The sequence below is a fragment of the Nilaparvata lugens genome, chromosome 11 (assembly GCF_014356525.2).
Source record: "Nilaparvata lugens isolate BPH chromosome 11, ASM1435652v1, whole genome shotgun sequence".
Lineage (NCBI taxonomy): Eukaryota > Metazoa > Arthropoda > Insecta > Hemiptera > Delphacidae > Nilaparvata > Nilaparvata lugens.
The window spans coordinates 44,997,190-45,060,621 of NC_052514.1; the positions used below are offsets into that span (position 1 = coordinate 44,997,190).

The 63,432-nt window shown below is 35.1% G+C and overlaps 2 protein-coding genes across 4 annotated transcripts; both read right to left on the minus strand.

The window, feature by feature from the left end:
- Positions 1–13,162: 13,162 nt before the first annotated feature.
- Positions 13,163–43,374, minus strand: LOC111058628 (sushi, von Willebrand factor type A, EGF and pentraxin domain-containing protein 1). Of its 3 annotated transcripts, XM_039438528.1 has the most exons (11): positions 42,887–43,374; positions 40,133–40,342; positions 38,853–39,111; positions 36,767–37,001; positions 32,262–32,493; positions 26,990–27,235; positions 24,419–24,615; positions 21,957–22,098; positions 16,919–17,053; positions 14,566–14,662; positions 13,163–13,844 (listed from the first exon to the last, which is right to left on the minus strand). In XM_039438528.1, the coding sequence occupies exons 1-11, from the start codon at positions 43,020–43,022 to the stop codon at positions 13,799–13,801; spliced, it is 1,935 nt and encodes a 644-aa protein (XP_039294462.1). In that variant the 5' UTR covers positions 43,023–43,374; the 3' UTR covers positions 13,163–13,798. The 3 variants fall into 3 exon arrangements, with proteins under 3 accessions (XP_039294462.1, XP_039294463.1, XP_039294461.1); XM_039438529.1 differs by lacking the exon at positions 14,566–14,662 and having other exon boundaries at positions 13,163–13,941; XM_039438527.1 differs by lacking the exons at positions 14,566–14,662; positions 16,919–17,053 and adding an exon at positions 19,288–19,422 and having other exon boundaries at positions 13,163–13,941.
- Positions 43,375–47,800: 4,426 nt separating this feature from the next.
- Positions 47,801–57,422, minus strand: LOC111058626 (IST1 homolog). Its single transcript, XM_039438530.1, has 6 exons — positions 57,295–57,422; positions 56,017–56,149; positions 54,886–55,029; positions 52,697–52,861; positions 51,395–51,691; positions 47,801–49,518 (listed from the first exon to the last, which is right to left on the minus strand). Exons 1-6 carry the CDS (start codon positions 57,405–57,407, stop codon positions 49,312–49,314), a joined length of 1,059 nt encoding a protein of 352 aa, XP_039294464.1. The 5' UTR covers positions 57,408–57,422; the 3' UTR covers positions 47,801–49,311.
- Positions 57,423–63,432: the final 6,010 nt, after the last annotated feature.

A 63,432-nucleotide genomic window follows, 5' to 3' on the forward strand; every position in this document is an offset into this window, starting at 1 on the left:
TTCTGCCAAATCTGAGATACTTTTTGTTTCAGTGTGTTTCACGATGGGTTTAGGTTAGGTTAGGTTAGGAGTCCATGGTTTTGTCAATTTTTTGTGAAAAATAGAAATCGCTCAAACTTCGTGACCTTATGGTCTTTGATGCGAGGAACACGAATCTGGAATCAGATTTTCAAAATTCATTACCGTTCATTGAATATGGCCGATTGAAAATTAGCAAATTTCATGTTTGAAGCTGCATAACTCACTGTATAGTAGCTGGGGGTGCCAAATTTTGCTTAGACATTTCTCAGATAGAGCTTCATCTATGGTGCAAATTTCAACAAAATCTGAGATACTTTTTGTTTTAGTGTGTTTCACGATGGTTTAGAGTGTGTGAAACATATTTCCCGCTGATCATGAGAAATTTGAATTTCCCGCTCAAATAGTAGCTCATTTGCATAGAGAAATGACTAGATCTCTACCAGGGCATCAGAAACATGCAAGAGGTACACAAACTAGATCAGTGTTGTGGGTTGCCTATGCTAATCATGAGAAATTTGAATTACGCGCTCAAATAGTATAAATCATGAGAAATTTGAATTTCCTGCTCAAATAGTATAAATCATGAGAAATTTTAATTTCCCGCTAATCATGAGAAATTTGAATTTCCCGCTCAAATAGTAGCTCATTTGCATGTTAGAAATGACCAGATTTCTACCAGGGCAACAGAAACATGCAAGAGGTACACAAACTAGATCAGTGTTATGGGTTGCCTATGCTAATCATGAGAAATTTGAATTACGCGCTCAAATAGTATAAATCATGAGAAATTTGAATTTCCTGCTCAAATAGTATAAATCATGAGAAATTTTAATTTCCTGCTGTTCATGAGAAATTTGAATTTCCCGCTCAAATAGTAGCTCATTTGCATAAAGAATTGACCAGATCTCTACCAGGGCATCAGAAACATGCAAGAGGTACACAAACTAGATCAGTGTTGCGGGTTGCCTATGCTAATCATGAGAAATTTGAATATGCGCTCAAATAGTATAAATCATGAGAAATTTGAATTCCTGCTCAAATAGTATAAATCATGAGAAATTTTAATTTCCCGCTAATCATGAGAAATTTGAATTCCCGCTCAAATAGTAGCTCATTTGCATATTAGAAATGACCAGATTTCTACCAGGGCAACAGAAACATGCAAGAGGTACACAAACTAGATCAGTGTTATGGCTTGCCTATGCTAATCATGAGAAATTTGAATTACACGCTCAAATAGTATAAATCATGAGAAATTTGAATTTCCTGCTCAAATAGTATAAATCATGAGAAATTTTAATTTCCCGCTAATCATGAGAAATTTGAATTTCTCGCTCAAATAGTAGCTCATTTGCATATTAGAAATGACCAGATTTCTACCAGAGCAACAGAAACATGCAAGAGGTACACAAACTAGATCAGTGTTGTGGGTTGCCTATGCTAATCATGAGAAATTTGAATTATGCGCTCAAAAAGTATAAATCATGAGAAATTTGAATTTCCCGCTGATCATGAGAAATTGAATTTCCGCTCAAATAGTAGCTCATTTGCATGTTAGAAATGACCAGATTTCTACCAGGGCAACAGAAACATGCAAGAGGTACACAAACTAGATCAGTGTTATGGGTTGCCTATGCTAATCATGAGAAATTTGAATTACGCGCTCAAATAGTATAAATCATGAGAAATTTGAATTTCCTGCTCAAATAGTATAAATCATGAGAAATTTTAATTTCCTGCTGTTCATGAGAAATTTGAATTTCCCGCTCAAATAGTAGCTCATTTGCATAAAGAATTGACCAGATCTCTACCAGGGCATCAGAAACATGCAAGAGGTACACAAATAGATCAGTGTTGCGGGTTGCCTATGCTAATCATGAGAAATTTGAATTATGCGCTCAAATAGTATAAATCATGAGAAATTTGAATTTCCTGCTCAAATAGTATAAATCATGAGAAATTTTAATTTCCCGCTAATCATGAGAAATTTGAATTTCCCGCTCAAATAGTAGCTCATTTGCATATTAGAAATGACCAGATTTCTACCAGGGCAACAGAAACATGCAAGAGGTACACAAACTAGATCAGTGTTATGGCTTGCCTATGCTAATCATGAGAAATTTGAATTACACGCTCAAATAGTATAAATCATGAGAAATTTGAATTTCCTGCTCAAATAGTATAAATCATGAGAAATTTTAATTTCCCGCTAATCATGAGAAATTTGAATTTCTCGCTCAAATAGTAGCTCATTTGCATATAGAAATGACCAGATTTCTACCAGAGCAACAGAAACATGCAAGAGGTACACAAACTAGATCAGTGTTGTGGGTTGCCTATGCTAATCATGAGAATTTGAATTATGCGCTCAAAAAGTATAAATCATGAGAAATTTGAATTTCCCGCTGATCATGAGAAATTTGAATTTCCCGCTCAAATAGTAGCTCATTTGCATAAAGAAATGACCAGATCTCTACCAGGGCATCAGAAACATGCAAGAGGTACACAAACTAGATCAGTGTTGCGGGATGCCTATGCTAATCATGAGAAATTTGAATTACGCGCTCAAATAGTATAAATCATGAGAAATTTGAATTTCCTGCTCAAATAGTATAAATCATGAGAAATTTTAATTTCCTGCTAATCATGAGAAATTTGAATTTCCCGCTCAAATAGTAGCTCATTTGCATATTAGAAATGACCAGATTTCTACCAGGGCAACAGAAACATGCAAGAGGTACACAAACTAGATCAGTGTTGTGGGTTGCCTATGCTAATCATGAGAAATTTGAATTATGCGCTCAAAAAGTATAAATCATGAGAAATTTGAATTTCCCGCTGATCATGAGAAATTTGAATTTCCCGCTCAAATAGTAGCTCATTTGCATAAAGAAATGACCAGATCTCTACCAGGGCATCAGAAACATGCAAGAGGTACACAAACTAGATCAGTGTTGCGGGATGCCTATGCTAATCATGAGAAATTTGAATTACGCGCTCAAATAGTAAATCATGAGAAATTGAATTTCCTTCTCAAATAGTATAAATCATGAGAAATTTTAATTTCCTGCTTATCATGAGAAATTTGAATTTCCCGCTCAAATAGTAGCTCATTTGCATATTAGAAATGACCAGATTTCTACCAGGGCAACAGAAACATGCAAGAGGTACATAAACTAGATCAGTGTTTTGGGTTGCCTATGCTAATCATGAGAAATTTGAATTACGCGCTCAAATAGTATAAATCATGAGAAATTTCAATTTCCTGCTCAAATAGTATAAATCATGAGAAATTTTAATTTCCCGCTGTTCATGAGAAATTTGAATTTCCCGCTCAAATAGTAGCTCATTTGCATATATTAGAAATGACCAGATTTCTACCAGGGCAAAAGAAACATGCAAGAGGTACACAAACTGGATCAGTGTTGCGGGTTGCCTATGCTTGCACTGGAAGGCGTTGAAAAACCCTGCTCCCTCTTCAAGTGTTCTGACTTCCTGATACAGAATTAAAACCAACTAAAATACTACCAGGGCAACAGAAACATGCAAGAGGTACCGACTGATTTGAGCGGGAAATTCAAATTTCTCATGATTAGCGGGAAATTAAAATTGCAATGATATAATTATTTGACGAGAGAAACAATATAATGTCTTCACATTGGCGAAATTCCTTACCGTTCATTAGATATGGCGGTTTGAAAATTTGCAAATTTCATGTTTGAAGCCGCATAACTCATCCTGTATAGTAGCTGGGAATGCCAAATTTGACTCCGACATTTCTTAGGTCAAGCTTCATCTATGGTGCAAATTTCTGCCAAATTTGAGATACTTTTTGTTTCAGTGTGTTTCACGATGGGTTTAGTTTAGGTTAGGTTAGGTTAGGTTAGGTTAGGTTAGGTTAGGAGTCCATGGTTTTGTCAATTTTTTGTGAAAAATAGAAATCGCTCAAACTTCGTGACCTTATGGTCTTTGATGCGAGGAACACGAATCTGGAATCAGATTTTCAAAATTAATTACCGTTCATTGAATATGGCCGATTGAAAATTAGCAAATTTCATGTTTGAAGCTGCATAACTCACTGTATAGTAGCTGGGGGTGCCAAATTTTGCTTAGACATTTCTCAGATAGAGCTTCATCTATGGTGCAAATTTCAACAAAATCTGAGATACTTTTTGTTTTAGTGTGTTTCACGATGGTTTAGAGTGTGTTAGAGTGTGTGAAACACATTTCACGATGTGTTAGTTCATGGTTTTTCTCAATTATTTGTGAAAAATTAAAATCGCTCAAACTTCGTGATTTTATGGTCTTTGATGCGAGGAACACAAATCTGGAATCAGATTTGCAAAATTCCTCACCGTTCAGGATATGTGGCCATTTGAAAATTTACAAATTTTATGTTTGAAACTGCATAACTCATCCTGTATAGTAGCTGGCGGTGACAAATTTGGCTCCGACGTTTCTGAGGTAGAGCTTTATCTGGTGCAAATTTCAGCCAAAATTAAGATACTTTTTTTACTATTTAAAAAGGCACCATGGTTCTAATAAAAATTATTTTTCCTCCACCTACTGTCTAAAGTACTTACTTTACTCCCTGAAACCTAATACTAAAGTGTCACTTTTTCGCTCTCGGTAGTAAAAAACAGAAAAACTCCCTAGGGAGTAAAAGTGACTCCATTTAAATAACATGGGGAACATCTCTATTTTGAAACTTACATGGTAATAGGTTAGAAGGTCTAAGCTCAGATGAGAAAGCATAATAGAGGTGTCTGTCATTGAGTCAACTGAATTCAATACCACAACCATAAATTTGATTAACTCATGAAATATATGTTTGTATGATAATTATTATATTCTTAATATTAGTAGACGATAACAATTTATACAATTTTTAAAATATTTTATTCTATTCAAAATACCAGCCAACAAATATTTTTGATCTGCAATTCAAATCTGAACCGCGTGATCTGGAGTTAGCCATCTTTGGTAGCTGCTCAGCTGATATAATTGTTACAACTTTTGCCGATAGATAGTGCAATCGGCAGTGCCAACTGCCAATCAGACAACCGGTTTTTAGGTTTTAGATTTAGGTTATGTTGTTAGGAATCATTGTCACCAATACGTAAATTATTGGAATGATTTTATTTGCAGTTTCTATGAAAAAATGTAGTGTACATCACGAGCGAAAAATACTATTTCGCCACACTGCACAGAGAGCAGCTGTTTTCCAGTCCCTACGTAGATCTGAAAGACCTTGTTTGCAGACGACATCAGAAAAGGGTTTGTTTTCCGGGCTAGGCCAGAAAGTTGTCTCTTTCCAGCCGCTCATGGAAGTAGTTAATAAGTCATCCGCTAGATCGGGCGAGTGGCCACTTTCATCATCAGCTAAAGTCGCCATGATTTCAGTTCCAGTTTCGAATCAAACTAATTCGCTTCGCAACCAGTTTTATTCAATTATTTATTGTTGATTAGTGCATTCCGAATTTTCAAAAATGCTTGAAGATGACTGTGGTATTCCAAGTGAAATTTTAAAAGAATCTGAAATCCTGACTGCAAATCTTCTACCACTAAAATCAAGAGATAGGTACGATAGCTTAATGAGTATTCTTTATTTATTTTGTCAGCAATACCTGTAGTGTGGCGAAAAATATCGTTCACACCACGGGCAAAAATGTTTTTCCAGCTCTCAATCTTTTCTAGTCCTCGGCCTACGGCCTCGGACTTGAAAACCGATTTCGAGCTGGAAAAATCTCATTTTCTGCTCTAGGTGCGAAATATACTATTAGATATATTTAATTTAATTAGAAAGAGATTAATATCATAATAATTGAGTTATGGGCCCAATAGCTTTTTTTTAGCTTATCTTTTTATAAAATGTTGTAAAAACATCATGGATTTCTGCAAAAATTGTCAAGAATTGAAATAGCTCAAATTCTCAGGAATGATATAGTATTGACAAGAGGAACATGTCATAACATGCTCGAAATTCATTCCTATTCTTGAGTTATAAAGCATTTGAAGATGAGTGATTTCTCTGATCTGAGAGTGGAGGTTGTTTGTATATCATGTGATGTTACTTAATCACATGATAACTGTTTGGTAATATAATAAGTTGTTTACTGAGTTTAGTTTGTTATCTACGTAAATAAAGATGGTTCCTTCAAATGGCTAAGAATTTATTTTATGTTTCAGTGAATAACTATCCACATCTTGGCTAATCTTATCAAAATCTGAGGACTCAAGAAAAATCCAATACAACACATTTATAAGAAAAACGATTCTTTATTTGTTTTTCACATTATGTGTAGTACTGTACCTTATTGATAGCTTATTATGTCACAGATAATATACATAAATAATACAAGAAGTGTTCACAATAAAATTACAAATAAACATAAGTTTGAATTCATGAACTTGGCTGTCTATTACAGAATAATATCCTATTGAATGAAAAAGACTAAGAAATTGTCAAAAAACCACTGATTTATTGATAATTAGAAAGACCGGTTTCGGTTATTACATACCATTGTCAATCTCTGATAAACTAAAACTAAATACAAGAGCAGCAGAATTTATACTAGTAGGCGAGTACTGCTATTGGTCGAGGGCATGAACGCCTGCCATTGTCCTAGCTAGACAGTCTCCTTTTAGTGTTTATCAGAGATTGACAATGGTGTAATAACCGAAACCGGTCTTTCTAATTATCAATAAATCAGTGGTTTTTTGACAATTTCTTAGTCTTTTTCATTCAATATGAATAATGACCACAATATCAACTTCTCAACTACACAAAAAAGAATAATATCCGACTGATTTGTGATATGAATGGTTTTACAATTAATTCAGCAAGATAACAAGAGATGAAATACTTGGGAGGTTAATTATCTACTCTCAAAACCTGATATCAGTATCATAACAATCTAATAACCTTCTGCACCAAGATTGAATTATTTAAAAAATATATTTGCTTATACGATGTTCAAAATATTTCATTTGGTTGAGAGCTTCAGCTCCAGACTGGATTTTATTTATTGTAGTTTTTACAATTATTGTATGTTTTCAAAATATCCTTGTATTTAAGATATTCAGAATATTCTATTTTGTTCCAAACTTCATGTTTTTGAAAATATATCTACATGTTGTGGTAAGAATAGTACATGAGGTAGGTAGTGAATTAATTTCAGAGGTGAAGTATTGACTAGGTTATTTATTTAAATTTGGTTTAGTTCAAACACTTTCCTGAGTCTCAAATCAAATGATTTAAGCTGCGTTTACACCAAAGTTATTAACAAAATGTTAACAACTTAATCCTCATAGATTCTATTGGATTGAACATAACTTATCATACACATGATGAACATATATGTTGGTCAAGTTCCGTTCAATCTAATAGAATCTATAAGGAATAAGTTATTAACACTTTGTTAATAGCTTTGGTGTAAACGCATCTTTATAATGCGATTCAAATTTGCAATTTTTTTCTGCACAAGTGACCTTTCAATACCGCTTGCATAATACGAATATGGATTATTCATATTGTTGGGAAAATATTGAGTTTTAAAGACATTCTCATGATATAGGTCCGCTAGCACAAACGCTGGTTAAATTTAACCGTGATTAACTTCAAGAGAACGAATCAGAGAAGGCGTCTTTTCAAAAAAGCCTTATCTGATTGTTTCTTGTGGAATTAATCACGGTTAAAATTTAACCGACTTTTGTGAAGCCGGCACATAATAATTTAATTTTCTTCAAGATAATGTGCCTTTTGTTGTATTTTTACGTTACAACAAATCTGTGACACAAGTTGCTAAGTTGTTATTATACTGCAACATGCTGTAATACAAATTTGTGGTAAGCAAATAACGGGTAGCTTAGATACAGAACCCTGAGTTAAGCCGCGTTTACACCAAAGCTATTAACAAATAACTTAATCCTTATAGATTCTATTAGATTGAACGGAACTTGACAAACACATATGTTCATCATGTGTATGATGAGTTATGTTAGGTTATTACCTCAATCCTTATAGATTCTATTAGATTGAACGGAACTTGACAAACACATATGTTCATCATGTGTATGATGAGTTATGTTAGGTTATTACCTCAATCCTTATAGATTCTATTAGATTGAACGGAACTTGACAAACACATATGTTCATCATGTGTATGATAAGTTATGTTCTAATATAATCTATAAGGATTGAGTTATTAACATTTTGTTTACAGACGCAGCTTTACAGATTTCATTTTGAACAATTTTAAAATCCACAAACCCAACAAAGAAAATAAGGGTAAATTTTTTTCATAACGGACAAAATTCAATCCCAGTCCCGGGAGGTCCAAAAGCTGCTGCTTTCAAACAACAATCGAAAAATAAATTGTGATTACAAAAATATTTGATTTTTTGTTTCAAAAATGCAATCTTCTATTAAAATGGAAGTATCTATTAAAACCTTCCATTCTTATCTTCTATTAAAATGGAAGTGTCTATCAGTTTCTATCTATTATTTGTTTTTAAATACATCTGGCACATTGATATGAGGGTAAAGAACACGACATAAAGATGGCTACCAAAATATCGTACGATAATTTTCACGTTAAACTGTCTACATTATTCTTAAATGAAACTAATGCATCCCATTCAAGTAATGCTAATACAGTTCAAAGTAAAACCATAGAGAAACAATAGCGTAAGTAGATATCCCATGGTAAAGGGCGTTTATGTCGCAACTTTTACTGTTATCTCAAGCTGAAAGTCCACATAGTCACACTTTCCCGTGAGCTTCATGACGCTGGTGGTCTCTCATATTGTGCCTTTCAAACACTCTTACCCGGTCAAAACAGTAAAAATCGACAATAATCGACAGTAATCGGCTTCAGATAACAATAAAAGTAGCGACATAAACGCCCTATACCATGGGATATCTATTTATGCTATTATTTCTCTATGGTGAAACTCACTGAAGCTGATAATTCTTCAGTCGTGTTCTAACATTAAATTTCACACATAAAGCATGTCTATTCTCAAAAGCTAAGATTACTAAAAATATACAATAGTGAGGTCCACGTTATAATGGCTGTGGAGAAAGATAGGAGAACAACGTTGCCGATCCACCGTCTTGTCAATGCCTTCTATAGACGTAGCTGATACAGGTTTATTGATGTGATATCAACTGTTCATTCTCGTTTAAAATAACTAGTAGTTCTGTGAACAGTAGACCTCACGCAGTATTCTCATCCACAAGTACCTGATTGGAACTATAGACCTTATGGAAATACAGCAATAGACTGGCTTCTTCACACATCTGTCTAACCACTTGTCAGCTGATTTATGATGAATAATTCTATAGTCTGATTTTCACTCTAATATTGACGTATGAAGGAGGCTCCTTTTTCCTTTTATATTATCCTTGAGATGCAAAATTTTCAAAAACCTTGTATAAACGTCGACGCGCAATTAAAAAAGGAACATACCTGTCAAATTTCATGAAAATCTATTACCGCGTTTCGCCGTAAATGCGCAACATATAAACATTCAAACATTTAAACATTAAGAGAAATGCCAAACCGTCGACTTGAATCTTAGACCTCATTTCGCTTGGTCAATCAATTATTTTTATCAAGTAAGAAATTATATTTCTCAATAATTTCATAATGAATTTTCATAATTAAGATGAAATATTTTGTTAATCTACATTGTTGAAAGACGACCTGGCCATTTCAACTGGCCCAATAAAAACTTGAAACTTGAGAGCAAAGCGAGAGAGAGATAGCACTATCCACTTTGTTGAATGATAGACAAGGATAGCAACACCGTTGCTAATCAAACACTGCCATTATAACGTGGACCTCACTATAGTAACCCTTATCTTTATTTTAGTATTTTATCTAGAACATACTACCCCTAGTTTCTTATTTTTCTCGATAAAAATAACAGCTTTACCTATTGTAAGATTCACTCAAAATTGTCAGCATTATTTAAATGGGGAGCATGGATGTTATTCACTGTAAATACTGACAGTTATAAGTGAACCTAACTATAAAAATATGAAGAGATATTCAAAATTTGAAAATGAAATTTTGAAAATTTAGTACACTTTATGGTTCTCTATACAAACAATAATAATATTGCTAAGGTATTAATAAAATAATCATCCTAAGCGCCGGTTTCCGAGCTCGGGATTAAGCTAAGTTCTACACTTCTAACAGCTGGAGTGAGAAAATTGGCATTCCGAAACGGGGCGTAGTCGCAGTCCACGTTTAAATTAAATTTCGAAAAACTAGAAAGATTGAACACAAAATAAAATAAAGAGAAAATAGTGTAAAGTTTCAGCAGTTTTGAATTATTAAGGAATGTTTCATTTCGTCAAGGAAAAACGTTTCCAATTATAAAAAGGAGAAAATAAATATTATCATGAAAACTACGACTACGCCCCGTTTTGGAAAGCCAATTTTCTGACTCCAGTTGTTTAAACCATGTGAATTTGATTCTGACTCCATGTGAATTAGATGAGATACATCATAGAGTGTATTTATTTATTTTACTTTTAAGAAGTTAGAACTAAGTCTTTTAGATATAATTTTGTTCTAGTATTGACATGTCACCAGTCAAATGAGTGTTACTCAAAAATTGATGTAATGTGACGATAAATAAATGAATGAATGAATGAATAAAGTCTAGAACTTATCTAAATCCTGAGCTCGGAAACCGGCCCTAAATATAGAAAATATTAGAGATGATTGATGACTGATTATATTAAGACAATAAATATTGTGATAGATTTTGAAAATACTAGAAGAATAATTGAATAATTAAGCTAGGAAATACAACAAACTTAACCATTATACTTAATTATTGATAACCTTGAATATTTAACATAATGGGAATAAGTATTCAAGTTAAGAATTGAAAAATAATAATTCATGAATATTTATGAAAGAGATACTTATGAAAGATTTTGAAAAATTGAATAATCACGCTATATCGAGGTCCACGTTATAATGACAGTGGAGAGAGATAGCAGAACAACGTTGCCGATCCTCTGTCTTGTCAATGCCTTCTATAGACGGTAGCTGATACAGATTTATTGATTAACTGTTCATTCTCGTTTAAAATAATCAACTATATTTTAATAAGCAAGAAATTTTATTTTTCAATAATTTCATAACTGGATTTTAATGATGAAGATGGAATATTTTGTTAAGTATTATTCTACATTGTTAAAATACGATCTGGCAACAGAGCAAAGTGAGAAAGAGATAGCGCTATACGCTTTGTTAAATGATAGACAAGGATAACAATATAATTGCTAATCGAACATTGCCATTATAACGTGGACCTCACTATAGGAAATACAACCACAATATTATTATACTTTAGTTATTGATAATTTTAAATATTGAACTTAAATAAAATGTGTATATAAAAGTTATAAGTGGAAAACTTATAATTTATAAATATTTATTCTATTAGAAAGTTCTTGGTTTCTGTGACGCATCGACACGTTAAAGTATAAACATTTTCACTGTTCTAAGATATGATTGAACTATTAATATTTGAAGACAGAGATAGAAATAATATTATAGTACAATACAGATCAAATTATACCAGCAATTTAGAATATTTTATGCACATATAAAGCTGTCTTAAATACTGCTGAATTAACACTAGCGATATTATAATACATTTAAACATAGTTTACATTCTTACATATTATTTTACATGTTTATCTAGAACGATATTTATATTGTTGTCTAATTTTTTACATTTTCAACTAAATTAATAGTATTATGCATACTGCTGTACCTATTTAAAGCGTGTAATAACGGCTACAAAGTTATTTGAAAACTTTTTCAGAAGATATTATTTTTGGTGAACTAAGACCAGCTTGAGATATAATAGCATAGCGTGAGTAGATATCCCATGGTATAGGGCGTTTATGTCGCAACTTTTACTGTTATCTCAAGCCGATTATTGTCGATTTTTAATGTTTTGTTAGGGTGAGAGTGTATGAACGGCACAATTTGAGAGACTACCAGCGTCACACAGCTGCATGGGAAACAACTACGTGAACTATCGGCTTGAGATAACAGTAAAAGTTGCGACATAAACGCCCTATACCATGGGATATCTACTTATGCTATCGTTTCTCTATGATAATACTTATGAAACTATTAGCCTACACACTGTACATCAAGAATCAACTAAATTTTATTCCATTATTTCAATTCACGAACAAGCTAAAATAACAGAGAAAATATAGCATAAGAAGATATCCCAAGGACCGTTATGTTCCAAATTTCAGTTTTAACTCGAGCTGATAGTCCACGTAGCTATGTGACGCTGGTAGTCTCTCATACTGTGCCGTTCTTACACTCTCATCCCAACAAAACAGTAATAATAGACAATAGTCGACAGTATAGGCTTGAAATTTGGAACATAAACGGCCTATACCATGGGATATCTTCTTATGCTATTTTTTCTCTATGCTAGAAACTATCGAACTCAATGGGAATTGAGAACGTTGCCTTCAGATGAAATGACTGTAGATCAAAATAGCTGCTCCATATTAATATGTTGAATATAAAGGATAACATACATCAAAATATTATTTTTAAGTCAATATACTAATCACAACACGAAGCATTACCTAGGCTACATACATACTGAGAGCAACCTGGCGATAGCAACGCAATCTCGACTAGCTCTTCCACAATATACAAAGTTGAATGTGTTCAATAGATTGATTTGATTTGAGAAAAATCATGTTTTTGGACTCAGGGGACCTTGAAACGTATAGAAAACTTGAAATTAGGGTACCTTATTTTTTTGGAAAGCAATACTTTCCTTACCTATGGTAATAGGGCAAGGAAAGTAAAAAGGTTCCATAGTCAGATGATAGCTAAACGACTAGCAATCAACTAGATTTGCTTCAGTTTCCGTTGCGTTGCTCTCTGTATAAAAACAGCTTAAGGTTGTTAAACTGGCTGATGGAAACAATAGGAGCAATAGGTTCCATATATTTGGCTATTCGTGTTGCTACCACCTCAGAGAGTTGCGTTGCTATCACCTCGGAAAGCTGTGTTGCTATTACCTCAGAAAGTTGCGTTGCTGTCACCTCGGAAAGCTGTGTTGCTATTACCTCAGAAAGTTGCGTTGCTGTCACCTCGGAAAGCTGTGTTGCTATTACCTCAGAAAGTTGCGTTGCTGTCACCTCGGAAAGCTGTGTTGCTATTACCTCAGAAAGTTGCGTTGCTGTCACCTCGGAAAGCTGTGTTGCTACCACCTCAGAGAGTTGCGTTGCTATCACCTCGGAAAGCTGTGTTGCTATTACCTCAGAAAGTTGCGTTGCTGTCACCTCGGAAATTCGCGATGCTATCATCTCAGAAAGTTGCGTTGCTGGCTTGATAAGCTAGAGTCTAGTTGTAAGGGTGCCCATTAATGTGTCTAAGGGTCGTTTGCACATTGACAGTTTAAGCTGCCACTAATTTAATTCCATTTTCAACTGGATTAAATCCGTATCAAGTCTAGTTTGTTATAATGTGTTTCATTTTGAGTTTAAGCCACCAGCTGATTAAATCGAGTTTAAGCTTTGACTGTGCAAACGGCCCTAAAGGATGTCCAAAATTAAAATTGTTTTGTAACAAGATTTGATAGTTGTTAGTTGGATTAGAAGCAACTGTCGCTCAAACCTAGTTTTCAGGTAGTTACAGTGTGTGATCTATTTACAGAGAATATATTGTTTACGAATAGAGTCGTAGTAGAAGGTGTATAGTGTTTATGAATGAATGGAGTCTATGTCAGCTGATTGCAGTTTGAAAGAAGTGTTGTCACAAGCGGGGGGAGTGGAGGAGCCTTCCATTGCTGCCAACATTGCGATTCCGCTCTCTTCCAGCTCGTTCTCCTCTAGCAGAGGTACACCTGCAAATTTAACAGATAATATATAAATAAATAATAGATTAAACCTAGATTGGACAGACTACAGTGAGGTCCACGTTATAATGGCAGTAGAGAAAGATAGGAGAACAACGTTGCCGATCCTCACTGTCTTGTCAATGCCTTCTATAGACGGTAGCTGATACAGGTTTATTGATGTAATATTAGTTGTTCATTCTCGTTTAAAATAATCAATTATATTTTATTGAGCAAGAAATTATATTTTTCAATAATTTCATAAAGAATTTTAATAATTAAGATGAAATATTTTGTTAATTTTACATTGTTAAAAGACAATCTGGCGACAGAGCAAAGTGAGAAAGAGATAGCACTACCCGCTTTGTTAAATGATAGACAAGGATAGGAATACCATTGCTAATCAAACACTGTCATTATAACGTGGACCTCGCTATAGTTACACGCAATCTAACAACTCAAATATTCGATCGGTGATAGCTCAAGTTCAATGATAATACTCATTCTATTCTATAACTCAAGCTCTGATTCTTAGATTATATTTCTAAAGCTTAGAATTTATTTCTTTGACGATCTACAGATGGAAATTACTGAGATATTGCAATAATTATTTAAATGCTGATGAATTAAGAAGTGTTGTCGCAGGCGGGGGGAGTGGAGGAGCCTTCCATTGCTGCCAACATTGCGATTCCGCTCTCTTCCAACTCGTTCTCCTCTAGCAGAGGTACACCTGCAAATTTAACAAATAATAGATTGAACCTAGATTGGACAGACTAGCACATATAAAAGGAGGCTTGTAGATTTTTTTAGTTCCGTAATCCATTAGCATTTTTCTGTTAATTCAATGAGGTCTAGCCTAGTTTATTCCAATGTACCTAGAATACATGTAGGCTACCAGGATACAAAGTATTCTATAGTGAGGTTCACGTTATAATGGTAGTGATTGTTTTGCAATGGTATTGCTATCCTTGTCTATCATTCAACAAAGCGGATAGCGCTATCTCTTTCTCGCATTGCTCTGTTGTCAGATTGTCTTTTAAAAAAGTGAAATTAATAATTAATCAACAAAATATTTCATCTTAATTATGAAAATTCATTATGAAATTATTGAAAACCCACGTTCAATGATAATACCATAGAGAAACAATAGCGTGAGTGGATATCCCAAAGTATAGGGCGTTCATGTCGCAACTTTTACAAGTTAACTCAAGTCGATTACTGTCGACTACTGTCTTTTATTACTGATTTGGCCGGGTGAGAGTGTATAAACGGCAAAATATTAGACTACCATCTTCACGGGAAAGGAGTAAGTGCACTATCGACTTGGGATAACAGTAAAAGTTGCGACATAAACGCCTTATACCATGGGATATCTACTTATGCTATTGTTTCGCTATAATAGCCTACTCATTCTATTCTATAGCTCAAGCTTTAATTCTTAGATTATATTTCTAAAGCTTAGATTATAGTGTTTGAAAATAAAGTGCTGCGAAAGATATATGGACACACATTCGAGCAAGAAGAATTGAGGAGAAAACTTAATAAGGAAATCAGAGACCTCTACAATAACCCAGACATTGTAAGCCAAATAAAAAATTAATTAAATAAAAAATTATACTGTTTGAATTGAACCTTTCTTTAATAAAACTTGAACATTACTAAATAAACATGAACAAGATAACAAGCTTTTTCTGTGAAGGGTTGCCAAGGCAACAAACGATAATGACATGGTAGCCATTTATATTACAATGGGCCGGGCACGAACTCAGGAGAGGAAAAGAGTCAAATCTGAGAAAAGTTTTTTCGCCACACTGCACAGAAAGCAGCTGTTTTCCAGTCCCTACGTAGATCTGAAAGACATTGTTTGCAGACGACTCTCGTCTGACGTCAGAAAAGGGTTTCTTTACGGCCTAGGCCGGAAAAAGTACTCTTTACGGTAACATGGAAGTCTGTAGTTAATAAGTCATCCGCTAGATCGGGCGAGTGTCCACTTTCTTCATCTGAAGTTCCCATTATTTCAGTTCGAATTTCGAATCTAACTAATTCAGCATTCGCTTCGCAACCATTTTTATTCAATTATTTATTGTTGATTAGCGCATTCCGAATTTTCAAAAATGCTTGAAGATGACGACGCCCGTGATATTCAAAGTGAAATTTTAAAAGAATCTGAATTCCTGACTGCAAATCTTCTACCACTAAAATCAAGAGATAGGTACGAGTGTTCTTTATTTATTTTGTGAGCAATACCTGTAGTATGGCGAAAAATATCGTTCGCACCACGGGCAAAAATGTTTTTCCGGCTCTTAATCTTTTCTAGTCCTCGGCCTACGGCCTCGGACTTGAAAACCGATTTCGAGCCGGAAAAATCTCATTTTCTGCTCTAGGTGCGAAATATACTATAGCAGCCCAACCCTCCAGGAAGAAGACCCCGTGGGAGACCCAGACAGAGATGGTGACAACAGGTTAAGACTGACATGGAGAGACTTGGAGCGACAGAAAAGGATGCTGAGGAGCGAACTACGTGGAGACCGTTTGTTGGTGCGGCCAAATGTCAACTTAGATATAGATGGCCCTGGGGGTGAGTAAGGCTGGGTGCACACCAGTTAGTCAGGACAAGACAAGACATGATCAGACACGTTTAGTCACAATAATTCACATAGTTGCTTATGAAGCAACACACTCAGATTAGTCATTGCAATTAGACATGTCTTCATAAGCCACTATGTGAAGTATTGTGACTAAAAGTGTCTGACTATGTCTTGTCTTATCCTGACTAACTGGTGTGCGCTTTACTTACAGCTTAGATTATATTTATTTGACGATGTTCAACTGTTTGTTATATAGTATTGTATGGTATACTGTGTTGAAAAAAATAATGTATATCTTATCTTATCTTATCTCAAGTCTCAACTCATTCTAGAGTGAGTAATATATTTCAGACTACGCACAGCGGTTGATAGTCGATATGAGGAGTAGGCCTAATTACCTTCAGTATTATGCACAGAAGAGGTGTCGAACGAGGCAAGACTTCCGCAGATGGCACGACACGACGCAGTTTGACCGCTAGACGATGACGTCGACGCACACGTGTGACAACTAACTGTGTCCAGTGTCATCACGCCTTAAACAACAAAATTATATTATAAGCGTATGACTTTCAATGTCTTATGGAATAAGATACATAATAAGATTCATTGGTATGTCTTATCTACATTGTGAAAATAATTAGGGACTAAACATTTTGTGAAGTGAAAAACTACAAGACTTGACCTATTTTGGACTATGTGTAACCTTATCTAAATTTGGGAGAGGAATAGCACAAGGTTATCTTATTTTTTCTCTCCCTATCATTTTGATGATGTACTTATTGTATCAATCAATTTATTTATTAATTTAATCATTCAGAATTATTATACAACTCACAGAAAAGTACCACAGGCTAACGGTTCCAATTCTAATTTATACAACAGTCCAAATGTAGCTAGTGGTTATAAGAGTCACTTCAAAATTCTTCAATCACACACTCAATTTACAATCCATACAAACAAAAATCATTTTTAAATTTAAAAAATTGTTCTAAATTGAATTAAATCAATCAAAAATATTCAGAGAATTCCAAACTTTGAAAAACTATCAATCAATGGTGGGGAGACCCAAGGGTAGTTCCACCTCGCCGCATATAGTAAACAACAAACTCATATTTCTTATTAAAATAAAGTGAATTGTTTGAAAATATCTCAAGTCTCTTCAATTGAACAACAAACAATCCATCCAGTCAAATTAACAAAAAATGCAAATTCATTTCAACAGTGTAGATACAGAGTGACCCACGAAAGGTGTACCATATATTCTACATGAAATTTGCAACAAAAAACGTCTATTGTGAGGTCCACGTTATAATGGCAGTGGATGAAGATAGAAGAACAGAGTTGCCTGTTCTCTGCCTTAATTAAGATTCAAGATTTCTTTATTGCGGAAAACATTTGTATAAAATGCTGACTATATGATATCAATATGATAAATACAAACTATTTACATTCAAAGAAATAAACATTCAAAACACAAGCATAAAAACAGCACAAAATAACCTCAAATTAGAAACTCCTCCTTCCTATATGGACATATTTGTATTAAAATAGTTTTTATGGCTCTCTTGAAATTATTCACATCTAGCTCTTTTAAATGTTCAGGAAGCTTATTATAAGCTCTTATACCAAACTCCTTGAAACAGTTCAATGTATTTGCATAATTGCACTGGTTAACTCTAAGAAATTCAGAATTTCTAATTATATTCCTACATTGTCAAAAACAGATTTGGCATCGTTGCGGAGCTAGAGAAGGATAGTAATACCTGCTTTGTCGAATGATAGCAACATTGAAGTTGATCAAAATAATACTGTCATTATAACGTGGACCTCACTATAGTAAAATTTTCTTTTATCGACCTTAGTTTTCGAGATATATAGATTTTTCTATATTCTTGAAAAACGCCAAAAACTATAGTGAGGTCCACGTTATAATGACAGTGTTTGATTAGCAATGGTATTGCTATCCTTGTCTATCATTCAACAAAGCGGATAGCGCTATCTCTTTCTCGCTTTGTTCTGTTGCCAGATCGTCTTTTAACAATGTAGAAATATAATTAATTGACAAAATATTTTATATTGATTATGAAAATTCATTATGAAATCATTGAAAAATATAATTTCTTGCTTAATAAAATATAATTGATTATTTTAAACGAGAATGAACAGTTAATATTACATCAATAAACCTGTATCAGCTATCGTCTATAGAAGGCATTGACAAGACAGAGGATCGGCAACGTTGTTGCCCTATCTTTCTCCACTGCCATTATAACGTGGACCTCACTATAGGATAATAAGATGTCCTATATACCTGTGCTGTTAGAGGTGGTATCCGAAGCCAAATCATCACAACGTCTAGACCACACTCCCGCACCCGCATGCCTGAACGAGTGTCGAGGCGTGGGGTTGGCAGCACTGCGCATTGCTTCCTCATAGGTTGGCAGGCCTGACTGCTACCACACATACAATATCCATTAGTACAAGGTTACAAATATACACACATGTCATACAATATTTACACAAAGGACAAAGTACTCTGAAAACAATATTATATATACATATACAGTAGTCTGATCGTAGTGTCAAATATTTTGCTGCCAATCGTCATTATGTTATTCCCCTAAATTATTCTCCTTTAAGAATGGGGCTTACAGTTCAATGAGCAAGGAAAGTTGTGTGAGTGCGCCAGACCAGATTTTTGAGTAAGTAATATATTTCAAACCACGCACAGCGGTTGATAGTCGATATAAGGAGTAGGCCTAATTACCTTCAGTATTATGCACAGAAGAGGTGTCGAACGAGGCAAGACTTCCGCAGATGGCGCGACACGATGCGGTCTGTCCACTAGATGACGATGTCGACGCACACGTGTGACAACTGACTGTGTCCAGTGTCATCACGCCTTAAACAACAAAATTATATTATAAGCGTATGTCTTTCAATGGTAAGTCTTATCTACTTTGTAAAAATAATTAAGGACTAAACATTTTGTGAAGTGAACAACTACAAGACTTGACCTACTTCGGACTATGTGTAACCTTATCTAAATTTGGGAGAGAATACTCTCATTTTGATGATGTACTTATTGTATCAATCAATCAATTTATTTACTTAATCATTCAGAATTATACAACTTACAGAAAAGTACCACAGGCTAACTTACGCCCAAAACGGTTCCAATTCTAATTTATACAACAGTCCAAATGTAGCTAGTGGTTATGTGTCACTTCAACATTAATTTTTCAATTACACACTCCAATTTACAATTCAAAACATAGAAAAATAATTTTTAAATTAAAAAAATACTTCTAAATTGAATTAAATCAATTTTAAATATTCAGAAATTTCAAACTTTGAAAAACTATCAATCAATGGTGGTGAGACCCAAGGGTGGTTCCATCTCGCCGGATATAGTAAACAACAAAATAATATTTTTTATTAAAATAAAGTGGATTTTTCGACAATATCAGTCTCTTCAATTGTACAACAAACCAGTCAAATTAACAAAAAATGCAAATTCATTTCAACAGTGTAGATACGTGTGACCCACGAAAGGTGTACCATATATTCTACATGAAATTTGCAACAAAAAACGTCTATTGTGAGGTCCACGTTATAATGGCAGTGGATGAAGATAGAAGAACGGAGTTGCCTGTTCTCTGCCTTAATTAAGATTCAAGATTCAAGATTTCTTTATTGCGGAAAACATTTGTATAAAATGCTGACGATTAAACATGATAAATACAAAGTATTTACATTCAAAGAAATAAACATTCAAAACACAAGCATACAAACAGCACAAAATAACCTCAAATTAGAAACTCCTCTATCCTATATGGACATATTTGTATTAAATTAGTTTTCGCCCCACTTGGATGTAATGAGCTGGTTTTCGTGCGTCATATGGAGGCCGAAAATGATTGTTTTCTGACCAGGCCGGTAAAAGTTTTTCGGACCTAGGGCTGTAAAATAACCTTGAAGTCAGCTGATTCTGATTTGATGTGAACATGTTTACAAAATAGTTTATGAAACGGAATCAGTTTATGCTTCTAGAATTGAATAAAGTATTTTGCAATAAGATACTACCATTTTATTTGGATGAATAAAATACAGATAAGATATATATTATAAACTATTCAAATTTGATTTTCAGAGTAGGATAGAACTTCTAACCTAAACTTCCGAAGTCACCGACAACAAGCATTGTTGACGTTGACATTCAGATTGGCCAAATTTGAAGTGTGCTGAAACAGCTGATCAAAAAACTTTTCATTATTCGTGTTTATTATACAAACATTTATAATAATATCATCTTATTGTCATTTGGAAGAATAAAAAGTATAAACTCAACCTCTTACATAATTGAACATAATCTTTTAGGTTATTTAGACAAATCAGAATAAAAAATGAAAATACTTTGACAATTTCTCGATATTCAGATTACCTCAGATTTGCAGGAGCTATGACCTTCCTGTTTTGCTTTTGGAAGTGCCTAATAAACAATTATTCTCATATTTATATTGTTTATTTTTCTGTGTGGCGAAAAATAACGTTCTCACCATGGGCAAAAATGTTTTTCCAGCTCTCAACCTTTTCTAGTCCTCGGCCTACGGCCTCGGACTTGAAAACCGATTTCGAGCCGGAAAAGTCTCATTTTCGGCCCTAGGTGCGAAATATACTATTTTATGGCTCTCTTAAAATTATTCACATCTAGCTCTTTTAAATGTTCAGGAAGCTTATTATAAGCTCTTATACCAAACTACTTGAAACAGTTCAATGTATATGCATAATTGCACTGGTTAACTATAAGAAATTCAGAATTTCTAATTATATTCCTACATTGTCAAAAACAGATTTGGCATCGTTGCGGAGCTAGAGAAGGATAGTACTACCTGCTTTGTCGAATGATAGCAACATTGAAGTTGATCAAATACTGTCGTTATAACGTGGACCTCACTATAGTAAAATTTTCTTTTATCGACCTTAGTTTTCGAGATATATAGATTTTTCTATATTCTTGAAAAACGCCAAAAACTATAGTGAGGTCCACGTTATAATGGCAGTGTTTGATTAGCAATGGTATTGCTATCCTTGTCTATCATTCAACAAAGCGGATAGCGCTATCTCTTTCTCGCTTTCCTCTATTGCCAGATCATCTTTTAACAATGTAGAAATATAATTAATTGACAAAATATTTAATATTGATTATGAAAATTCATTATGAAATTATTGTAAAATATAATTTCTTGCTTAATAAAATATAATTGATTATTTTAAACGAGAATGAACAGTTAATATTACATCAATAAACCTGTATCAGCTATCGTCTATAGAAGGCATTGACAAGACAGAAGATCGGTAACGTTGTTCTCCTATCTTTCTCCAATGCCATTATAACGAGGACCTCACTATAGGATAATAAGATGTCCTATATACCTGTGCTGTTAGAGGTGGTATCCGAAGCCAAATCATCACAACGTCTAGACCACACTCCCGCACCCGCATGCCTGAACGAGTGTCGAGGCGTGGGGTTGGCAGCACTGCGCATTGCTTCCTCATAGGTTGGCAGGCCTGACTGCTACCACACATACAATATCCATTAGTACAAGGTTACAAATATACACACATGTAATACAAAATGTGCAAATCATAATACAAGTAAGGATTCTTCTCTTTAGATCTACTGATTATTATAACACGATGAAAATTATCAACGAAGGCCAAATTTAGGCTATATTATATTCTAATCTATAAATAAATAAGCTTCAAGCCTGGTTTCCACTAGTAGAGTTAGTGGTCGAGTAACTGGCATACTAACTCCACTCTACTTACTTGGTCGAGTAACTGTTTTACTACAATTGAGAATAGCAGGTAAAGTGTGTTGTCTAGTGAACAGAATCAACCTTAAAATGGCAATACTTTCTAATAAATTAACACTTTTTAAAAATTAATACTTTCAATAAATAGCAATACTTCTTAAACTTGAAAGCCTACGGCACGACTCTACTCTACTAGCTCGAGACTGTTTTCAGTAGCATAGTAGTGGTAGAGTAGAGTAAGAAGCGGTGGTGCGAGAAGGCAAGTGGTAGAGTACTATCATAGAGAAACGATAGCATAATTAGATATCCCATGGTATAGGGGGTTTATGTCGCAACTTTTACTGTTATCCCAAGTCGATAGTTCACGTAGTTCTTTCCACATGCAGCTGTGTGACGCTGGTAGTCTCTCAAATTGTGCCTTTCATACACTCTCAACCCAACAAAACAGTAATAATTTACAATAATCGAAAGTAATCGGCTTGAGATAACAGTGAAAGTTGCGACATAAATTTCCTATACCATGGGATATCTACTTACGCTATTGTTTCTCTATGGTACTATCCCATGATGCTATCCCACTCTGCTCTACTAAAAACTAATACTCTACCAAGAAAATTTTCATTGGGAGAGTTCACAAGATATTAATTGCCCAGAGAACTCTACCACTAAGTCTACTAATAAAAACCAGGCTTTATTCACATTCTTTACAGAACAAAAGCCTCTCATAAGAGGTGAATAATTCTAATCTATATTCTAGGCGAAATCTAGGCTGGCGGTTATCTGTTACTGTGCTCATGTTCTAAACGTAGCGGACTCTCTGACCGATGGTTCTTGTTAGAGTAATGAAAATACAAGCTTTTATGATTTTCTCAGGTAAATATGGAATTTTCATAGATAATAAATTTAGTTGTTTGCTTAATTGTGTGTATTCTTTTTCTAAAAACACAATTCTCCTACAGTAAAGAGTATTCAGTAGCAAAATTCTAAGTAAAAAAGAGCAATATCTAAATTGGGGAGAGGAATAGCACAAGGTTACTTCATTTTTTCTCTCCCTATAATTTTGATGATGTACTTATTGCAGTGGTCGCCAAACAGTCGATCGCGAGCTACCGGTAGCTCGTGGGGTAGTTTTTGGTAGCTCAGAGAAATGCTTGGGTTGTCAACCAATATTTGGCCTCAAGTCCCCAAAGAAAAATATTCAAATATTATTCAAGTTGCATTTTGCATTGTAAATCTTCTATTTTTGGTTTTAACTCTGTATACCTTTTATTTATCATAATGTATTTACTTCATCCTTGTTTTCATGTGATGGGCTACCGTAGCAGAAAAAAAATGTATTTTCTTTTAAGTTATACTAGTTTATTTATAGAGCGGAGCGGCCTTACTCCTCTGAGTATTTTTAGTTGTTTTTTAGGAGTAGTACACCCCAATTTTATTTTTTTTATAATACAAGCCTAGGATTGTTCACTTTTATTTTAAATTTTTAATATTTCTTTGTTATTTTGTATTATGTTTGTTCGTGAAATAAATGAATTGCTTGATTTATAAAGTTGCATTGAGGTTGAAAGCTATGTTCAGCTCTACCTACTTGTGGGTGGAGCATCTTTTTCAAGTATGAAATTCATAAGAAATCGATATAGGAACAGACTGATATTAGGAACATTTAGACAACTGCATCAGAATGACTACAACGTAAACTATACACATCAAGAAAATACTTGATGATCAAAAAGAGTTCCACTGCTGTCATTGAAATGTACATTTCAACTTTTGTTATACTCTTTGCTATGAGATAAGTAGATTTCAACACTAGGAATGTATCTTTATAGGCAATAAAAGTGTGAAAATTTTATTTTGCGTACCGTACTTTCTCCAGTCTAATATTCCTTGGTAGCTCACTTGAAGATTTATAAATGCTATTCTAGCTCACTGACTCATAAGTTTGGCGACCATTGACTTATTGTATTAATCAATGACTAAATACAAAAATTGAATATTGTATCGGGGGTTTCTGTTAGTTTTATTATGAGACACAGGGTTTGAGTAAGTGTTAATTAGTTTAATTTGAGGTAGACTGACCTGAATGCCGTCAGCGAAGGCGATCAACGCGACACGATCCGGGTCGTGCGACTGAGGCGCAGGTGGCAAGGGAGCGCTGGAAGAGGCATGCGCCGAAGAGGCAAGAGGCATGCCACGATGCATGCCTCCTCCTCCGCCCTGGTGACGACAGACCACCGCAACACACACTGACAGCAGCACTAGCAGAATACTCAGAGCTGTCAACACAGAACAAATGGCGTTTGTCAACAAATCACAGTACAATTCACTTCAAACTGTCAGCAAGGAGGCACTGGTAGAGGCATCTATAGTGAGGTCCACGTTATAATGGCAGTGGAGAAAGCAAGCAGAACAACGTTGCCGATCCTCTGTCTTGTCAATGTCTTCTATAGACGGTAGCTGATACAGATTCATTGATGTAATAGTACTGTTCATTCTCGTTTAAAATAATCAATTATATTTTATTAAGCAAGAAAGCATATTTTTCAATAATTTCATAATGAATTTTCATAAGTAAGATGAAATATTTTGTTATTTAATGATTAATTCTACATTGTTAAAAGACAATCTGGCAACAGAACAAAGTGAGAAAGAGATAGCGCTATCCACTTTGTATAGGCTAATGATAAACAAGGATAGCAATACCATTGCTAATCAAACACTGCCATTATAACATGGAACTCACTATATCAAACATTGTTCGGCCACGACATGTTCAGTGACGTCACGAAAAAATGTTCTTGCCTTTGCCTGAATAATTCAGTGTTTGTTGTATGTGTCAGTGTATCTTCTCAAAATGTATCAATTCAAGGCTACTTTCTTTTATTTATAAAATAGGATCATAGTACCCTTTGTTTTTAAAAACGTACGTGACCAAACAATGTGTTACAACATAATCTAAAAAGTAAACAGAAACAGCTGGCTTGTAATCACAGTTCTCCACCGACAGGGCTATCTGTCGGCAAAAGTTGTAACAACAATGGTCGCCACAACTACAGCTATGATGAAGTTCCCGTTTCAAATTTGATTAGTTAATGAGGAATATTCGTTGGCTGGAATTTTGAATAACATGGAATAAGAAAAAAATATACATTTTTTTAGTACAGTAATATGAAGTTTGTAAAAATTTTAGCATAAATTTCATATATTGATCAAATGTCTGGTTGAGGTATTGAATTTAGTTGGTTAAATGACTACTCTATATGCTTCCTCATCTGAGCTTAGACCTTCTACCCTATTTCAAATGTACGTTTCAAAAATCTGGTGTGGCGCACTCACACAACTTTCCTTGCCGTTATGAAAATTGATCACTGACGCTGGTGTTCCCGCGCATCTCAAATCTACTATTCAAATATTTGAGCCAGCTGGTGACAGGGCAATAACGCTGGAGACACACATGAGGTCTGCTATCTCTTCATAGTGAATGATTTAATAGAATCAACAATAATTTGCAATTGAATAATCACATTTTCTCGAATTTAAAGCTTATTTTCAATTTTAGGTGAAAATGTTACTGAACATTAATTGTAGAGATTTTCATGCTCAATCTACTCCACTTGATTTTTTTTTTGTTTCAATTGTATCTGAAGCCTGATAATTGGGAATCTATCTGCATTGATGGGGCGGAGATCCTGAAATTTTTACAGATATGGGACTTGTGGCAGTTGATAGAGCTTATCGATGACTATTTTAGGTATGAATTTGATCAAAATCATTGGAGCCGTTTCTGAGAAAATCACGAAAAACCCTGTTTTTGACAACATTCTCGCCATTTTAGCCGCCATCTTGAATTGCATTTGATCGAAATTGTTCGTGTCGGATCCTTATAGTGAAAGGACCTTAAGTTCCAAATTTCAAGTCATTCCGTTAATTGGGAGATGAGATATCGTGTACACAGACGCACATACACACACACACACACACACACACACACACACACACACACATACACACATACACACATACAGACCAATACCCAAAAACCAGTTTTTTGGACTCAGGGGACCTTGAAACGTATAGAAATTGGGGTACCTTAATTTTTTTCGGAAAGCAATACTTTCCTTACCTATGGTAATAGGGCAAGGAAAGTAAAAATAGAGATGCTTCCCATGTTATTTAAATTGAGTCACTTTTACGCTCTAAGGAGTTTTCCTGTTTTTTCCTCCCGAGAGCAAAAAAGTGACACTTTAGTATTATGTTCCAGGGAGTAAACACTTTAGACAGGAGGTGGAGGAAAAAGTAAGTTGGCCTTCAGTCTGCAACTGAAGTAAACTGACCTGTAACAATGGAGAAGAGCAGGGAAGTACTAGCACTGTTGGGCCCGGCAAAGTACTGGCTGCCCGGCAAGTAGAGAGCACTGGCGTCCTGTACTTGCTGCCAGTAGGACAGTAGGAGAGGGAGGAGGAGGAAGAAGGAGAAAAAGATGACTACTAACCTGTAACAATGGAGAAGAGCAGAGACGTACTAGCGCTGTTGGGCCCGGCAAAGTACTGGCTGCCCGGCAAGTAGAGAGCACTGGCGTCCTGTACTTGCTGCCAGTAGGACAGTAGGAGAGGGAGGAAGAGGAAGAAGGAGAAAAAGATGACTACTAACCTGTAACAATGGAGAAGAGCAGAGACGTACTAGCACTGTTGGGCCCGGCAAAGTACTGGCTGCCCGGCAAGTAGAGAGCATTGGCGTCCTGTACTGGCTGACAGTAGGGCATCTGACTGGGCGTCCAGCATCCACCCTGCATACAGGTGAGGGTGGCCGGCTGGCTTGGATCCAGCAGGCCGGCCATTTGGTAGCCGTCTTCACAGACGTACGTCACCTGAGCGCCCACTGTGAACCGGCCCACTCCTGCACAAACAAATCAAAATTACCTAATGTATACATCATATTTATTAATTATTATCAAACGAACATCCCAATTAAATGTTGTAAATCACCCCGAAGATTTCTGCTATTGCAAATATTGACAACAGGGTAAACAGCTAGATGGAAATTCGATGAGCATTCATTCATTTTACACTAGTAGTTGATTGATTGATTGATTGAGTACTTTATTTATGTAGATTACAATATATACTGGCTTATACACTTATATACAATAGCTTACAATACAGCAAAATTATAGATGAATTTACATAATATAGACTAAGAAAATAATTATTGAACTGTATATTATATGAAAAAGCAATTTGTAATATAATAACTATAGATAATAATCATATTGTTATGCATCTACATAAATTGGCGGAGCTTTGGACATATCAATGTCCATTCTTTGGGAAGAATATTAAAAATATCCTCCCCACTAACTCTCTACCAAAGTAGTTATGTGAACAGTAGACCTCACGCAGTTTTCTCATCCATAAGTATCTGGTGTCACCTGTTCTAGTTGATTCAGTTGAATCACAATTCACAGTTGAATCATAATTTACTCTTAAAAACTGTTATTTGTTTATAAAAAACTCACTTATGATAATAAACTCAGTTCACGTTTGAATTTGTATCTCATATGATTAAAGAATAATCCACTTGTCAGCTAGACAATTATGAATAATTCTATGGTCTGATTGATCCTATCTTCAAAGTAGATGATACATTACGGTATTGACCGAGCAAAGTGAGGTCTAAGATTCAAGTCGACGGTTTTTGTATTTCTCTTAGATGTTTGAATATTTATATGTTTATATGTTGCGCATTTACGGCGAAACGCGATAATAGATTTTCATGAAATTTGACAGGTATGTTCCTTTTTAAATTGCGCGTCGACGTATATAACCTACAAGGTTTTTGGAAATTTTTTATTTCAAGGATAATATAAAAGGAAAAGGAGTCTCCTTCATACGCCAATATTGGAGTGAAAATCAGACTATAGAATTATTCATCATAAATCAGCTGTCGAGTGGATTGTAAATTGTATGCAATTCAATATCTCAATGTAACTTAGTAAAAAAACAGGTGTTGTGTGGACTATTAATTATTGCATGCAGTGAGGCATGCAGTGAGGCATGCAATTGATAACTTGAAGTGGCAAATTTTTTCTCCCGAAAATTTTTTTTGTGTGCTCTTCTTTTTTTCTGCTTTTTTCACTTTTCCCTGCTTTCAACTCGGTAAGCTTTTGATGATTAGCATTCTAATGATAATAATTATAATTAATATTAATAATATTATTGTCGATACAACATTTTAAACAGCCATTAGATGTTTACACACCGATAGCTCGCCGACACGTCAGGACAGGATATAATTCACTCTGATGGAGGCTGTAGTTTTTAACTGCGCGAGGTCTACTGTTCACAGAACTATTAGTTAGTATCAAACGAAAGCCCAAATTAAATGCTGTAAATCACCCCGAAGACTTGTGCTACTGCAAATATTGACAAAAGGGTGAACAGCTGGATGGAAATTCGATGAGCATTCATTCACTTTACACAAAATTTGAATTTATGTGAACTTGACATAAATAAATAATATATTTATTACCATTTGGTTTACAATAAACATTGGTCATTGTCACAAGTATACAATCAACAATACAAAAGTCTACACAGCTAAAACACAATTACATCTAAAATTTACTTCTAAACAAGACAATAATGTAAACGCCCCGTTAGGATCGAAATATAGTGTAATACAGAGCAACGAAGGTATAGTTCATCAGAGAAGGCACTTCTTCTTCTTCTCTACCACCTTCTTCTTCTTCTTCTTATTATTATTATTCACCTTCATCAAGTTACAAGGGAAGGACCTCAGGACGTCAAGGTATTCAGTTCAGCTAGTTACAAGGGGAGGATCTTAGTTAAACAATTTACAAGGGGAGTGTCCCAGGTCTCAGGTCGTCAATATTTCATTTCATCAAGTTGCAAGATGCAAAAGGAGGATCTGTCAGTTCTTAAATATTTCAGTTAAGCAAGTAACAGGATCTCAGTTCATTGAGCTACAAGGGAAGGATCTCAGGTCGTCAAGAAATGCACAGAGGTTTTCAATCTTCAATCCCATGAGTTGTGGAGAATTAAAAATAATAATTAAATCCTTGAAAAATAAAAAATCCTGCGACTGTTTTAATATTTCAAATTACTTGGTTAAAAAATCAGCAGAAAATATCTTGGAGCCACTAACTTTCATTTTTAATAGTTCCATGACTGTGGGCTATGTAGGCTACCCTCAAAACTAAAATTGTCAAAAATAATTCCTACCCATAAAAAAGGCAAAAAAGAACTTCCAGAAAACCGCAGAGCTATTGCTAACAGAGCAAAGCAGCACTTATTAAATTACAGAAATGGTTAGCTGCTAATATGTTAATTCTGAACAAAGAAAAAACCAAAGAAATACCTTTTCGAACTACTAAGGGGGGTAGCTTGGAAATTGAAGGCAATAATATAGATTCTGTGAGTAGTATAAGAGTTCTTGGAGTGGTGATTGACTCTGATCTTTCATGGAAACCACATCTGGAATGCCTGAAGGCCAAACTAAATTCAGCAATTTTTATTCTCAGAAACCTGAAGGCTTCTCTGGATTCGATGGCTCTTAAAAGTGTGTATTTTGCCCTGTTTCACTCCCTCCTGAACTATGGAATTATTTTTTGGGGTAATTCTAGCAGTGTAGTGGAGGTGTTTAGACTTCAGAAGTGGGCATTGAGGGTGATGATAGGGGAGTCAATCCGAACTAGTTGTAGGCCCTATTTCAAAAAACTTGGAATTCTCCCACTTCCTAGCCTATATATTCTGGAAACAATCTGCTTTTTTAAAAAAAACACATGAATGACTTTAATATAGGAGAAACATTTCACCAATATTCGATCAGATACAGGAATAATTTGAGAGATGATGCACACCGTAGTACTATGTATGAGCGAGGGGTAAGGAGTTCAGGTATCCGGATGTACAACTTATTGCCATCTCACATAAAAGAAAAGTCTGGTAAAGCTTTCAGATTTTTATTGAAAAAAGAGCTGCTTTCCATATGTGCCTACTCAGTGGAGGAATACAAAGATTTTTACAAACCTCAAGATGGAGGTTTGAGAAGATAGAAAACATGTTACTGTTGATTAATGACAAATTGACATATCCTTATACCCCTTTTACAGGTGGTCAGTGGATGAAATAATACTAATACTAACAAAAAAATACCTCAGTTCGTCGAGTTACTACGGGGGTATCTCAGTTCATCAGATTGCAAGGACAGGATCTTAGTTCGTCAAAATCTCAGTTTATAAAGATCTCAGTTTATCAAGTTACAAGGTGAGGATTTCACTTTGTCATGACCATAGTTCAGCAAGCTACAAGGAGGAGATCTCAGCTCATCAATATTTCACTTCATCAAGTTGCAAGGTGAGAATTTCAGTTCAGCAATTTATACGGAGGAGATCTCAGTTCATCAGCATCTGTTTTTCAGGTTCTCAGTTCATCAAGCTACAAGAGGCGACTACTGCCATTACTAGTAGTTCTGTGAACAGTAGACCTCACGCAGTATTCTCATCTACAAGTACCTGATTGAAACTATAGACCTTATGGAAATACAGCAATAGACTGGCTTCTCCACACATCTGTGTAATCACTTGTCAGCTGATTTATGATGAATAATTCTATAGTTTGATTTTTACTTTCCTTGCCCTATTACCATAGGTAAGGAAAGTATTGCTTTCCGAGAAAAATTAAGGTACCCCAATTTCTAAATTTCTATACGTTTCAAGGTTCCCTGAGTCCAAAAAACTGGTTTTTGGGTATTGGTTTGTATATATATATATGTGTGTGTGTGTGTGTGTGTGTGTGTGTGTGTGTGTGTGTGTGTGTGTGTGTGTGTGTGTGTGTATGTGTGTGTGTGTGTGTGTGTGTGTGTATGTATGAGTGTATGTGCGTCTGTGTACACGATATCTCATCTCCCAATTAACGGAATGACTTGAAATTTAGAACTTAAGGTCCTTACGATATAAGTATCTGACACGAACAATTTCGATCTGATGCAATTCAAAATGGCGGCTAAAATGGCGAAAATGTTGTCAAAAACAGGGTTTTTCGTGATTTTCTCGGAAACGGCTCCAACGATTTTGATCAAATTCATACCTAAAATAATCATCGATAAGCTCTAACAACTGCCACAAGTCCCATATCTGTAAAAATTTCAGGAGCTCCGCCCCATCAATGCAGATAGATTCCCAATTATAAAGCTTCAGATACAATTGAAACGGAAAAAATCAAGTGGAGTAGATTGAGCATGAAAATCTCTACAATTAATGTTCAGTAACATTTTCACCTAAATTTGAAAATAAGCTTTAAATTCGAGAAAATGTGATTATTCAATTGCAAATTATTGTTGATTCTATTAAATCATTCACTATGAAGAGATAGCAGACCTCATGTGTGTCTCCAGCGTTATTGCCCTGTCACCAGCTGGCTTAAATCTTTGAATAGTAGACTTGAGATGCGCGGGAACACTAGCGTCAGGTGATCAATTTTCATAACGGCAAGGAAAGTTGTGTGAGTGCGAAACACCAGATTTTTACTCTAATATTGGCGTATGAAGGAGGCTCCTTTTCCCTTTCATATTATCCTTGAAATGCAAAATTTCCAAAAACCTTGTATATACGTCGACGCGCAATTAAAAAAGGAACAAACATACCTGTAAAATTTCATGAAAATCTATTACCGCATTTCGCCGTAAATGCGCAACATATAAACATTTAAACATTCAAACATCAAGAGAAATGCCAAACCGTCGACTTGAATCTTAGACCTCACTTCGCTCGGTCAATAACTCTCAGTTTGTCAAAATCTCAGTTCATCAAGCTACAAGAGGCGACTACTGCAATGATAACTCCCAGTTGGTCAAGGTGTCAGTTTGTCAAGATGTCAGTTGATCAAGGATGAATCTCACTAACCTTCTACAATGCGCTGAATGTGGGCGTTGGCAATTGGCGGCGGAAATACGCAATCATTGGGCTGCGCTACGCATTGCGGGATCCGACCCCCCAACCACTGACTGTTGGGTCCGCAGCGCATCACCTGCAGCTTGCAGCCGTGCAGCTTGTCCCTCAAGCCCAGCATGCAGCCCATCTCCACCACTGCACCCTCGTCTGCTAGGTCCACCTTCACGCCCGTTTCCGTGTACATCTGCAACACACCAAATCAAATAAAATCAAATTTTGTTGCCTCAAAAATAATACACAAAAACAATACACTAGTAGTTCTGCGAACAGTGGACCTCACTCATGAATAGCCCACAACTTTCAAACTGATGAGAAGGGCCATTAAGAAAGTACACTATATTGTGAAGATTTATCCATGTCATCTATTATTTTCTCCATTGAAAATGCTAAATACATTGTTTCCAGGGACACCGGACTTATAAATATCTCTCAAGGAGGTACCACCTTCATATCATCCCCATATTTACAATATTACAACTTTTCTAACAATAAATTAATTATAAGAAATCGGTCAACTGACAGAAAAATGGAATATGCAGTAGGCAATTTAGATGATAAATCGTCTCACATACGATAGTGAGACGGAAAATGATTCTAAATAAGATGGGTTTGTTGGTGAAAATGACAGGAGGTTGCTAATGATGTTTTTCATGAAAAGTGGATTCAATGTTATGGCGGCTTGTTATGCCTATGCAGAATGTTTATGCTCACAAGTCGGTTTCCGATCTCATACACATACTAAAACGAAAACAAGAGCTAACTAACTAAGCTGTGATGTCTCCTGCCAGTTCGGTAGGTCTAGAACCATTCATCTATGAAACAGGGAAATATCGTGTTGAAAAGGGAAGAAATGGTGCAGTCAAGTGAGAAGTTTTCTTCAATTAATAAATACAGTATGATTTCGAGCGGCTCAGACGTTTCAAGGTTCACCGCTGACAACAACTCTTGACCTCTATCGATAGCATTCATTCAATACAGCACATTTTAGAGCGGCACAACTTATATTAAATTTATATTAAAACCGGAGGTCTTATCAAAAATCGTTACACATACGTTTCTGCGCCTTGTTTCAACGAACTTGTATACCAAATTTCATCCAAATCGGACAATAACTGCGACTGTAACTGTGGTACAAACAAACAAACAGACAAAAGCCGATCGAGTCGAAACTAGGCTAATATAGAATTATAATAATAATAATAAAAAAAAAATTTCTTTTTTCAGGTAATCAAAAAAAAAAACCAAGTTTAAATTGAGCGTGTTAAAAACAAGTTATAATTATAGTAATTTAGTTTTCGATTTTAAAAAAGTAATTCTCTTTTACCCAGGATCTTATTTTATTTAATTTATTACTTGTAATTTTATCCCTAATGAAATCGTCTGGTATTCTATTTATTAGCTTATCGCTCTGGAACTTGAACTGATGATTGCTGGTTGTCAATGCAGTGAAATTTATACTGTAAGCACTTACACTTGCTGGTCTTAAATTGTAAGTGACATTGCGTTGAGTAAATAGATGTGTATTTTTATTTATGAATATAATTAAGTTTGTTATGTACGTTTGGCGAAGCGTTGGTAAGTTTATCTCATCAAATATTAGTCTGCTAGGATAGCGTCTTGGTCTTCCTAGCGCAGCCCTGATGATATGCTTTTGAATAGTAAAAAGTTTATTGAAATGGGTGTCAAAGGCTGCTCCCCATACTTCTATATTGTAGTGGAAGATTGAGTGAGCATATGCATTGTAAATTGTTCTGAGAATGTTCAAGTCTTTCAATTGATTAATTTTGTAAAATATTGTAATCAAGTATTTTAATTTATACATTTATAAGTCAATGTATGTCAAGTTATATTTTTAATAATTATTGTATACTCTCTCTCGGAAAGGTGTTCTTCAAATTATCTCTACCTCCATGTTCATTATCTATTCCTCTTACATTGAGAATTCTCTCTTTTACAATTGAGGGTGCTTACCCCCACCTCCATAACTTTGGGGAAATATCGGCGTTATCTGCTAGAGTAACGGGACTCTCTCCCGGCAACTGAGAAGGAACTCCGCCTGTGTTTTCGTCACTCTTCTCCTAGACTTCTCGGAACTCGCAATCGTAAAAGGTGTGCGGAGAATCGAAGTGATTAAACGGTTTAGTGAATACGCGTGTGAAAGAAGGCTGGCGGACGGAAGACTACTTAATGCTCTACCGGAGGATTGCTGTCCGGGGACACATGCTTAAAATAAAACCGGTGAGTCCGTTCCTTATTGAAAATTAGTTGAAAGGGACCCTTAGGTCAATCCAAAAGTCTCGCAATACTAAAACGAAAACAAGAGCTAACTAGCTAAGCTGTGATGTCTCCTGCCAGTTCGGTAGGTATAGAACCATTCATCTATGTAACAGGGAATATCGTGTTGAAAAGGGAAGAAATGGTACAATCAAGTGAGAAGTTTCTTCATTTAATAAATACAGTATGATTTGGAGCGGCTCAGACGTTTCAAGGTTCACCGCTGACAACAACTCTTGACCTCTATCGATAGCATTCCAACGATTCAATACAGCACATTTTAGAGCGGCACAACTTATATTAAATTTATATTAAAACCGGAGGTCTTATCAAAAATCGTTACACATACGTTTCTGCGCCTTGTTTCAAAGAACTTGTATACCAAATTTCATCCAAATCGGACAATAACTACGACTGTAACTGCGGTACAAACAAACAGACAAAAGCCGATCGAGTCGAAACTAAGACCTCAGCTTCGCTTCGGTCAATTACACACAGTGACCACTAGAAACATCTACATTTTAGAAATGAAAAGATACTATAGTGAGGTTCAGGTTATGATGGCAGTGGAAGGAAATAGCAGAACAACGTTACAGGGATCCTCTGTCTTGTCAATGCCTTCTATAGACGGAAGCTGATACAGGTTTATTGATGTAATATTAACTGTTCATTCTCGTTTTAAATAATCAATAATATTTTATTAAGCAAAAAATTATATTAATCAATAATTTCATAATTAAGATGAAATATTTTGTCAATTTAATGATTAATTCTACAGTGTTCAAGATCATTCTAAACAATCTGGCAACAGAGCAAAGTGAGAAAGAGGTAGCGCTTTGTAGAATGATAAACAAGGATATCAGTACCATTGCTAATCAAACACTGCCATTATAACATGGACCTCACTATAGTAAACATTGTTCGGCCGAACATGTTCAGTGACGTCACGAAAAAATGTTCGTGCCTTTGCCTGAATAATTAATTGTTCGTTGTATGTGTCAGTGTATGAATTCAAGGCTACTTTCTTTTATTTATAACTAATGAAGAGGTGTTTCAAAGAGTTGATTGATTGATTGAGTACTTTATTTATGTAGATTACAATATACGGCTTATACACTTATATACAATGGCTAACTATACAGCAAAATTATAGATGAATTTACATAATATAGACTAAGAAAATAATTATTGTACTGTATATGATATGAAAAAGTAATTTGTAATATAATAACTATAGATATTATATTGTTATGCATCTACATAAATTGGCGGAGCTTTGGACATATCAATGTCCATTCTTCGGAAAGAATATTAAAAATATCCTCCCCACTAACTCTCTACCAACTGAGTTGGAGAGTTGGAGAGAGAGGTTGTCTACTGGAAGAAATAAAAAGGAGAAGAGCACAACTATAGTAAGGTCCACATTATAATGGCAGTGGAGAAAGATGTCAGAACAACGTTGCCGATCCTCTGTCTTGTCAATGCCTTCTATAGACGGTAGCTGATACAGGTTTATTGATGTAATATTAACTGTTCATTCTCGTTTAAAATAATCAATTATATTTTATTAAGAAAGAGATAATATTTTTTATAATTTCATAATGAATTTTCATAATTAAGATGAAATATTTTGTCAATCAATTATTAATTCTACATTGTTAAAAGACGATCTGGCAACAGAGCAAAGCGAGAAAGAGATAGAGCTATCTACTTTGTTGAATGATTGACAAGGATAGCAATGCCATTGCTAATTAAACACTGCCATTATAACGAGGACCTCACTATTTCACAACTATTACTCACAACTATTTCACTCAAGTTGAATGAATAGTATCTTAGGAAATTGATATTGTTTTTTATTTATAAAATGTAAATGTTTGTCGTGGTCACTCTGTATATAGGAAAAAAATATATCACTAAGGCTCAACTCACACTCACGCGACTCAGGTCGAGAAGAGACTCGATTCTAGTCGAGAGCATGTGTTTCCAAATGGTGACACTCAGACCAGTCGATTCTAGTCTTCGCGACTGTCACCATTAGAAAACACATGCTCTCGACTAGAATCGAGTCTCTTCTCGACCTGAGTCGCGTAGGTGTGAGTTGAGCCTTACAATAATTGAAAGAAAAGTTTACGCACAAACAAAAATGTTCAACAGTTTTTGCCACAAATTTATCAATTTACCTGAATGACAGGCGACGGAGGCAGACATCGACCAGGCGTTTGGAGGGGGCGTGGCCTACACAGCGACGGCCTCGTCTCAGGCGAGGGCTGCCATTGGCCGTCGGGGCCACACAGGGCGACCGGAGCACCAATCAGAGCGAAGCCCTGGTTGCACTTAAACAGCAGGCGTGCGCCCACGCGAATGTGCCCGTAATCAGTGTTGGGCAACACCAATTGGTCTGGTTCTTCAATGTACCTGCAACCAAAACAATTAAATTTACTTTTATTGCCAAAAATCACAAAATAGTATCTCAAGACACAAGGACGGGAAGAGGCCTTTTGCAGGCGAGAACGATGTTTCTAGTCGAGGCGTTAGCCTCGACTAGAATTTCATTCGAGCGCTGCAAAAGACATTCACCTCCAAGTAACGTACACTATTTTTTGTCATAATAATCTAGAAAAGAATAATTGAGAAACAGAAAACATTACCTGCTTGTGCTTACATTACTACATGCATTCTATAAACATAACCTAGTTTACAAGTTTCGAATCAGGAATTTCATGATTGTAGTTGACAAAACTTCCACCTGGAGCGCTAAAAGGCGGTTTTTGTACCAGTTTTGCCGTTCCTAATTCCATACTAGGAAACATACTAGACTGTAAAGAAAACATATGATTTTATTACAGTATAGTATGCTGTAATGAGAATATGTTTATTTGTTCTACAATCAGCTGTTTACCGGCTTGATTTCATGGATGTAAAACAGCTGAAATTGAATGACTATGAAAAAAAAAACATAATATTTGTACTATATAATTACCAGAGTTTGGCTCAACTCACACTTACGCGACTCAGGTCGAGAAGAGACTCGACTCTAGTCGAGAGCATGTGTTTCCAAATGGTGACACTCAGACCAGTCGATTTTAGTCTCCGCGACGTCACCATTTGGAAACACATGCTCTCGAATAGAGTCGAGTCTCTTCTCGACCTGAGTCGCGTAAGTGTGAGTTGAGCTCAAGTATACAATACAAAATAGGCGATTGTAACTTGAGTATAACAATATTATCAATAGGCTATAATGTTTGGCACATTGATGTAATTCAATTCACATTTTGTATTTATTTCCTGTCAAATTATGTAGCCTATTTATTAATCGTATTGTCTTTGGTACCTGTCGAATTATGTCTTAATTTTCCGGCTGACCGCTATGGCTTCGTATAAAATAAGCTCTGCTATAGTCCTATAAGAAGCTCTCATCAGATGACAAGCGTGATACCTTTTATATATACCGGGTGTTAAAAAATGACCCAATTTTAAACAGTTATATTTATTTGAAAAAAATGGCACACAAACCAATTTTACATCAAATTACTCACAGAAGTATCAAGTTTATGAGGGACGTGCCCTCCTTTTGAGGCTCGGACGACAGACATCTAGTCGGTAGCCTAATTCATCCCAGACTGTTCGCAAGATGTCTTCTCGGACTGTAGCTACTGCATCAGTTATCCTGGTTTTTGGCTCCTCAATATCAAGTGCTAAGGGAGGAGCATAGACACGTTCATTGAAGTTGTTCCACCCTTAGCACTTGATATTGAGGAGCTTAAAACCAGGATAACTGATGCAGTAGCTACGTCCGAGAAGACATCTTGCCAACAGTCTGGGATGAATTAGGCTACCGTCTCGATGTCGTTCGAGCCTCAAAAGGAGGGGACATAGAGCACTTATAAAACATCATCATGAATTTGATGTAAAATTGGTTTGTGTGCACCATTTTTTTTTTTAAATTAATGTTTAACTGTTTAAAATCGAGTCATTCTTTTTGAAACACCCGTATTTCTTGGTGGTGAGCGGGGACTCAACTGTTCCAATTTCCACCGGACTATTTCCGTGCGGTTGACTATAATGGAATATACCCACGGTTGCGATTGAGGGAATGCGACAATCTCGGACATAATACCTGAGACTCACCCATTGTGGGGAAACGACAATCTCGGACATAATACTTGAGACTCACCCACTGTGGGGAAACGACAATCTCGGACATAATACTTGAGACTCGCCCATTGTAGGGATGCGACAATCTCGGACATAATAGCTGATACTCACCCATTGTGGGGATGCGACAATCTCGGACACCCTTGAGGCACACAGGTGACCGGTTCACCAGTCCAGTGGCCTTGCCGACACTGTCGCTGCTGTGACGTCATCGGCGTCAACCGGAAACCACTCTCGCACGCGTACTCCACAACGACGCCCTCCTCCATCAGCTCCTCTCCCTCCTCAGCTCCACCTTCTCTGACACTAGAGGGCGCTACGCCCATCACACGCTCGGCGCCGTTCATTAGCATCGGCAGTTTGTCGCAGCCTGTTGGCACACAAAAATATCATCATCAGGCATTAGCAGTTTACAACATTGATTTAATCATTTTTTCTTCATGTTTTAATCGTTAGTTATGTCGGTTGAACGCATTGTTCTCAAGATATGAGCTTGGAGGCAAAACGCTGAAAAATGCAACATTTAAACCACCCTCATCCCCTTAGCATATGATTTAGGAATGGGGACTTCTGATATATTCTCCTTCTAACTAGTCTCAACAAAGCTGCAAAGTCAGAAATTTTTTTTAAAACATTCCCTTCGAATTCCTTTGTCAATTGGTCTATTGTTGCAGAAATGGAGATTTCGCACTCAACACTAAAGCTGTTGCAAAAGGTGTAGGGAAATTCGTAGAAGTGTGAAATTATACATCAAACTGAAGAGAATTCAATGCTCTATAAGCTCATAATCAGCATTGATTTTTCCCGTCGATTTTTAAAAGGTTATAAGAGCTAAAATAGAAAAAAATTGGTGGCAAGCGTGTTTTTTTTTCAAAAATGTCACACCTTCAAGAGCGGATATCTCAAAAACTAGAGGAGATATAAAAAAAGTTGTAGAATGGATATTGTAGGAAATTGTGTAAGCTTTAATCTATTATATGACGTTCAAGTCCTTAGGATACATAGTTTTTTATTTTTATGCGAGAAACCAAAAAATGGTACCATTAAACCACCACCACCCCCTTAGCACAGGGGGTAGGAGTGAGGACTTTTGATATGTTTAACTCCTTACTACACTAAACAGAAATGCGGGGTCAAAAATTGTCTTCCCAACTTTTCCCTCTATAAATATAATTTAATATTTTAAACGAGAATGAACCGTTAATATTACATCAATAAACCTGTATGAGCTACCGTCTATAGAAGGCATTGACAAGATAGAGGTTCGGCAACGTTGATCTCCTATCTTCCTCCTCTGCTATTATAACGTGGACCTCACTATAGTTTCATTCAGTCTGGTAGGTCTATCAAATTGGAAAAAGGATTAATTAGTTTAATTAAACTTTTCTTACCAGTACGCTCGCAGAAAGGCGTGGTAGTCCTCTGCCACTGATCGGGGGGACACAGCAGTTTGGGGGGCCCCAACAGTCGGTACCCCCTGGCGCAGCTGAAATGTAGGGTTCGTCGCCCCCCCTCACCCACCGTCATGTTCACGCGCACATTTGGCAGAGTCAGCAGTTTCGAGCATTCGCCTAGCAGCCGAGTGTCCACGCCTCTGAAAGCTACACGAAAAGTCGTATTAATAATAAATTATTTTAAAATACATTATATAGATGTATACAATTATATAAACGATACATTAAAATGGTTGTGGGTAGAGTAAAAGCCGAAAGAAAAGATAGCATAAGAGGATAATATATCATAGTATAAGAGGATATTATGGTATAAGGTGTTTATGTTTCAAATTTTAATAACTTGATTATTTATTGATCTCAAAATACAAGATACATAAAATGATTGTGGGTTAAGTAAGAGCATAGAGAAAAAATAGCAGGAGAGGATAATATCAAATGATATAGGGTATTTATGTTTCAAATTTCAATGTTAACTCAAGCCGAGTCCTGTTATTTTTCGTAAAGCTATGTGACGCTGGTATAGTGAGGTCCACGTTATAATGGCAGTGTTTTATTAGCAATGGTTTTGCTACCCTTGTCTATCATTCAACAAAGCTGGTAGCGCTATCTCTCCCTCGCTTTGCTCTGTTGCCAGATTGTCTTTTAACAATGTAGAATTAATAATTAATTGACAAAATATTTAATCTCAACTATGAAATTTCATTATGAAATTATTGAAAAATAATAATTATTTATTGTTAAATAAAATATAATACATTATTTTAAACGAGATTGAAGAGTTGATATTACATCAATAAACCTGAGTCAGCTATCGTCTATAGAAGGCATGACAAGACAGAGGATCGGCAACGTTTTCTGCTATCTTTCTCCACTGCCATTATAACGTGGACCTCACTATAGTCTCCCATAGCGTGCCGTTCATACACTCTCACCCGAAAAACACAGTAATAATAGATAGTAGTCGACTTGAAATTTGGAACTTTAACAACCTATACCATGGGATATCAGCTTATGAGTAGTATTTGATGAGTAAATAGAGAAAAAATTACAAAATATTGGAGTTTGAACACTCACAAATTCTCTTCTCTAAAACAATGTGAGCTAAAACTTGTTTTATTTTGCAAATGAGTTGATAAATTGTTTAATAACAAACTTATACGACCCTGCTGGAGTCCTATTGTTCAGTTTTTTTGTATAATATTGCCAGTATATCAACGAGGAAAACGAGAAAATCATATTAACATCTTCACTTAAAACTACCATTTCACACAGAAAGCTTCTCCTGCATTTAATTCATGTTAATGTTCTACATTCATGTTTTAACTGAAGAGCCTTTACAAAAATACAAACATAGAGTTTCTTCATACAGTACGGTGATTGAAGCTGCGTTTATACCAAAGTTATTAACAAAATTTTAATAACTTGATTATTTATTGATCTAAATATACAAGATACATAAAATGTTGTGGGTTAAGTAAGAGCATAGAGAAAAAATAGCAGGAGAGGATAATATCAAATGATATAGGGTATTTATGTTTCAAATTTCAATGTTAACTCAAGCCGAGAGTCCTGTTATTTTTCGTAAAGCTATGTGACGCTGGTATAGTGAGGTCCACGTTATAATGGCAGTGTTTTATTAGCAATGGTTTTGCTACCCTTGTCTATCATTCAACAAAGCTGATAGCGCTATCTCTCCCTCGCTTTGCTCTGTTGCCAGATTGTCTTTTAACAATGTAGAATTAATAATCAATTGACAAAATATTTAATCTCAACTATGAAATTTCATTATGAAATTATTGAAAAATAATTATTATTTATTGTTAAATAAAATATAATACATTATTTTAAACGAGATTGAAGAGTTGATATTACATCAATAAACCTGAGTCAGCTATCGTCTATAGAAGGCATGACAAGACAGAGGATCGGCAACGTTTTCTGCTATCTTTCTCCACTGCCATTATAACGTGGACCTCACTATAGTCTCCCATAGCGTGCCGTTCATACACTCTCACCCGAAAAACACAGTAATAATAGATAGTAGTCGACTTGAAATTTGGAACTTTAACAACCTATACCATGGGATATCTTCTTATGTTATTTTTTCTCTATGGTTTAAATCAAAAAATCAAAAATCAGTGTCACATGGCTTCACTACTACTAAGCTTACTGTATACTAGACCGATCGGCTTGATACTCTTGGAATATATTAATTATTGTGACCATGTTAAAATCATTATTTATTTATTGTTTGGAGTGATCCGTGGTCTAATGAATAGATTGTTTGCATAGCAGCCTAGAGATCTAGGGTTCAAACCCACTTAAAAGTTATCAACCAGGTCACTCCCGTGCTATTGGATATAGACACGTTAAATCGTCGGTCCCGGCTTAAGTATGACAATCGTCAATTGACAGCTATATTGGGGCGAGGTGGGACCTTCCCGCAAGGGACTACCCACCAACAAAAGCCATTGAAATTTAATATTTTTGTGCATTATTTATTAAGTAGATCCTAAAAGTTGTTGTCTAGAATAGTACAATTATATCAAGATGTAATTTGTGAGAAATTTAATGAATTATTCATTGAAAAGAAGTCATAAAGCAGCTGTTATGAATGGGGTATGAGTGGTGAATTTTGATTTCAAGGCTAAACACAAACCAGTTATTAATTTAGGCCTTATTAATGCTCACCTTCTGCAATATTCTGATCCACCAATGATGAATGTTTTGAACTGTATGAATCTATAAGTAATGGCAACAAAGTCAAGATGCACAGAATTTCCAACTTTCTACTCCAGAAGTTCAGGTTATGTTTCATTTTATCCATTTTAGTCAACGAAGCTTATTCAAAAATATCACACGACTTAATATATCTCTACCTAGCATTCATATCACATTCTAAGATAGTTGATGTACAATCATATTCCATGGTAACTAAAATTAGTTGCCAAAATGTTAGTAATTTTTGCTGTTTATTTTCCTGTTTCAAGCAGATTGGATGACCACGATGAAGCAATTTACAATTTTACAACCTTCAAAACAATTTATACAAGAAATTAAGCACTAATCATACAACTATGACTTGGATGCACATTGCACATTGGTAAAAATACACTATTATTAAAAAATAAAACCATAAAATAAGAATTTCCTTTTCAACTACTTAACCTCAATTTAATCAGAAATAGAAATCAAAGCAATGAACTGCGCATGTCTCGAAAGTGAAAATTCAAATCGATAGCTCAAGTATCGGTTTGATAGTCGTTGATTCTGCAGTCGACTCCTCTATTATCAATATATTGTCCAAAAGGGCGGTTTTTTTAAAAAAGATAATGGCCTGATTGCACAAAATCCCGTTGAATTTTAATCAGAGAATCCTTCTTTTCAAAAAAGTCACTGATTGACTCTTGTGAAGTTACAGTAATCACGTTTAAAATTTAACTGGTGTTCATGCAACCGGCACTGTAACTCACGAAAATTCATTTAAAATATATAAAAAATAGAGAATGATAGTGTTAATATACCGGTAATTGAATAAACATACAGCTATAAATCAGCTTATGAGTAGTATTTGATGAGTAAATAGAGAAAAAATTACAAAATATTGGAGTTTGAACACTCACAAATTCTCTTCTCTAAAACAATGTGAGCTAAAACTTGTTTTATTTTGCAAATGAGTTGATAAATTGTTTAATAACAAATTTATACGACCCTGCTGGAGTCCTATTGTTCAGTTTTTTGTATAATATTGCCAGTATATCAACGAGGAAAACGAGAAAATCATATTAACATCTTCACTTAAAACTACCATTTCACACAGAAAGCTTCTCCTGCATTTAATTCATGTTAATGTTCTACATTCATGTTTTAACTGAAGAGCCTTTACAAAAATACAAACATAGAGTTTCTTCATACAGTACGGTGATTGAAGCTGCGTTTATACCAAAGTTATTAACAAAATTTTAATAACTTAATCCTCATAGATTCTATTAGATTGAACGGAACTTATGGACATCATGTGTATGATAAGTTATGTTCAATTCAATAGAATGTATAAGGATTAAGTTATTATAACATTTTGTTAATAACTTTGGTGTAAAGTTGTAAACGCAGCTTTAGAGCAATGCAATATTCATTGAATTATAATATATTAATTTGAATATAAATTTAATTCAATATAAATCTTATCACAGCCTATTTGTTCCAGTGCTGAATAAGTCCAGATTATAAAATTATTTTATTATCACAGAAAAAAGGACATAACTAGTCATGATCAAAATATACCGTACCAATATTGATAACATTTATATCACAGTCACGTCTAACAGAGTTAAAATAAGAATCAATCACAGTCAGGTCAAATTATAGAAACATAAATAGTATAAACTTATTTATCTCTTTCCTGTATAGGGCTACTTGTAATATAAATATAAAGAAAATAAAAATCTCAGTACCCTTTTTTTAAAACATGTTGTGATAAAATATTTTTAAAAAAGGGTACTGAGATTTTTATTTTCTTTATATTGATAGTATAAACTATACATCAATATCACAGCCAGCCTCAGATAAAATTCATTTATTGAATTGAATGTGTTTCTCTCAAAGTATAGATGCAATTTAATCTTGAACACATTTAATTGTGCATCTCGCACATTTAGGGTAGTTTGTTGAAAAATGTAATATCATAAGAAAGCCAGTGGTCCTAAGGCTAAACTCACACTTACGCGACTCAGGTCGAGAAGAGACTGGACTCTAGTCGAGAGCATATATGTGTTTCCAAATGGTGACACTCAGACCAGTCGATTCTAGTCTCTCGTCGTCACCATTTTAAAACACATGCGCTCTCGACTAGAGTCGAGTCTCTTCTCGACCTGAGTCGCGTAAGTGTAAGTTGTATTGAGCCTAAGTCTTTCTAAGTTTGCATCTAGGAACATTAATATCATGACTGTGGTTCTAAAATTAAATCTGTGAAGTGAACCTTTTTCATTACGTTGTAACAGACTTCTCTTGACACTCATTAAAGCTAAGATACAGACTATGCACAGTTAACAGTTTCAACTCAAAAATAAAGGACGACAACATGCTTTCCCGGGGGACTTACCTAGCATAGCTCTTATGGCTCGCTTTTGGCACAAGAGTAGCCTCTGTCAAGTCAACTGAGGGAGCATGTCCCCATGATTTAATACCATATTCTATACTAGCTTACCCGGCGATCTTCGTAACGCCGAAAAGTAGATGTATCTCACGTCACACTTAAATTTATTTGGTGAATCATGAAATTTATCTGATAATCAATATTTTCATTCACATCTGAATACAGACTACATGTGCTTAGTCATGCATCATTTATTATTCCAAAAACATATTCTTCTCAATCAATTGGTATACAGTAGTAATCTCTATCAGTAAAGTGTTGAATTAAAATAGATAGGTCAAATCAGTGTTTCAAAGATGAATTTAAAGTTTTCATAGTTGTTGATTGACAATAGATGGTCCAGGAAATATGCAATGTACGATGAATCACACAGAATTCCATATTCTTTCTATCTTCCATTTTAGGATGGATATAAGCTAAGCTGAATTCAAAAAAAAATGTAATATATTCTGTCATTCTTTATTAATTGATGAATGCAATATGAACAACTCTCTTTCATGAGGTGAATATTTTTTCCAACATTTTCCAGTTTCTCAATGATAGGGGAGTGATAATATTATTTGTATAGTTCTTCTAAGGAGCCATTATCTACAGCTGGTAACAATCAACTACACTTCAACTCTAAACAACCATTTTAATACCAGTACAGAATTTATCACAGGGTGACGTGTTTATTACAGCTGGTAACTTAAGATGTTTAATCATGTTATCACAATATTATAATCTTGAATCATGATCATCTTTCGCAGTTGAAAAAGGAATATTCCTGCATTCCTGCCAAATCTCATCGAATTCTATGAACGCGTTTGGCCGTAATCGGTAACGCGACTAGGTGACACCCCGACTACTTGTCCACTTTTAAAACCGGTTTTTAGGGGACAAGTAGACGTGAGCCATCCCCGTCTTCTTGTCTCCTTTCCACTGAGGAGGTGACTACTAGTCGGGGGGACACCCTGACGCGTTACATACAAACAGACATAAGAGAATCCGAGTTAAAACATAGATGCATCATTACACAATATTCATTGAGGAGTTTTGATATCAAAAACAAACCAGAAAACAGTACACATATTTTAAATAAAAATTTATTCATTCATAAAGTTTATATAATATTTTTTCAACTTATCCTAAAACTTATCTTATTCGTTCATGATCTCAAATCTCTAAAGTCATCGTTTTAGAAAACCAAAAGGGCTGAAATTGTTTAAATAATATGATATGACCTACAAAAGCATGACATGGATTGAGCGTCTATTAGTTAATTAATTAATTTATTTATATAATTGATACATTCAATATAATTCTCAACTATGAATAATTGGGGAAGGAACAACAGGCTTAAAGCCCAAAACTGTTCATTTCCTTTAATAATATCATTAGATACGTAATTTATTGAGAGAACAATAATTTAAGTTGGTTTAATTTTTGGAGATAAGTGTGCTAATGGAAGATAAATTTATAGAATAATACAAATTTATTAAAATGAACAATGAGTATCAGTTCAGCATGAACGCTTAAAAATAAAATATGATAATTCTTTGATATTATTTACAAAAATAATCTAAAAATGTCAACAATAATATTCAAGTATAGCTCAGTTATCCGACAAAATAAAATTCAAAATCCTTAATAATTTTCCAAACTTTTCAATGATGTCTGATTACAATAGAAATTCAAATCTATTGATAATAAATTGAAAGAAGTCGTTGAAAATAATCGCATTTGGCACGAAGTAAGACAAGTTCCGGTTGCACAAAAGCCGGTTAAATTTTAACTGTGATTAATTTTACAAGAACCTATCAGAGAAGTTCCTTTAGAAAAGACGGTTTCTTTTCTAAAGGAACTTCTCTGATAGGTTCTTGTAAAATTAATCACAGTTAAAATTTAACCGGCTTTTGTGCAACCGGGCCCAAGAGATTGTAATTAATATAAATTGTAAGCATCGTCCAGTCCATTTAATGAACTGTTGGATAATGAATAAGGTCAATTTATGCAATCTAAGAAAAGAAATAAATGATTTGAACTTCAATTATTTATGCAATCTAAGAAAAGAAATAAATGATTTGAACTTACAATGCCTACAAAATCACATCTTATACCATTTCCAGTTGGAGTTTAATAGAAAACTTCCATCACAAAAATTTTGATTCTACTATTTAAGAGACAAATTCACTTTTATCAAGAGTATTTCAATAAGATCACAGACTAACATATATAATAATTTTATATCAACAATGATTGATTTCTAGAGAGTAAAATAGTAATTTTTGAAGTTTTTTAAAAATATACAGGATGTAGGCCTATATTTAATAATAGCTCTTCCAAGGTATTAATGAATTAGGTATTTTAATTTCAATTAATAAGGAGAATGTATGGTAGGATACGATGAGAAACTGAGCTTAACAGCAAGAATACGGTTTACTTTTTGAGTCGAACGATGATTAACCAAGCTTAACAGGATGAATTTGGCTCAGTTTTCCAGTCGAATAATCGAACGATGGTTGAATATGGTTCAAATTTTGAGTTAAACGAAGGTTAACTAAGCTCGACAGGAAGATTTTGTTCACTTTTCAAGTCTAACAATGGTAAACTGAACTTAACTGGATGAATACGGTCCCGTTTTTGAGTTGAACGATGGTTAACTGGTTGAATATGGTTCAAATTTTGAGTTAAACGATGGTTAACTAAGCTCGACAGGAAGAGTTTGTTCACTTTTCAAGTCTAACAATGGTAAACTGAGCTTAACTGGATGAATACGGTCCCGTTTTTGAATCGAACAATGGTTAACTGAGCTCAAATGGAAGATTATGCTTCACTTTTTGAGTTGAACGATGGTAAACTGAGTTTAACAAGATGAATACAGTCAATATCTTTAGTTACACAATGGAAAACTGAGCTTAATCATAGAGGAAAAAATTGTATATTAAGCTATCTTTTCTTTATGGCTCAAGTTTTTGAGTCAAACGATGGTCGACTGAGTTCGACTGTTCGACAGGAAGATTTTTCTCCACTTTCTGAATTGAACGATGGGAAACTAAGCACAACATTATGAACCTAATAAATTTGTGAGTTAAACGCTGGTTAATTAAGCGCAGCTGGATGGAGTTTGTTCAATTCTTGAGTTGAACATGGTTAACTGCAGCTTAACTGCAACATTTTGCTTCATTTTTTAAATTGGAGGATGGTAAACTAAGGTAAACAGGATGAAAAAGGTTCACTTTTTAAGTTGAACTACGGTTAACAAAGCTTAACTGGGTGAATACGTTTAGAAACTAAGTTTCTAAGCTTAACTGCAACATTTTGCTCCACTTTTTGAATTGAAGGATGGTAAACTGAGGTAACAGGATAAAAGATTCACTTTTTGAGTTGAACTACAGTTAAAGGAGTTTAACTAGAAGAATACGGTTCAGCTTTTGAGTTAAACGATGGTTAATGGAGCTTAACTGGATGAATATGGCTCACTTTTTGAGTTGAACTACGATTAACGAAGCTTAACTGGGTGAATACGTTTAGAAACTAAGTTTCTAAGCTTAACTGCAACATTTTGCTCCACTTTTTGAATTGAAGGATGGTAAACTGAGGTAACAGGATAAAAGATTCACTTTTTGAGTTGAACTACAGTTAACCGAGCTCAACAGGATGAATATGGTTCAGTTTTTGAATAAAACTATGGTTAACTAAGCTTAACTGGAACATTTTGCTTCACTTTTTGAATTGGAGGATGGTAAACTGAGGTAACAGGATAAATAAGATTCACTTTTTGAGTTGAACTACAGTTAACCGAGCTTAACAGGATGAATATGGTTCAGTTTTTGAATAAAACGATGGTTAACTAAGCTTAACTGGAACATTTTTCTTCACGTTTTGAATCAAACGATGGTCAACTAAGCTGAACTGGAACATTTTGCTTCACCTTTTGAATTGAAGGATGGTAAACTGAGCTTAGAAAGTCGAATGCGGTTCACTTTCTACGTTTGAGCTCCTCAAATCGGCGCGCAATATCGTCAAAGTCGATTTCGTTGTCGTCTGGAGGTGGATGAGGCTGCCTTGGTTGGTTGAGGTTGTTGTCAATGATGATGTCATCACTCGGCACGGACGGCAATTCGGGCAGAATCGTGTCGGCCGGGTTCAACTTGGAGCGAGGCAACGGTTTCGGTTGTACGTTACTCTGAAACAGTATCAAAAACATTGACATTGCTTTTTGTGTAGTTGATATTGTGGTAATTATTCATATTGAATGAAAAAGACTAAGAAATTGTCAAAAACCACAGATTTATGATACTTGAAAAGACCGGTTTCGGTTATTAAACCATTGTCAATCTCTGAAACTAAAACTAAATACAAGAGCAGCAGAATTTATACTAGTAGGTGAGTACTGCTATTGGTCATGGGCATGAACGCCTGCCATTGACCCAGCTAGACAGTGTACTCCCACTCAACGGTGTGACGAAATAGCGGCTTAAGCAACAGAATCGCCATGATAACAAAATTTACTTTCAGTACACAATAAGAACCAAGGAAACAAGTGTGAAAGATAATAAATCAAATATGTAAATGGAAAAACTATTGACTAATGTATGCTTACAATTTTTATAATTTTAAGCATACATTAGTCAATAGATTTTCCATTTACATATTTGTTTTATTATCTTTCACACTTGTTTTCTTGGTTCTTTTTTTGTACTGAAAGTAAATTTTGTTATCATGGCGATTCTGTTGCCTTAGCCGCCATTTTGTCACACCGTTGAGTGGGAGGAGACTGTCTAGCTGGGCCAATGGCAGGCGTTCATGCCCTTGACCAATAGCAGTACTCGCCTACTAGTATAAATTCTTCTGCTCCTGTATTTAGTTTTAGCTTATCAGAGATTGACAATGTTGTAATAACCGATACCGGTCTTTTTAAGTATCAATGAATCTGTGGTTTTTGACAATTTCTTAGTCGTTTTCATTCAAGATTCACATTGCACTGAAACTGTATCAAATTGCTGTGAAACTGTATCAAATCAAACCAAGTTGTTCCGAAACAAATCAATCAATCAATCAATTACTTCATGCATTAAGCCTGGTTTTCATTAGTAGAGTTGGTGGTAGAGTTCCATGGGCAAGTACTAACTATCTTGTGAGCTCTCCCAATGAAAACGTTCATGGTAGAGTACTAGTTTTTAGTAGAGTAAAGTGGGATAGCAGATAGCACCGTGGGATACCACCGTGCCTTCCCCCACCACCGCTTCTAACTCTACTCTACCACTACTACGCTAATGAAAACAGTCTCGAGCTAGTAGAGTAGAGCCGTGCCGTAGGCTATAAAGTTTCAGAAGAATTGTTATTTGTTAAAAAGTGTTTATTTATTAAATTTTTTTAAAGAGTGTTAATTCATTAAATTGTTATCAAGTGTTAGTGTTAATTTATTGAAAATTATTTACATTTCAAGGTTAGTTCTGTTTACTAGACAACACACTTTACCTACTATTCTCAATTGTAGTGAAAAAAGTACCTCGACCAAGTAAGTAGAGTAGAGTTAGTATGCCAGTTATAGTGTAGTAACTCCACTATAGTGTGGTCCACGTTATAATGGCAGTGCTTGATAAGCAATGGTATTGCTATCCTTGTCTATCATTCAACAAAGCGGATAGCGCTATCTCTTTCTCGCTTTGCTCTGTTGTCAGATTGTTTTTAACAATGCAGAAATATAATTAATTAAAATATTTAATCTTGATTATGGAAATTCATTATGAAATTATTGAAAAATATAATCTTTTGCTTGATAAAAATATATAATTGATTATTTTAAACGAGAATGAATAGTTAATATTACATCAATAAACCGGTATCAGCTACCGTCTATAGAAGGCATTGACAAAACAGAGGATCGGCAATGTTGTTCTGCTATCTTTCTCCACTGCCATTATAACGTGGACCTCACTATAGGATAGTAGTTGAGTATTCCAAGTGTATTGTGATTCCCTCAGAATAACTACTGATTTGGTTGGAAGTAATAGACATCTATAATAAATCAAAATCAATTTCAAAATTTAATTACCCACCTGCTTATTATTATCAGCGAAATTGCTAGCACCGCCGGGATAGTAATTGGCCGGAGGGGGGTTCGGCAAATTGCTCGGTTTGGCCGTGTTATCGTCGATCGATGGAAACGATTCGAGCGGCGGAATGTTGTAGGAGAACTCCTTGGGCGGAATTAGTGCCTCGGGCGCCAGGTTTGGATGGCCCCCTGCATGGTAGGGCGGGGTTTGCGCCCAGGGGGGTTGACTCATGCCTCCGCCACCACCGCCACCTTGATTGAAGGGCGCTGAAGGTGGTTTAGAGGTAGCTCCTGGTACTGACTGTTAATAAAAAAAATATTCATTTAAAAAAAAGAGGGGAAAAATCGAAAATCATTTTATACATACAGAGTGTCCTAAGAAAGGTATAACAGCCAAAGACCATAGATTCTACATGAAATTTGCAACAAAATATGCCTAGTAGAATTTTCTCTTATCGACCTTAGTTCTCGTTAGTATATTTTATAAACTGTAGTTCTTATTAATATTGATTGATTTTGAAACATATTTATTGCTCCCTTAGTTTGCATGGAAATAACATCAATTTAAGATGTTAAAATATTTCAAGGACTAGTTTCGACCATTCGCCATTTTCAAGTTTTCAAGTTTAACTTGAAAATGACCAATGGTCGAAACTAGTCGTTAAAATATTCTATAGTTTTCAATAAAAGGGTACTACAAGTTTTTATATCTTAAATTAATTATATTAACCATATTACAATCCAGAACAACAAAAATCAACATAACCTATTTTTGGACAATTCCTATCTAAATTTGGGAAAGGAACAGTTTTGGGCTTTAAGCCTGTTGTTCCTCTCCCAATCATTCATAGTTAAGAATTATATTTTACCTATCAATGTATAAATAAATAAATAAACAAAGGCCAAGCCTAAACTTCAAAAGTATGGGAAAGTGAATGATGAACATTTAAAATATAAGCACTCGAGATTTGAGTAATTTTCAAGAGATATTTTGTAAGATAGTATTCAGTGCAAGTTTGTTTTAATCTTTCAAGGCTCGAAGTTCTAAGTTCTTCTTGAGTAATTTTCAAGAGATATTTTGTAAGATAGTATTCAGTGCAAGTTTGTTTCAATCTTTCAAGGCCCGAAGTTCTAAATCTCGAGTGCTTATACAAAAGTTTCCTCGTAATATTTCAACTTGACCGAGCATTAAATATCTTGCAATAATTTGACAACGAATACTTAAGCCCAGTAGCAATATACTAGTATTCTTAAGCTTATCAATAGCAATTGAATTGGATGCTCGTTTGACTAATCATAATCTCACCGGGTAGTTAAAGGGATGAAAATCGGACGGTGGCAGAGGAGGATGCTGAGGATATCCTACAAATCCAGGTGGCTGTGGAGGCATCATCTTGTCGCTGAGATCGTTGGGCACTCCGTCAAACAGCAAAGCATCCAAGCCCTTCGTCTGGCCGTCCTCTCTCATTATCTGCAAATTATAACAACACCAATTTGATAAGTAGAACCATAGAGAAACAATAGCATAAGTAGATATCCCATGGTATAGGGCGTTTATGTCGCAACTTTTACTGTTATCTCAAGCCGATTACTGTCGATTTTTACTGTTTTGACCGGGTAAGAGTATATGAACGGCACAATATGAGAGACTACCAGCGTCATAGAGCTTCACAGAAAGAACTACGTGGACTATCAGCTTGAGATAACAGTAAAAATTGCGACATAAACGCCCAATACCATGGGATATCTACTTATGCTATTGTTTCTCTATGGTAGAACTTTGAAATAATATAGCACTATAGGGAGGTTCACGTTATAATGACAGTGTTTGATTGGCATTGGTATTGCTATCCTTGTCTATCATTCAACAAAGCGGATAGCGCTATTTCTTTCTCGCTTTGCTCTGTTGATAGATCGTCTTTCAACATGTAGAATATTAATCAACAAAATATTTCATCTTAATTATGAAAATTCATCATGAAATTATTGAATAATATAATTTCTTGCTTAATAAAATATAATTGATTATTTTAAACGAGAATGAACAGTTAATATTACATCAATAAACCTGTATCAGCTACCGTCCATAGAAAGCATTGACAAGACAGAGGATCGTCAACGTTTTTCTCCTATCATTCTCCACTGCCATTATAACGTGGACCTCACTATAGGACTATCAGGTTGAGTTGACATTAAAAATTTGAACATAAACGCCGTATACCATGAGATATCCTCTTATGCTTTCTTTTCTTTATGGTAGAAGTTTGAAATAATACAGTACTTGACTTAAACAAGGATAAGTCTACTTGAATCAAGTCTTACTTGACTTATACTTCGTCAAATCATCTTCTCTAATTATCTGCAAATCATAACACAATTTGAAAAAGTAGAATTTTGAAATACAGTGACTTTCACAACAAAGTTCATTGTGAAATCCAATTTCTAGCTGCATTCAACGTCGAACTGTGAATGGGGTTGTTGATATTGGATGTTCAGCCGGACGAGTTGGATCAACTGGAGGTCCAACACATCCGAAACATTCTTGATTCTTGATCCGACATCTCAAGGTCAGCCGCCAAGTCAGAGTCGAGTTGGAATGTGAGTGGGAATGTTGGACTAACTCGTGGACAACCAGTCGGAGATACTTGATGTCGTCGTCCTTGACAGGGGACCGACAGACTGTGTCAAAGTTTAAAATACTCTAAAAAGAGGATCATCGGTCAGTTCAACCAATGAATAAATTGATCTATCGATCAATTTCTGTCTGACGAGAGAGCAGAATCTTGCGCTTGGCGCTTTTTTACTATCATTGAGAGTCTTTTGTGGAACTTTATTGCAGCTGATGCTGAGTACTAGCCAGCATGCTGCGAGGAACCTCAAGATCTGTTGCATGGCGAGTGTTGTAGGTGCGAATCCCATCTCTTCTCACCAGCCTCTGCAGATTATATCTGGCATGGATCAAGGAAGACAGGATGTATTGGAGGAATAAGTGGTTGAAGACCAGACTAGTGTTTTCAATACCGTACTGTTGGTCTACAAGTCAGATTGTGAATGGCCATCTTCAGGCTCAACTACCAATTAAATAAACTCATCAACTCAAATATATAAATTCCACAAACACATATAAGTTTTCTCAGTTCATGTAAGGCTCAACTCACACTTACAAGACTCAGGTCGAGAAGAGACTGGACTCTAGTGGAGAGCATGTGTTTTCAAATGGTGACGTCGCGGAGACTAGAATCGACTGGTCTGAGTGTCACCATTTGGAAACACATGCTCTCCACTAGAGTCGAGTCTCTTCTCGACCTGAGTCGCGTGATTGTGAGTTGAGCCTTAGAAGTTCATTGCCCTTATTAAACTCGACTGGTGAACTAGAGTGATACGGATCTTGATCTCTGACAAGATTAAACTGATAAAAATTCTATTAACAGGAGTTTTTTTTATAAATTATTATTGAAGTTCTCAGTTGATAATAGGATAACAAATAACAATTACCTGTGGATCGGGTTCATATTTAATGTTGTAAGAATTGGCAATTTCAACCAGATATTTCTCCACAAGTAACTTTGGAGGCGCATGGATGCTCAACTTATTCTTAAGTTTTTCTGATACTGTGTCAACTGCAGATAAACGGCAAGCCTGTGAAAATGTGAACAAAATTAAACACATGTAGTTTCACTAATTTAAAAGTAAATTTCAAGTAGAATATGTGTTTAAAACGACCTACATTTGACTTTAAATTGATGAACCTCAGTTCTGAACTGCTGTTCAAATGCCTTCAGGCAAAAGTGCCATTAACTTGAAGAGCAGAGTCTTGAGTGTTGGTTAATTTTCGTTTTGAATTTCATCACTGCCATCTTGATCAATTAGTGTTTTAAATTTTGTGAATGTTTTTTATTACTACATGACGCCATCGATTCTATAAGTGAGTGTAATGGATGAAGAAGGTATAAGGTATAAATAAGAATAGAAACAGTTTTGGGCTGAAGCCTCTGAAGTCTTTCTCTGTGCTCTAGTGTATAGAGTGTTTGCTTAGCAGTCTAGAGATCCCGGGTTCAAAGCCGCTCATCACCAACAGTTTTTGACTATAGTGAGGTCCACGTTATAATGTCAGTGTTTGATTAACAATGGTATTGTTATCCTTGCTTATCATTCAACAAAGCGGATGGCACTATCTCTTCCTCGCTTTGCTCTGTTGCCAGATCGTCTTTTAACAATGTAGAAATATAACTAATTAACAAAATATTTAATCTTGATTATGAAAATTCACTATGAAACCATTGAAAAATATAATTTCTTGCTTGATAAAATATAATTGATTATTTTAAACGAGAATAAACAGTAAATATTACAACAATAAACCTGTATCAGCTACCGTCTATAGAAGACATTGACAAGACAGAGGATCGGCAACATTGATCTCCTATCTTTCTCCACTGCCTAACGTGGACCTCACAATAGGTCACCACCATGTTATCGGATGAACACATTGTATTGTTGGTCCCGGCTGAAGTATGACAGTCGTAAGGCCCATTGGCGGCTTAAGTGATATATTATTCAGGCGAGATGGGACCTTCCCAACAGAAGCCATACGAATTTACGTTAATTTAGCCTATTATGACTTACCTCAGCATATTTCTTGCCATATTTCACTGTCAACTGGTCTGAAATCACTTTCATTTCACTGACATCAGCGAACAAATGAGGAGCTACCCATAGAAGACTTGAAACAGCTTCTGCAATACTAGGGTCCAAGGTTCTGTAAGAGATTTATCAAGAATTATAAAAATATTTAATCAATATGTTAGTATACTTCTACATGTATCAGAAATGTTGATTTAAAACTTACTCCTTGATTCAGTTATTTACATGTTTAGATACATTGAATATCAAATCTGTGAAGTATGTAGCTATCTGTTTCATTCGTAGTCAGGATACATCAAGTTATCTAATTATTCTTAACTATTCGTGATTGATTTGATTCAATTAAGAAGTATTTGTGTGTTTTGAATTGTAAATTGAGTGTGCAGTTGAAGAATTTTGAAGTGACACATAACCTATCTACATTTGGACTGTTGTATAAATTAGAATTGGAACCGTTTTGGGCTTATAATCATGTGGTGCTTTTCTGTAAGTTGTTTAATTCTGAATGATTGAATAAATAAATAAATATTATTTTAGGTGGCTAAAGTCGAGTATCACGCCATAATTTGTAACTAAACTATTATAGTCAGGTCCGTGTTATAATGGTAATGTTTGATTAGTTATGGTATTGCTATCCTTGTCTATCATTCAACAATGCAGATATCGCTATCTCTTTCTCGCTTTGCTCTGTTGCCAGATCGTCTTTCAACAATGTAGAATTAATAATTAATTAACAAAATATTTCATCCTAATTATGTAAATTCATTATTGAAAAATATAATTTCTTGCTTGATGAAATATTATTGATTATTTTAAACGAGAATGAACAGTTGATATTACATCAATAAACTTGTATCAGCTACCGTCTATAGAAGGCATTGACAAGTTAGAGGATCGGCAACGTTGTTCTGCTATCTTCCTCCACTGCCATTATAACGTGGACCTCACTATAGTGTTCCCATGCACTATCTCAAGGTGTGATATTTTGCTTTCTTTCAGAGTATCATATTGTACGGCCTGGTTCTCTGGGGTGGAGCTGCTGATGTTGGACGTGTGCCACGCATGCGCCTTGCAGGTCATCTGTGGGGCTGACAGACTGGCTCATTGTCGTTATCTCTTTGTTAGTGAGGGGATAATTACATGAATTGTACTCTATATTTTTCATACCCTTTGCAGGACACGTATGCGAATGTAGATGAGCTACGCATCAGGTAGAGTTTTATGCCTACAATACAAGAGGGAGCCAAAGATTGGACTTACCGTACCAGAGGCTGCGCAGGACACAAACTGGCCTTGCCCACCTGTCTGCGAGACTCTTCGACAAGCTTATATTCAATCAACAATTTTATAATTATTGACGCATTCATGTACATTTTATGTATGTCTGAATGAAGATGATTGATTGATTAATTGGAGCTGCCAATCGCAGCAAGAGATCTGTCAACCAGGCAATTTTAGGGCGCACTCAGGTGATCAGCTGTTCAAAAGCGTACACTTCAACCCGTGTTTACATTGAAATCCCTATGTCGAGTGGAATTTTTCGTGAATAAACGTTGATAATTCTACTGTTAATTACTTTTTAGAATAGTGGCTTGTTATTTTATTTTCCCGATACATATTTCAACATCTATCATTAATTTTAAGGGCAGCAATCATTGAGTTCTCACAAAATTCCTATTTATTAGTCAACAAATTTGTAGGTTATTTGTACTTGAGTTATAATCACGTTAAATTTCAAAACACGTAGTCTAATAATTTATTGTCATGAAATAAAGATTATAGTTGAGTTGCTGAAAGTTTTAAGAACTAGGCCTACAGATTGTTTTTTTATTTTTATTACAATACACCTTGATTTCCAGAGAGGAACTCAGACTCCCCATTTGAAATCTTGTAGTATGGCAATCTAACTTTATTTGATTTCATAACTTTTCAGATGAAATACACAAATAAGTCTTATTAGAAAGTAAGGCGAAAGTAAATTTGTAAGTTTTTTGTCATCATATAATATAATAAGTATTTCTTTTTCTTATAGAGCTTATTATTGGAATATAAATTCTACTTCTACTTGAAGTACCTATAACAAGAATGTTATGAAATTGGAAACTTTTATGGTTTGGATTATATTGAGTAAAAGAGCCCAACATATTTCCAATAGTTTTTATTATAGACTAAAATATGTTTTAAATGATTATATTGTTAGCTTACTCAGCAAAAGATTTCAATATTCAGCCTTATCCAGTAGGTACCGGTAACTTATATTTTATTTTCATTATCATAGGCTATCTATTTCCAACTCTAAACTAAGGTTTCTTTATGGCTGATAAACACACTGTAAATAAGTTAGCATAGTAAGACCATGTTATATCATAACAAATCTGTGCATTATTCAGGAGTGATTATTAACCAATGATGAAAGCTTATTACATTAAAGCTCGCTATATTCATTGAACAAATTGTTATGATATGGATAACGTAAAGGTGTGGTCACTTACTTATTAAATTTGTTACTTGTTCCTATTCTTCATAGTCAGTGACCAGGAATTGTCATATTTTCTCTCTTTGGCAGGTTTTCTCCGTTTGTGTGTCGGCAGTCTAGTGCGATCACATTGGATGCGTAAATGTGCAAGTGTACGCCGATTCAAGCATGAGCCAAAAAACAAAATTTGAAAAGTTTCATTGGAACACATTGTGCCTGGCATGTAGCTTCTCATACTAAACGCAACCAACAAGTGGACATTTTAATGTGAGTGTTTCCCATTGCTCGGACCCAAAATCCAATAAGTGTCGGTGAACCTTTTTCCTCTTCGGTGGATATGGGCATAATCTTGAATATCTGGAAGGGCAGGAGGACAAGTGTGATATCGTCCTTCTAGGGGTCGTGCTTGCCAAAGGAGGTGTGCACTGTTAGCTCCATGAGAGCCTGCAGCCAACTGGGTGTGGCTTCCTCGATAGTTTTGCTCAGTTCGTCCTTACGCAAGTACTATGAAGTCATAGTATTTGCCTGTTCATTCATAACAAAGCGTGTACTTGCACATAATACGCACACAATGTGATCACACACCAATCTTCAATACATTTTATATTTCTATAGTGTTATCTAACATGCAAAGGCTAAGAGTCCCCCAGCTGAGTGCTGTATTATCTGCTCAATGGCAGAGGTATCATTGGCGCCACCCAATTCATTGTTGCTCTAAGTTTGTCATGTTATTTCTTCCTATCTGAAAATTTGTATAAAATTGAAAAATTTTCTGCTCATTTTATTTGAAAAAGCTGATAAAACGCCGACTTTGGGCATCTTCTAAGCCCTTACAATACAATATTTCTTCATGATTCAGCTTAACTTTTGTACTAAATTTAAGCATTTTCTCTTAATTATAGAAAAGCTGAAAAAACGCTAGTGAACGCTGGAAAATTGCCAATCTTGTAATATTGAAGTCATAGTAATTTTGAATTTCCAGACCCCAGCTGAACCTCTGCGCAAAATGTTACATTTTCTGTTGATTAGTTCTTGAAAGAGTTGAAAAAAACGCATACTGTTTAGACCTATTGTTCATATGTTTTAATTTTTTTCTAATCCGGTCCTAGTGCGCCTCTAGAAGGACAAGTGCATGAGCACATTTGTCAAATTTTTAATTATTTTGTCCAGTAGGTAGATTTTATTTTAGTTTTGTTCATGGTGAGTGAATCAGTGCTATTTTACTTTGACATGATATGTAATATTATATAGATATAATGTATAATATATTTTATTATGTATATAATGTGTAGATATAAGATAATTATAATGTATAACGGCTAATATACATTAGGATAATGCATATCGAATATGTCTTAGGGCTCCTACTTTGCCTTATTATATTAGTCAATTGAAAGTCTGCAGTTTCCTCTTTTTCAAATTTGAATCTGTCGAGTTACGACTCGAGAGGTGATCATTGCGCATTTTTGTATAATTATTCAAAAAGATATTTGCAATAATATGTGATGCTCTATTTATCAAATCATTCATAGTTTTCCCACAACTGCACGATTGATTTTCAAACTGTTTATAATAAACTAAAAATGCAAATCTGGTTATATATTTGAGTACTTCACGCTGTTTCTTACACTTGGTGAATTTTTCCTCATACTCTGGAGATATGAGGCAGCTAAATATTTTGAATTCCAGGATAACAAGTTGATGTATATACTCTGTTGGTTCCTTCAAACCTCCACGCGTAATGCAGTTTAGGTACTGATAGGCAGCTACGTTACTTGCCTCTACCACCATATCCTTTCCTGATTTTACCAATCGACAGCAGCATTCACAACTTCCCATGTACTTTATCATTGCATGACACACATAGCCAGCTATATATAGAAGAGAGACGGACTCAGATTCTGTTATAGAAATTTCTTCACTTTTCTCAAAAATAACATTTTTTGAAAAATTACAATCTTCAAATAATGCTGAACTTATTGGAGTATCATTCATATCAGCTTCAATTTGCAACCTTCCTTGTTTTTCATTAAATTGTTTAATGCTGAATCGGCCTAGACTTGAAGATTCTAGTTTCAGTAAATTCAAGACTTTTAATTTTCTTTCTGAATCAACAACCTGGCAAACACTAACATTATAATTTGATCCACTCATCAGACGATATCTTCCAAAGCGACCCTCAAGACAGTCTGAAGACAATTTACCAAGTAAAATGTATTTGAATTGGATGTTTGCAAATACATATTCAATCAGCTGTATTATACTTTTGCAAGTCTGATTAAGAGATGAAAATGTATCTGGTGTCAGTTTTGCAGTATGCTTAGGATTTGATTCATCTGGTACAAACACAATGCTCTCCCAAGCATTCAACCATTGCACGAAATCTTTTAGAAATTGGACATTTGAGTCATCTGGATTTTTTATTGGATCTCGTAATGGATCTCTTAGTCTTATACCGCCTTCTGGGGTGCGAACATTTACTATTTTCCACCAAGACATGATAATTTTGATAAATTCAACAGTGCCTTCAACAAAGATATCATTTTTATTTTGCAGTGCAGCAATCACTTTCTCGTCAAAAATTTTGCATGCGAGGAGCACATTTTGTCTCTCAAATATTGTAGGATACAAAACTTTTTTCGATAAGCTTGGTGCAGTTTTCACAATATTATTTTCTTCACTGGCATGTAATGCTTTCAAGTCATGAACATTTGCACACATAATATTTTGTTGGTTGTTAAAAGCGGGGAAAACAAATGACTGCTCTTCATTTTTTTGATTAAGCCAATTATTCCTTATGGATTTTAATAGATGAACCGTATCAAACAGAAGAAAGACTTTTTGTTGAGAGTTGAAAGGATTCACAATGTACTCTCTGTTATTTTTTGCATTGCACAAAATTTGATACATCCCTCTGTTGAGTCTATGATTGTCACATATAAGGCAAAGCACATTGAAACCAATTTCGTTTAGTGCTTTCAGTACTTGTAATGTGCATGTTTTTAAATTTTCAGAAGTATTGCTTTTTATGGGATACAATGCCACAATGTCCTCATATTTACCAAATGCCGATGACACCATAAATGCTTGTATTCTGACTGCATTTTCAACTTTTTCCTCATCCATAGCAATACCTTCTAATCGGCCTCCTCTGTAACAAAGCTTACCTTGCACATTTATCTCATCAAAAATCACACTAACAACCTTTTGTATTGGTTGGAGATTTTCACACCGTTCCTTTAAATACTCTATCTGAGACTGGTTCAACCCAATTTCTGATTTTATATTCCCTGACAATCGGCGCAGATGCTTTGGATGAGGAAGATTTAACAGGCCTGAATTCCTTATCATATCATAAGCCGATGGAAATGATAAGGCTATATAAGAAGCCCAAACAATGGTTTCAGTTGAATAATGTATCTTGGAAGCTGAGCAGAGAAGCAATTGTTCATTTAAAAATTTTAGTTTATTCAGTTTATCTTCTAAATTTGCCAAATCAACCTCATCATTAGTAATTATTTGATCCTCAACTCTCAATACTAATCTATTCAAATTGTCAGAAATTGAAACTATTTCTGATTTGATTGGCAGCGAAACATTTGTTGAAAAAGTGCACAGGTGATTCAATAGAGTGTCAAACATAGACCACTTTGATAACTTGCCATTTGTAAGCCATGGGAAATTTTTCATTGGCAAAATGCTATCATTAAAATAACACTTCACAGATAAGTCTTTTAAAATTTTGAAGCTTACAGCAACTTTTGGTATTTCTCGTATTTCTTCAATTTTTACAAATAGAACATAATCATCAAATGCATGATACATAAAATCCCTACACTCTCTATTCTGGAATGAACTAGCAAAAGTTTTAAAATCGCTTATTTTATCCTTTTTACACAATTCTGCTAGTTCTCGTTCGTCTCTCTCATTTTGTTCTCTTCTTCTTTCATTGGGTGTTTTCCGTGGAATAGTAGGAGTTGGACCAGAGATGTTTGGAAATATACATGGAACTGCATCTTCCAACAATTTTAGATGTTTTCTCTGAAGTATTTGAATGGTACCATCACTGGAAGTAATTTTATTTTCACGAATTATGTGCTTTTCTAGAAAATGTTTTATGCACACAACGCTTCTTTTTGTCGGTTTAAATTTGACCTTATTAACATTGCTTATTATTTTTGTCCATTCATTGTTTTTTTCAATGTCTGTAGGAAAAGTAAAAACTGATATATTACCTTCATTTAGCTTCGAAGCTCTGCTATTTGAATTACAGCTTGAAACAGAACAGGCAGTAGGCATTTTTAATAAGTCTGAACTTCAAAGAAAGATAAAGTGATAGTAGGCTATAGGTATAGGCCTATACAGTACTTGATTTATTATTTAATAATAAAGGTCATAATGATCGTCACCACCCAAGTGCATTTTCACTTCATAAGTGTTTTTAAAAATCAAGTTTATAATAATATCGAGTGACCTGGCTGGCTCAGGTCTGGTGTCAGAGTTTTCAGGTCGCACCTGATCAATCTCAGGGCCTCTGAAATGACCTAACGACTGTTTTCAGGCAGCCGGGTATTTATAGGTATATAGTGAGGTCCACGTTATTTATAATGGCACTGGAGAATGATGAAAGAAAAACGTTGCTGATCCTCTGTCTTGTCATTGCCTTCTATAGACGGTAGCTGATACAGTTTTATTGATGTAATATTAACGGTTTATTCTCGTTTCAAATAATATATTTATATTTCTCAATAATTTCATAATGAATTTTCATGATTAAGATAAAATATTTTGTTAATTAATTATGAATTATACATTGTTAAAAGACGATCTGGCAACAGAGCAAAGCGAGAAAGAGATAGCGCTATCCGCTTCGTTGAATGATAGACAAGGATAGCAATACCATTGCTAATCAAACACTGCCA

Excerpts from the sequence above, each read along its gene's own strand:
- LOC111058628 (XM_039438529.1), bottom strand. The coding sequence starts at position 43,022 with ATGGATAAAATGAAACATAACCTGAACTTCTGGAGTAGAAAGTTGGAA. Across the intron at positions 37,002-38,852 it reads TTGTCGCATCCCCACAATGG|GTACATTGAAGAACCAGACC; the intron begins GTGAGTATCAGC and ends TTTTGGTTGCAG. Across the intron at positions 27,236-32,261 it reads CATTCAGCGCATTGTAGAAG|GAGTGGGCCGGTTCACAGTG; the intron begins GTTAGTGAGATT and ends TTGTTTGTGCAG.
- LOC111058626 (XM_039438530.1), bottom strand. The coding sequence starts at position 57,407 with ATGTACATGAATGCGTCAATAATTATAAAATTGTTGATTGAATATAAG. Across the intron at positions 52,862-54,885 it reads AATATGAACCCGATCCACAG|ATAATGAGAGAGGACGGCCA; the intron begins GTAATTGTTATT and ends TATAATTTGCAG. Across the intron at positions 49,519-51,394 it reads TCGCTGATAATAATAAGCAG|AGTAACGTACAACCGAAACC; the intron begins GTGGGTAATTAA and ends ATACTGTTTCAG.